Consider the following 72,089-nt stretch of genomic DNA (forward strand, 5'->3'; position numbering starts at 1 on the left):
TGCGTGTTCTCGTCCTTTCGTTTGCCACCGGTGCAGCTACATGGCGCTCCTATGCTGTTCGGCCACTGCTTCCGTGCTCCAGTTACTTATGGCGGCACCAGTACCTCTGTTGCCAAATCAGCACGTCCTGACACTCGATCACCATCGAGTTACGTTCACGTTTCTTGAAGACGAAGCCAAAGTCGCTCAGGAGGCGGCGGATGGTCCACGTTCGAAGCCTGGGGAGATGCTGACTGCTCCGAAATTCTTCCGCAATCTTCTGTGCAGTAGGAGCCTTGTTGCACCGGATACAGATCGTATACAATGTTTCTCAGCACGCACAAAAAAAAAAGCCGTCATAGATCGCAGTGCGGCGTCTGCTGTTCACGCTTTCGCGCCTTTTCTGGGAAAGTGTTGCCACCTTCCCGCACGTAGCCTTCGCTTTGGATTTTATGTCCAAAATCCTCCGGAAACGGACACCGGTGTACTCACTTGTCGTGCAGCAAGTTTCTTTCACGCCAACGTGCGGGTGCTCCTCTCGCAGCTTCATGTAGATGTTCAAAACTCTATGCTGAACATAGCGACAAAGACCAATGCCGCTAAATTTTTTTCTGTAGAGATGCACCGGCGTTGATGGGCTCTTTGGGGGAGGTGAACTCGCCCCAGACCGCAAACGCGACGAAGAATCTGGATTTGAAGGAACAGTACCAAAAGCGGCTGCAGGTGGCGCTGCGTAGTCATGCTCCGCCAAAAAATCGACCTCGTACAAGACGTCCATGTTGGAGAATGAAATGGTGAAAAATGGGGGGAAACAAACACAATGTGCGAAGCAAAAAGGCCACTATACGGTAATACTTAGTAATTTTAAAGCCAGTGGATAATGTATACTTGTGTATAAGGTATAATACAGCACGTAAGTCATACAAAGTATATTCAACTTTGTTATTTTTTCTTATAAGGTTCTGTTTTGTCATTTTTGCGTGGGGTTTTGATGGGGAATGGCATTGTTTTTATAATATTTTTGCGTTTGGACGCGTGTCAGTTGTGGTAACGTATCTCACATTGAAATTTTAAAATCGCAAGAACTTTAGGTTAACTTGTTTTTTTGGGGGGGGGTTCTTTTATTTTGTGCTTCCAAGAATACTCGCAGTAACGCACTCTTTGCGACGAGCGGAGGAACAGCCGGTTGCGGTGATGAGGCGCAAGGTGCCGTTCTTAAGGTGTAACCAAGAGAAGCGAGAGGTGTGTGTAGCTCAGGGATGATTCGGCGTCCCTTTTGTGATGAAAATTTCGGCTAAGGAACTCCCGTTGTAAGCACCGCCCCTGGCCTCCGCTGCTGGCCGTTTGGTGTCAGAAGTTTTGTTTTTTAAATATTCCTTATTCATTAACGTAAATAATCTTCTTTCTTTATTTCATACTATAAAGTTTTATAAAACCTGTCAGATAACTGATCATTCTCATTTTAAAAACCTATTGTTGGCGCTCGCTACAACAAGAGTTGTCTGGGCGAACGCTTGCGGTCCGTAAAATTTTTTCATCGCCAAAGGAACCCGCGCTCTGCATTGAGTTTTCCCCCCGTACGACATGCCTTGCCTTCTAGTACACGGTACTTTTAGGGGCGAAGCGTTTCAAGGGCTGATGGTTCTGGCGTCTCCTGTGATCGTTGTCATCGTCAACGCATGTAGTCATGGTACTAAAACACCGAGAAACGCGCTTACGGCTCGCGCTAAAACGTAACACGTACTAAAAACAACGAGACACTCGTTTACGCCTCACGCTGGAGGCCTTCGTAGAGCCTACTTCAGAAACACCGGCACACTCGTTCAGGCCACGCGCTAGAGAGCCTCGTGCTTAAATGACAAGTGAAGCCCAACCGGTTTCATATTCGTTGGCAGAAATGCCAAGCATCAACAATGCATTTTTGCACTGCATGCTTCGCGCCTCCCCAGGTTTCACGTTAGTGGAGGTGGCCCGAATTAGTTGTACTCTATGAGGGTTACAACCCTCCCGCTAAGTTGACGCTGCGGAGTGCATACGGTGGAGAACGAGATAAAAATATTTCAGACCTCCGCATTTATTGCCGAAATACCTTGCTTCATCATCAGCCTATCTACGCCCACTGGAGGGCAAAGACCTCCTTAATATGTCTCCAATTATCCCGCTCCTGCAATAAGCGGTCCGAAATATCCCCGCAAACTTCTTGATCTCATCTGCCCATCTAGCGTTCGTCTGCCCCCTGCCACGCTTGTCTTCCCTAGGGATTTCACTCTGTTCCCCTTGTGACAAACTGTTATCTTTGTCTTCGCACAACATGCCTGGCCCACACCTGTTTCTTTTTAATTTCCACTAACATGTCTTTAACACGCATTTGCTCCCTGGCCCACTTCGCTGGATTCTTGTCTCCTAATGCTACACCTATTATCTTCCGTTCCCTTGGTCGCCGAATCGTTCTCAATTTAAGTTGAACTTTTTTAGTGACGCTCCAATTTTCCGCGCCGTAGGTGAGTACCGGTAAGATGCAGCTGTCACACACTTTACTCTTTACAGACAATGCTAGGCTGTCATTCATTATCTCAGAGTACCTTACCAATGCACTCCACCCCAATGTTGTCCCTTTAATTATTTATGCCTCATGGTTGGGATCCGGGTTCACTACCTGGTCTAAGTAGATGTATTCGCTAACCACTTCTACTCGCCACCTATCTCAAACCGCAGTGCTATGCTTAGGCTATTGAGCATCAGTTTTTTTTTGTATATGATTTTAACTCCGACGATTGTGCTTTGCTTCAGCACAGCGGTATTTATTCTTTGCCATTCGTCCTTTGAGTTACTCAGCAGGGCCGCATCGTAAGCGAATCTAAGGTTGTTTAGGTATTCTCTATTTACCCTTACGCCCACATGTTCCCACTCAAGTGTTCTGTATAATTCTTCTAAAGATGCTGTGAATAGCAGTGAAGGGATTGTGTCTCCTAGGCTGATGCCTTTTCCTACAGATATTTAAATGGTGTCCTTATGGAGGACGATGGTAGCGGTTGACCCATTGTATATACCGTTGAGTATTCTTACGTCTACCCACTTGAATCCGCTATGCCTGAATGACTGCAGAAATTTCGACCGAGTCAAATAATTTATCATATTTCATGAAGAGTATAAAAAGTGTTTGTATACATTTCTCTGTTACCTGAGTGATAGTGTTAAAATAGTCTATTTTTGAAAAGCCTTTTCGAAACCCGGCTTGCTAGGTTGACTGAAATCGAATGTGGCGGAAATTCTGTTAGCGACTGCCTCGCTGAGTCCCTTGTAGACCACTGCCAGTAAACAGATTGGCCCGTATTTTTTCAAGTCTTTTATGTCACCTTTCTTATGTATTAGGATGATGTTAGCATTCTTCCAAGATTCTGGTGCACTCACAGTAGTTTGGAATTGCGTATACAGGTTTGCCTCTTTTTCTTGAACTGGCCAGCCATCGTTCATTCGGTCTGCTGTTTTCTGATCCTCACCAGGTTCTTCGTACGCTTGCATTTCTTTCAAGGCCTTCCTAACTTCTTCGGGCACTACTGCTGAGACGTATATCACCTCTTAACTACTTTTTTGTTTGGTGTTATTCTGGATGTCATGGTACAGTACAGCCCTCTATAAAACTCCTTGGCTTCTAGAACTTTCGTATACCAATTTGTGACGACATTGTTTTGTTTGGCACTGTTTGACATTGTTTTGTTTCTTTCCCGTCCCTAGACACCTCTTCACTGCTTTCATGCGCGTTCATTCTTTAGAGCATGCTCTATCCTGTCTTTATTATAATTCTTGACGTCAGCTGCTTTACTATTATTGATTACCTTCGAAAGCTGCACCCGTTCAATTCTTTCACCTGAGGTGGAGATTGTCTTGTTTTCCTGTTTTCTAGTTAGACGTTTTGTCTCCTGGGAAAGTGTACAAGCATACCTCGGCAAAGTTGGCGCGGCTCACTCAAACTCACTCACTATTTTTTTTTGGAATCACCACTCACTCAAACCCAGGCTCAATGCTGAGCAGCACATCAGCGCTCACCCAAACTCAAACTCACATTGAGCACAAAACTCAGAACTCACTCGGACTCAAAACTCAAAATGTACTCAGAACTCAAAATGTACTCAAACTCAAAATGTAATCAAAACTCAAAATGTACTCAAACTCAAAATGTACTCAAACTCAATATGGACCCAAAACTCAAAATGTACTCAAAACTCAAAATGAACTCAAAATGGGCTGAGAACTCAAAATTAATTCTGAACACAAACGGCCTCACAGAGATTGAGACAGTGAGATAGTAGTGCGAGTGAGAGAGAGAGTGAGAGTGTGAGTAAGAGTGAGTGAGAGTGTGAATGTGGGACTGAGAGTGAGAGAGATAGTGAGAGTGACAGTGACAGTGAGAGTGAGAGTGGGTGTGAGTGAGAGTGTGAGTGTGAGTGTGAGTTGAATGTGAGTGAGAGTTTGAGTAAGAGGGTGAGTGAGAGTGAGAGTGTGAGTGAGAGTATGAGTATGCCTGTGAGTGAGAGTGAGAGTGTGAGTGTGAGAGTGAGAGTGTGAGTGAGAGTGTGAGTGTGAGTGAGAGTGTGAGTTTGAGTGAGAGTGAGATAGTGAGAGTGTGAGTGAGAGAATGAGAGTGTGAGAGTGTGAGTGTGATTGTGAGTGTGAGTGTGACTGAGAGTGAGAGTGTGAGTGAGAGTGAGAGTGAGTGTGAGTGGGAGTGTGAGTGGGAGTGGGAGTGTGAGTGAGAGTGAGAGTGTGAGGGTGAGTGAGTGTGAGAGTGTGAGTGGAGTGAGAGTGTGAATGTGAGTGTGTGAGAGTGTGAGTGTGAGTGAGAGTGACAGTATGAGTGAGAGTATGAGTGACAGTGAGAGTGTGAGTGTGATTGAGAGTGAGTGAGAGTAAGAGTAAGAGTGTGAGAGTGAGAGTGTGAGTGTAAGTGAGAGTGTGAGTGTGAGTGATAGTGAGAGTGAGTGTGAGTGAGAGTGAGAGTGTGAGAGAGAGTGAGAGTGTGAGAGTGAGAGTGAGACTGAGTGAGACTGTGAGTGAGAGTGCGAGAGTAAGAGAGAGTGAGAGAGGGAGAGTGAGAGTGCGAGAGTGAGAGAGAGAGTGTGAGTGTGAGTGAGAGTGAGAGTATGAGTATGAGTATGAGTGTGAGTGTGAGTGAGAGGGAGAGTGAGAGTATGAGTGGGAGTGTAAGTGTAAGTGAGAGTAAGAGTAAGAGTAAGAGTATGAGTGTGAGTATGAGGGAAAGTGAGAGTGTGAGGGAGAGTGAGAGTGAGAGCGTGAGTGCGAGTGAGTGTGAGTGAGAGGGAGATAGTGAGTGTGAGAGAGTGAGAGTGTGAGAGTGTGAGTGTGATTGTGGGTTGAGTGTCAGTGAGTGTGAGTGAGAGTGAGAGTGGAGTGAGAGTGTGTGAGTGTGACTGTGAGTGAGAGTAAGAATAAGAGTAAGAGTGAGAGTGTGAGTGTGAGTGTGAGAGTGTGAGTGTGAGTGTGAGTGAGAGTGTGAGTGTGAGAGTGTGAGTGTGAGTGAGAGTGAGAGTGTGAGTGTGAGTGTGAATGAGAGTGTGAGTGAGAGTGAGAGTGTGAGTGAGAGTATGAGTGTGCCTGTGAGTGAAAGTGAGAATGAGAGTGTGAGTGTGAGTAAGAGTAAGAGTAAGAGTGAGAGATAGCGTGAGTGAGAGTGAGAGTGAGTGAGAGTATGAGTGAGAGTGTGAGTGTGAGTGTGACTGAGAGTGAGAGTGTGAGTGAGAGTGTGAGTTGAGTGTGAGTGGAGTTAAAGTGCCAGTGACAGTGTGAGTGTGAGTGTGAGTGTGTGAGTGTGAGTGAGTATGAGTATGAGTATGAGTGTGATTGTGAGTATGAGTGAGAGTGTGAGTGTGAGTGTGAGTGAGAGTAAGAGTGTTAGTTTAAGTGAGAGTGTGAGTGAGAGTGTGAGTGAGTGAGATTGAGATTGTGAGTGTGAGTTGAGTGTAAGTGAGAATGTGAGTGTATGTGAGAGTGAGAGTGTGAGTGAGAGTGAGTGTGTGAGAGTGAGTGTGAGAGTGTGAGTGGGAGTGTGAGTGGGAGTGTGAGTGAGAGTGTGAGTGAGAGTGTTAGTGTGAGTTAGAGTGTGAGTGAGTGAGTGAGTGTGAGTGAACGTGGGAGTGTGAGTGTGAGTGTGTACCTTGTGCTATATACCTTTTGCTATATCTTCATAATTATAACCCGAAAGCATTTTTATAGTTGTCCCACGTGAGCCCCCTCAACGAGACCGTTATTTGATACCCCACACACCCTAGCAGGGTCATATGGAATTCATACAAGTCAAAAACACCATGACTCTCATGACTGTAACCAGGACACATCATTTAGGTGTCCGACGTGATTACCCTAACTGGAACCTTTAACTTGAGGCCCCGCATGCTTCAGGGGCCTCACCTTGAATTTAACCCAATCTATAACTCATAATGACTACCTTATGACTCGAACTACGAAGCCTTTTTTATTTGTACCACGTGATTCCCCTCATCAAGACTGTAAATGTGATACCCTACACGCCCTAGCGGGGTCACTTCAAATTTTACCCCAATATAAGACTCGCCATGACAATCTAATGGTTATAACCAAGAACTATTTTTGTATTTCTCCCACGTGATTCCGCTCATCAAGACCATTAATTTGATACCCATCACATCCTAGCGGAATCGATTTGAAAATGAACCAATCAATGACTAACCATGACTGTCTCATTATATAGCCCAACCACATTTTGTCCCACGTGATTTCCCTTATCGGAACCTTTAATTTGATGCCCCAGACACCCAGTGGCATCATTATGAATTTTAACCTAATTTCGGACCCATTTTGACTACGTCATGATAATAATCAGGAAGCACGTGATTAGCCTTATCGAGACCTTTAATTTGATACACCACACGCCCTAGCGTCATGAACGTGAATTTTAACCGAATCTATGACTTACCATGACTACGTCATGATATATCCATAAATCACTTTCGTGCCGATTGATTCCCCACATAAAATCTTGAATTTGATTCCCCACATGCTCTCGCAGCGTCATTTTGAATTTTAACCCAATCTATGACTCATTATAACTGCCTGATGACTACAGCATCATTTTGAATTTTAACCCAATCTATGATTCATTATAACTGCCTGATGACTACAATCAGGCAGCATTTTTTTTATTTACCCCGCTTGATTCGGTTAATCCGGACCTTTCATTTGATACCTTAAACACCTTAGCCTCATCAGTTTCACTTTTCACTCAATTTAATGTGGTCATTATTCTGTCTTAAGGGGCGCTGCCCAGTCAATTCAGCTAATTCATTTGAAACAGCAGAAAGGACAGCCCCCACCCCCATTTCCCCCCGGCTCTCACCTCTTCCTTTGTGACCCCTAGTATATCAAGCCGTTAACCGTAGCAGGCGAACAACCAGCACGCCAGCGCCGCCGTGTGCTTTCCCACGCTCTTAGTGGATCCGTCAGGTGGAAAAGTTAAGACAACCCTTTTTTATGACCTCACCAGTCAATTATCACTCACGCGCCCAGCCGCGAAAATTAGGTATGCAGATAGTGCTTATGGCCATAAAAATTCAACAAGAAACTAAAAAAAATCAGACACCCCCTCCCTCCCTCCCAACCGATCATGCAGATCGCGATTGGTGCCGTACCCGCAGGTAACCTGAATTCCGAGCCCACAGTGGCGCATGAAACTTAACAGCCAACCATAGCTGCCTGCTAGGCTACTCGTATGTACTCAAACTCAAAATGGACTCAAAACTCCTATGTACTCAGAACTCAAAATGCATTCAAAACTCAATAGGTAATCAAACTCAAAATGTACTCAGAACTCAAAATGGACGCAAACTCAAAATGGACTCAAACTCAAAATATACTCAGAACTCAAAATGGACTCAAACTCAAAATGGACTCAAACTCAAAATGTACTCAGAACTCAAAATGGACTCAAACTCAAATTGTACTCAGAACTCAAAATGGACTCAAACTCAAAATTGACTCAAACTCAAAATGTACTCAGAACTCAAAATGGACTCAAACTCAAAATGTACTCAGAAGTCAAAATGGAATCAGAACTCACGAGGTCTCAGGCGTACTCAAACTCAATCGGACTCAAACTCAGTCGGGATCACTCGGCTCAAACTTACTCAAGCTCAAACTCACCATGCCACACAAGCCTCGCGCTCACTCAAACTCAAACTCACGCGTGAGTTTGAGTCCAAATGAGTCTGAGTGAGTGCACTCATGAGTGGGTTCGCCGATCTCTGTGTACAAGTATCCTGTCAGGCAATTGTACCTTGGAATTATACTGCACACTCTATAACAAAGCGTTTGTCGCTCGCTTACTGTGTCGCCAATTATGCTTCCTGTGTTATAGGTCAATATGGGTTCTGCAGCGCGATCTTGAATTCTTCAACTTTCCGTCATATTTTTTGCTCATTGACTGGCTTTTTTCGTACTAGCTTGTTACTGTCCCTCCTCAAACCAAGCCCAATTCAAGATCTTACTGTACGGTGATCCCTAAATCTCACTCTTCCGAGCACTTCCACATCTTGCACAGCATTAGGGTATCACATAGTATGAAGCCTATTCAGTGTTTATGCTCCCCATTATGGCTCCTCCTAGTGTACGTCTGGCTGTCTCGTTTGGAGAAGAAGGTATTGAAATGATATTTATTAAGAGGATAGATAGGGGTGCGACGATGAGCGGGGCCAAACCAAGCGGTCGTTTCAGCCGGTAGGAACAGGGCGAGAACAAGACAAGCGCGTGCAATAGAATGTGACTAAAACTGGGACATGATACTGTCCTGGCCCTGGGGCATGACCACAGATGGAATAATGTCCGTTGCATCACAATCGCAATGGTGCATACCCCACATAGGAGATTGTGCGTAGCACTGTCTAGGTGACTATCTTCTTTACAGCATTCATATGCGTAGATAATACCGTTCCGAAAGTCTATCGTATTAGTACTATGTAACAACAAATAAAGACGACGCATAGGGCCGGAAGTTGCTGCAGCGTCGTTGGGGAGCGCAGCGCAGAATTTCTTAGTAATTTTAGGTGTCAAACTGTGAGTAGGCAAAGAGTAACAAAGGATCGGCGGTAGTTCGTTTGATGTGTCGCGTGTTGAATTGCGCAATGGAGTAATCGCCCTTTATGCAACTGTGACATAGATAGGCACTAAAACCTTCGATGCCTGATATCTGCAAATACGCTATCCATGACCTGCAAAGCTAGACACAAACGAGACGGCAAGCCGCTCACCTTGTCTTACCACCTTGGAATACAGAAAAGGTCAGGCGCATGGCTCAATGCTCAAGCACTCCTCCGTCGTGCCGTACTTTGGTTGTCTTCTTTCGTCATGGCACAATAGAAGCCCCCTGCTAGGCATGGTCAAGCGAGAGAGCGTAGAAAATGGCACAAATAACAACCAAAAGTTTGTATGGGAAACGAACAATGCAGTGATGGGTGGGCATGCAGGGGCAGGTGTTGTTGGAGTCACAGTCGCAGTATGCAAGGTTGACTTGGTCAACGAATAGCGTTTCTTTTCGGGTGGTGACGAGCAACAGCAAGTATTTGGCTAGGGCGACGGAAACAGTCAGTCCGAATTTGGGTTTTAGAGAAGGGTGGACTGGGTCATGGCGAACGAAGCGAGCGTGCAGCTTTGAATTTATAATGTGAACGTAGACATGACGAGCCGACTGCTGGTATTGAATTCACAAGAAAGGATGAAGAGCGCTGCCTGAGCGGTACGCATAGGCTCAAACATCCGGATTGAGTGGTTAGAGGGGGTCGGGGAATTTGCCAGAATCTCCAACAGTGGTTCTAAACGTAAGCCCCACACCGCTGAAAAAGAGGTCACCTGGAAGAATGGTGCGAATGACGGTAATAGTGAAAACTGGCTCTCGAACTATGGCGTGAAAAGCTATAGCTATGAGAGAAACCATCAGGTGGGGCTGAAGGCGTTCGCCTACGACGTCTGATATCGGCTCGTAAGTGGTCGTTTTGATGCGATTTGTAATAGCGAGTCGAGATAGAGTGGCCAATAACAAACATGTGAGCTGAAAGCGACTGGTGATCACTGTGGTGCAGTGTATGCCGTCGTTGCTGATGCAGGCAGTAATTTAAGCTTCAGACCATCTCGTGAACGTGTATTCAATCTAACAAGTAGGAGTCCTTCTCGGAAGGAGGAAGGGGTTGACAATGTGGGTGGGTGTAGGGCTGAAGCGGGCCTCCGATGTCGCAAATATGCCGACTCCCAGTAGGGCGATTTTCTATTGATTTATTACAGCTGAAGAAAGCACGCACCCAGCTAAAAATGACGTCGGTGAATGTTCCTCAAATTAGCTAAAAGTGAACAGAGGGCTGGTTGAGCGAAGTTCAGAGTAGGCCGAAAATGCTTGACATTAACGACGCTCTGGCAGTACGCGTGAAGCACATATAAAGATAGCCTCTGCAGGTTTCGCAAAAATAGTTGCATTTTGCTGTCTGGGAATAAGACGTTCTGAAACCCTGGCGAGGGACAGCGCCTGCGATGACCTGGAGTTCGTGAAATACAGATAGGGTGGCCCAGAGGTACTCGCATCGTATGCGGGAAGTACCAGGATCTAGTCCGCTTTCCATCTGTCACTCATCGCTTTCTTAACTGGGGACAGACGTTAGTGGTCGTGTGCGGACCCTTGCAAGGGAAATCCACATTTAAAAAGCTTCCTTCACCTCTGCGAGTGGACTCTGCCCCTTTATAGCTGGTGCCTGCCTGGCCTTCTGCAACACCACATTGCAGGAAGGTGAGAACGTCTGGCCGCATGAACTGCCTGAAACGGTCACCGAGCGTCTACCTCTGTGTCTAAGGCACCATTTTAGTCCACGCGCCTTGGTGGCGCCGAACACTAACCAGTAAAATTGATTCAAGCAAATGGGTAGCCTGTCGCTCTGCCCTTGCTGATGGCTTCAAATCTTGTACAGTTGGCCCGACTTGTATTGGAAATCGCCCCATGGTAACGGGCTACTACAAAATGCAACTTGTGGGTTCCGTGGCCCATTAAAGACGTGATGCTGCCACTGGGATCCCTTCCTAAGGTCGTCGGAAGAGCCCCTTCCCGCCTGCCATTGCTTCGCCACTTAAGCCCTAGACCGCAATGGCATTTGATAAAAATTGGTTAGGTTTACTTCAAAAGTCAGTTTTGTCTAGTGCCCTTTCTCCAGATAGTTCTATATTATGTTCTGGGTGAGGTTAACGTCGTTAGGGCATGCTTTCAAGGAGTTTTTCAGCATTTGGAGCTGCGATGTCACGTGTGTGGGTATGCCTTTGCCTACATGTTCGGGAACGTGGCACCTCCGGACCTCCTGCATTCGTGTTGTAAGGCCCGCCGCGACGGCAGAATGTTTTAATTGTTCATTGGGGTATCATACGCAGAGCGTTTTGACACTTCCCCCATACTTTTTCTGCAATATATCCCGGTCCCATTAAAGAAAAGGCGATGCCTGCCGGTTTTCATGTGCGCTAATTTAAATTTTTCTACTTCGACTTTCAGTGGTTTTGTAACAGTGGAGCTGTTCAGAAAGTCGTAATTTTTTATGTCTGCAGTTGAAAACACTAAAAAATGAATAAGCACGCGCACGAAAGTGGGGCCTCGCGACGACGGCCCGGCAGCTAGCAAAGCCAAGATATTTCCTAGGGCTCCTGTTTGCGCGCGTCACAACGGCCGCCCAGGGTCTCCTGCTCCCGTTTGTCAATCCAAGCATACACGCTTAGGAAGATTAGCCACGGCGGCGGCGGCATCCCGGTCATCAAAAAAACTAAGAAAATTCCGAGTGCCCGTGTCTGCGTGCCTCGCGGCGACCGCCCAGCGTCCACGCGTCACGTTTGTCAAGCTTAGCATAACCTTTAGGGAGATTTGCAAAGAGTGGTCAAGACACGAGTGGTCAAGACACGATTGGCCAAGACACGACGTAGCGTACTCCCCTCCAATGTGTTGTCGAATAATTATCACTTGCAAAAAATAAAGGAAGCTCACACTTATACCAACAGTGAGGGAGTATAGGTTGTTGCGACGGGAAGAAGGCTTCAATCGTAGACATAAAAATTATTGAAGGTCTTGAATGTTGCGTAAAGCTGCACTAACATCAAGTCTTAAAAGTTAGTGTGAGCTTTCAACATTTTTTGTAAACCTTGAACATATACGGCGTTCTCCTTGTCCTCACGAAGATTTCCGGAGCCCGGTAAGCGTTGCCTTCCTGCTGTCACAAATACTTATTTCTGGGCGCTACCCCGGGCTCTGAATTTCTGTATATGCATCAAATGTAATGAAACTCATTGAAACATTCTTTTTAAGCAATTAATATAACGTCTATGCTAACGTTTTCATCTTGGTAGTAGATTCTACGAGAGTGGACTCTTGCGTTTTCGTTTTCTTTTTGTGTGGTAGAGCGTGGTAGCTCGCGGTAGACATCTCACGAATGTTCTATTAAATTGTGGTACGGCTGATGTCGCTAATCAAGGCAGTGTGGTGCACCTCAGATACTCCCAACCAGTGAGAGCTCCTGTAAACTTTTCGCAGATACAATTTCTTCAGCAGATATACTGCAGCACTACTTTACCACATCGAGCAGAGTCATGATATAGTGGTGAAGGGGCATTGTTGTAAATACCAGTTGTCTGACGTTCGTCTGCACATTATTTCTGCACATGTGCCTCATAATCTTAAGCCGTCACTAAAAAAGCACGGCTTAGCGAAGCTTCCACTCACGTTCTGGCCTTCCAAAAAAAAGAGGGCTCGAGCCGTGCGACATATTCCATGCACCATTTTTGATCTTATAGTTTGTCCTCTCTGGGTGTGTCTAACCATTAAAAGGACTACTGTACTTTGACAATTTACTGGATGTGTACCCAATGCCGCACACCATAAGACCTAGCTAGTCTTGTTTAGCTAGGACGGGAAAGTTAGTTTGGAGCATTGATTTCTGGACACATCACCTGCTATGCAAAGAAATCAGGTGGCGTAGGTAAGAAAACGGGTGCAAGCCTGTAGGCGGCGCGGGCAACAGCATGCGGTGGTTTCCTGCAGTGGTTGTAGAATACCATTTGCTGTCGAAAAACCAGGCGTCAATGAATTTATAATAAAGGAACGCTCAAAACATCAATTCTGCACTAATTTTGTCTTCTTCTTGTTCAACAAAGTTGACAGGTATGAACATATAAACCGGGCTTAGGCGTTTACACGTGGTTGTGAGTATATGAGACTATTGCGACGTATGCATTTTACTTTGGCCGGGTTGCTGAATCAAGTGACAGACAGACAGACACACAGACAAACAAACAAACATACAGATAGACAAACATTTATGGGTTTAAGTCGTACAAAAAAGAATATCGTCTTTAAAAACAATAGATTTTCCGCTATTGGGACGAACGTTGCAGCTGCGTTAATGCGGCGGTAGGACAAATGGGGCCGCTGGAGGGTAGAGCTCACATCAGAATTTTGGGGCCCACAAGGATCCCAAAGTGCTGTGTTTGAGAAAGTGGTGCAAGTGTGTCAAAGGCAAAAACCTTAAGAGCAGTTATCGCATTCTGATCTTACGCCATCTGTATCCTCCATTATACCACATCCTGGATATGTAACTATAGGCTTATATAACTTGCTGCTCTTTATATTTTTGTTTTCATTCACTTTTTTGTTGGCAATATTTTGTCATTGGCTTTATTGTTACCTGTTTTCCTTTACCACATAAGTCATCAAAGTCTATATTTTGATTGTGGGGCTTCTTTTTACTTAGTCTTGAACTCCACGTATGACGTTTTCTCTGCATGCAGTATAGCTCCACAACAATATCAGGCAATTACATGGCTGTCGAAGGGAAATAAATGAGCACAATACATTAAACCAGCGGCATAATACTGAAACATCATTACCCCCTGGGTATGGGCCAAACCCTGCTTTGTGTTTGTATCTAGCAAAATTTGGATGACAACTGTTGCGGCATTTTTTTGTCTCTTCGTGGGCTGTTTGGTTTTCTATGCGTTTCTTCTGGATTTTCAGATTTTCAGTGCAGCTAAACGGTGGCTCTATACCACCGTTTTTAGAGAAGCACAACTGGAGTATTTGACAACCACTGTTTATGTGAAGCCACAATCAGCTCCGTCACACTAGCCCCTTTCAACGCAAGCCATTTTTCAGAGAGAGGACCGCTCTCTTAATTTTGTCTTTGCCACCCACACATTCGAAAGGAAATTGGGCGACGGCTGCAGCCGTAGAGTCAATAAGAGGTCGCCCGTAGTTCCTTGCACAGATTGCTGCACGAGAAAGCACATCAGAACAACTAATGCATTTGCCGCTATCGGACGAGTGTTGCAGCTGCATTGCTACGGCGGGAAAACAAAAGGGGGCCCTGGAGGGTAGAGCACATGTCAGAATTTTGTGGTCCACGAGTATTCGAATGTCAAGTGTTTGAGAAAGTGGCTCAAGTGTTTCACAGCCAAATATCTACCGAAAAGTTCATGTTCCTGCTTTACTAGTGTTCTGCAGGCGTGTGCTTCTTAGAGAGAGTTCTTGCTTTCCAAATACCCCTAATAAAATGCTGAAGACCGCGGCAACCACCGTGGCCGAGGTGAAAACCACGACAAATATTTAAACGTCGGATTGGGGTGGATATCTCGTCGCTCCGGCAATGGAGTCGTTTATGGCTCTGAATGCGCGGTCAGCGGTGAAGGTATAAGCTGTTGAGGCATTAGGGGCCGCGAGGCCAACGTAGATGTCGTAGAAGGGTCACTGTATAAGAGCGCCACAAGGAATCAAGTTGGGGTGATAGGTTGCGAGGGCGAAAAATTTCCGCAGTGGCTCTTTGGTCACTGCTTGGGAAAACTCAGGTATGTCTGTGACAATATTCGAAAGTGGTGAATTTGCGTAGGCGTTGTCACAAGGCTGAAGAAAGTGCGACTCCAAAGCGGCAAATTAGCGCTTTTGACTGTCTGCAAGGAAAAATGTTTCGAGTGTTCAGAGGGCTACTTGCCTTTTAAGTTTGTGGGCCACAGAAGTAAGGCTTAGTATGAGTGTGGGCTGCACTCCTAAGGCCGAAAGGCATCCGTAGTTACTGAAAAGGGGAACTGCTGATGCAGGGCAGTGCAATGGGCTCCACGTTTATCTGGGGCATGTTTTCAGCCGGTCGATGTCCTTAAGGTTACCAACGCAAAACTGTTTGGAACTAACAAAGAATGTTATCTACCCCCGATCGACAACGTAGTCCTTGCATCGTACGAAGTGCTCCAGCAAGCCGTCATAAACAAGCGAGTGATAGGACGCCATTAGTTATATATGCAGGAGGTGTTATATTGGAGGATACTGATGAGAGAAGATCCGAATGCGATAACGCTAGGGAAAAGGAGTCTTACCACGTTAGAAAGCCTGGTACCCGTTTCAGTCGAATAGCTCACCCACAAGACAAAAGGCAGGAAGATGGCGTCAAATCCCCGACTAGTAATTCTCCCGCTCCAATATTGTTTCGTGTAGTGCACTTTCTGCAATGCATATTTACTGACGACGATGTTCTATAAAGCACAATATCCGCGAATAGTACAAGCCGTGCTTTTTACGGAGTTAGCAGCGAAACGTGAAACCTCGCTCTCAAAGCGAGAGCGCGCCTCGAAACAACACTATGATTCGCTAAGTTCTGAAATACGGGCTTAGCCTCCTTACTGCCCCTGTGAAAAACTATACTCTTTTTAAGTTGAACAAAAGTGCGAAGCCAGTCAACAAGCATGTTACTCAGTCCAACTACGGTAAGTGCAGTTGTCTTCCAGAGGTACCCACGTCCTTGTTGCATTAAAGAAACGCCGGCCATCTCCGAGGAAGCGCCGGCATTAAAGAAACGCATTAAAGAAACGCCGGCCATCTCCGAGCTTTGAGAGATTGCATCCGGGTGGCACCAATCCCTCGCCAAGTGTACGCCAAATACTACCTGGGCCACAACAAGTCTTGTCCTCGAGCTATAAATGCGTAGTACGGGAAAAAAACCACCGCCCTACACAGAGAAGCTGTCCCGTACACTAGACCATATAGCCCAATCAATACACCCCCATATCAATCCCACCCACTCACTGGATACGCGAAAAATGCCGCCCACAAGAGCAAAACTTGCAGGATCCTCCCACCACCGCAACTGGCGCCTCTCCCAAAAAGAATCTAAAACTTCGCAGCTGCTCTCCCAAATACGCAGCGCCATCCGCTCTGCCTCCACATCATCTCTCCCACACAGAAACATTTTCTTTGTTCTTACATTCCACAATCTGCCACCCTATACCAAATAGTCTTGACACGCAAACCCACTCCAAACTTGCTCTTAGATTCGAACAGCCACTTGAAGTAAAGCAGGACACGACTCGTAAGCCCACACCTGTGTACCACGCTCAAATTGTACCCGAGCAAGGACAGCAGCCGAAAACAAGAAATCACAGACGACGGGTGCCTTTCAAGAGGCACCGCCCTTACATCAGCCTACGCTTGGTGAATAAAAATATTCTAATCTCTCCCGTATGAAGTCCCTAGCATAGGCGCAGATGTGCGGCAATGGTAATGGGGAACACACATGTATGATGATGGCCTAGTTACTCGAGAATGATTAACGTATTTGTGTACGAAGAACTCCGTCCTCAGGTATCAGATGAGTCAAAGTTTCCTGGTGCGGGTTGATAGAGGGCAACGCAAGCACGTTGAAGGCAAACCGTGTAAAGCGGCTTCAAGTTGGTGCACCTTGTGATGATCAATTATATTCCTTCCCCAAGTGCCTCAAAAAGCCACTACGCTTAAATGTAGAAGGCGAATGACTGACCAAGGTTTTGAAAGCGAGATCAAATCTTTCGCTCGGTTACATCCGAGAGTGTAGAAGCTGTGCCAAAAAATTATACCACCTTCTCGTAGGGGAACCGTGAGTAGTATGCGAAGCAGGTATGGGGTCGATTCAAGTGCCCATTATTTTCATTTCTTCATTTCCTTCAGGTTGAGGTACGTAGGTAGCGCTTTATTTACCGTTTGGTTTCCATGGTAGCTACCACATATTGCCCTTACCGTAATTACGAAATAGAATATTGCGTTCCCGCGAGGTTGAGGTACGTAGCTAGCGTTTTATTTACCGTTTGCTTTTCATGGTAACTACGACACGTTTCACTTACCGTACCTAGGAATTGGGGAATAGCGTTGACCCCATGGCTGTTTCGCATACTACTCAGGGTTCCCCTATGGGAAGAAGGTGTAATTTTATTTGAGGGGGTGCGGGGTGTTAGAGTGGAGAGGCAATAAAGATAGAGAGAGAGAGAGAGAGACATTGTATGTGGCATGCCTTTGTCTTCATTTAAGAACTATCATCATCCTGTTCAACGTAGGTGACGTCGAGCCGTGGTTTGCGTTCCGCTTTGATTATGTGCGCGCTGTGGTCAGTGAAATGTAACGTCAAGGGCTGTTGTAGTGGATGAACACTATATTTGCTGAAGATAGGGTGGATGCACGTTCCCTGGATGGTTGTGGGCTGCTTGTAATTACGGCCCGCCGAGACTCGCCGAAGCGCGCCGCTGCCGACGACGATAAAACGTCGAAGGCGCGTGGAGCGTGCTCGCCTCTTGCCGGCTCAGGAAGACACCGGCAACTTTGTCGCTCGAGAAGCCATAAAGGGACCGGGCGTTCAGCAAGGCGAGCATGCGAAGTGGAGACGTTGACGCCGCAACAACAACGACAATGACAAGGGAGGGACAAAGCCCAGACCATGATATGCTTCGCATTTAAAAATTGCGCCACGTGGTGGTTTAAGGTGGCCCTGTCTCCGACGTCTTCATGGTTCCGAAACCACCTCTTTGCTCCATCTGGTAAGTACAATACGACCATTCATTGTGTATGCGACCCAGCAAACCGCGTTACGTTCTGTAGATATCCTGGAGATGTTAGCAATCGACGTTGCAGATGTCCAGGAGACGTACCGTTCGGGTCGGATTTACATATACTCAACGTTCCTACAACTGCAAAAAACCTGTCCAAATCACACAAAGGATGACGTACTATAGACGTCTCAGGGTACTTTTATACTCTGTTTACGGGACGTTACCTTAGTGGTACGTCTTATGGATATTGTAGTGGTACATATGCAAGACGTATTGGCACGTCTACTCTACATTGTTTTGATGTCTTTGGCACAGACATTGCTTTGTTAAATCCCCATCTAGTCTACGTTAGTACGATATTGTCGAGATGAACCTGTATGCATTAAATATACATTCTTTATACATTATTTAGGAGCTTGGCCCCCCGCACGGGGCACCTTGAGCAATCTTGGTGACGGTACTGGCGATACCGCGGACCCCGAGCCCCCAAACATAAGCTGGATCCAACCGTGGCGATGTGTTTATAGGTGGAGGGTTAGAAACCACGAACGGTGGCCGTCGGAGCCCAGGTCAAGCTCCGGCGGATGGGCTCCCTGTCTGTTCACCAGGCAGGGAGCTCCGGGACCTCTTTGGCTACCAGGGTAAGGTCAAAGAAGAAAGTACCCCCGTCTCCCTGCTTTCCAATGTATCATATGGCATTTTCCAAACCCCCCCCCCCAAACGTGATCGGCCCCCGAAAAGGGGCCGCACCGAAGTTTCGTTCCCACCACTTCCCAACTTGAGTATTTCGAAACCGAACAACTACCCTCGCTTCTTAGTAATAGAATCAGTTGACCAGTTGAACCCTCTTGCTTCAAAGTCAGTATTTCTCGTCTCCAAATTTCTTGAAGGTGTCATCGGCGAATCATATAAAGCCAAAAAACAAAGAACCGGTGAAATCCTTGTTGAAGTCAGTAGCCAGAATCAGGCTGATAAACTACTTGCACAAACCCGCATCGCCGATCTGGCCATCCGAGTCACGCCCCACCGCAGCCTAAACAGCTCCCAGGGCGTCATTTCCGAATATGACCTAATCAATGAATCTGAAGCTGACCTCCTGGAGGGCCTTCGTAGTCAGGGCGTAACAGCGGTCAGGCGCATAACCATCCGCAGAGACGATAAACAAATACCGACAAAGCACCTCATCCTAACCTTCGACAAGGCGACCCTTCCTGAATTCATCAACGCAGGTTACATTCGTTGTTCAGTCCGGCCTTACATCCCGAACCCACGGCGCTGCTTCAAGTGCCAACGGTTCGGGCACGGCACAAACACCTGTCGCGGCCGACTTACCTGCGCAAAATGCGCCCAGCACGATCACCCGGCCAAAAACTGCAACGTGCAACAACTTCTTTGTGTAAACTGCCAGGGTCCACATGCGGCCTACTCCAGAAAATGCGAAAAGTTTCAATTAGAAAAGAAAATCATTAACATCAAGGTAACTGAAAACATCACTTTCCCAGAGGCGCGGAAGAGGTTCGCCTCTTTCCCTCTGGGGAGGTACGCCGACGCAGCTCGCCGGGGGGCGGAGCGGCGTCTGGTTTCGGCGGGGACCCAGTACCGTGAGTCGGACTTGGTCCCGCCCCCACCCCCCCCTGGGTTGCCTCTGGCAGCCCAACCCGCCTCCGCACCGCTCGCTGAGCCAGCAGCGGCTTGGTGGCATCCACGTCCGGTGGGGATGCTGCTGCACCCACCGTTTCCCCCTCTGTACCGGCCCGAAGCACACGCGAGGGTCCGGACGAGATGGAGACGGAGGCAGTCGCAGCGACCCCCTCCTCCGCCTCACTGCCTGTGCCATCTGTGGTGCTCCCCACGCCTTCGGCACTGGCAGCACAGGCAAAGAACACCAGAAAGGGTACCACGTCAAGGGGGCCCAGTCCGCTGGGCACCCCCTTGCCTTCAGATGATGACATGAACGTCGAGCCCTTCCGGCTTTCATCGCAGCGGAAGGAACGGGCTGCGACGTCCAGGTCAGTAGAGAAGGCCAGAAAACCCCTTCCAAGAGTCCAAGCCCCGAAAAACCCTACATAAATAGTCACACTCCAGTAGCTCTGAACACATAATAATGGGAACAGAAAATATTGTTCAATGGAACTGCAGAGGCCTTCTGAATAATCTTGACGACGTTCATGATGTTCTGCATGCCAATCAGCCAAGTATAATGTGTGTCCAGGAAACACATCTGAATTCCAAACACAAAAATTTCTTGAATAGTTACATGGTATACAGGAAAGACAGGGATGGCTGCACACACTCTTCTGGCGGTGTTGCCATAATCACCCGCAAATCCTTAGCATGCCACCCTGTCACCTTGAACACCGTCCTTGAGGCTGTAGCAATACGCTTAATAATATTTAATAGGTTGATAACGGTATGCTCCATATACATTCCTCCTGATGTTGCACTTACGAGCTCCGACTTCGAGGCGCTGGTTGACCAGCTGCCCGAACCATACATCCTTACAGGCGACCTTAATGCTCACAACTCTCTTTGGGGCTCTTCCAGAACGGATGCCCGAGGTCGCCTGATAGAGAAATTCCTGACATCTTCTGGAGCATGCCTTTTCAACAATAAACAGCCTACATATCATAACATAGGACACAACACATACTCATGTCTTGACTTGGCTATTGGCTCCGCAGTTCTCTTTCCTCTTCTCCCCGCACGGGGCACCTTGAGCAATCTTGGTGACGGTACTGGCGATACCGCGGACCCCGAGCCCCCAAACATACGCTGGATCCAACCGTGGCAATGTGTTTATAGGTGAAGGGTTAGAAACCACGAACGGTGGCCGTCGGAGCCCAGGTCAAGCTCCGGCGGATGGGCTCCCTGTCTGTTTACCAGACAGGGAGCTCCGGGACCTCCTCAGCTATCAGGGTAAGGTTGTGGAAGAAAGTACCCCCGTCCCCTGCTTCTATACTATGATATATGGCATTTTCTAAACCCCCCCCCAGACGTGATCGGCCCCCGAAAAGGGGCCGCACCGAAGTTTCATTCCCACCTCTGTCAGCAACTGTCTCTTCAACAAACGGGGATAACTATTCTCGTTTTCTTGTCATCGAATCAGCTGACCCAACGAGACCCGTCGCTTCACTGTCGGTATTCCTTGTCTCGAAATTTCTGCAAAGCACATTAGGTGAAAAGTATGAGGCCAAAAAGCTCAGGACAGGAGAAATCCTTGTCGAACTCAACACTGAAAAACAATCCCGCACACTTCTTGCCCAAACTCGCATCCATGATCTGGACATCAGGGTCACGCCCCACAGGAGCCTAAACAGCTGCCAGGGTGTGATTTCTGAGACAGATCTCCTGACGGAAACAGATGCTGACCTTCTTGAAGGGTTAAAGGACCAGGGCGTCACAGCCGTGCGCCGCATCACGATGCGCAGGGACGATAAGATAATCCCCACCAAGCACATTATCCTGACCTTCGACCGATCGACACTTCCGCAGTACATAAATGCAGGCTACATCCGATGCTCTATTCGCCCGTACATACCGAACCCGCGCCGCTGCTTTAAGTGCCAGCGGTTCGGGCACAGCACAACCTCTTGCCGCGGCAAAACAACCTGTGCGAAATGTGCAGCGCAGGACCACCCCACCGACAATTGCAATTCTGATAACCTCCCTTGCGCAAACTGCAGGGGCCCACATGCGGCCTACTCCAGGAAGTGCGAGAAATTTCATCTTGAAAAGAAAATAATCAACGTGAAAGTGACAGAGAACATCACCTACCCAGAGGCGCGGAAGAGGGTTGCCTCTTTCCCTCTGGGGAGGTACGCCGACGCAGCTCGCCGGGGGGCGGAGCGGCGTCTGGTTTCCACAGGGACCCAGTTCAGCGAGTCTGACCTGGTCCCTCCTCCGCCCCCCCCTGGGTTGCCTCTGGCATCCCAACCCGCCACCATGCCGCTTGCTGAGGCAGCAGCGGTTGTGGTGGCAACATCTTCCGTCGGGACCGGTGCCGCTCCCACCTCTGTCTCCCAACCCTCCAGTGCGTTGGAGGGTACTGAGGTGATGGACACCACGGGCCCCGCACCGGCTCCCACTGCCACCGCACCGCCCGTGCCACCTCTGGCGCCCCGGACGCCCTCGGCGGTGGCGGCTCAAACGAAGGGCTCCCGAGGGGGGGCCAAGTCCGGGGGGCCCGGTCCGTCGGCCACCCCTCGGACATCCGACGACGAGATGGATGTCGGGGCGTTCTTGCCGGCGGTGCACCGCAAGGAACGCGTCCCGACGCCAAAGCCTCCCGACAAGCCAAAAAAGGCGAGAGTCACAGCCCCGAAAGACGACACATAAACACACACACTCCAGTAGCTCTCACACGAAATAATGGGAAGAGAAAACATAATTCAATGGAACTGTAGAGGCCTTCTTAAAAATCTTGACGATGTATACGAAATACTGCATGCTAATCAGCCAAGTGTAATGTGTGTTCAGGAAACACATTTGAATTCTAAACACACAAATTTCTTGAATAGTTACATGGTCTTCAGAAAGGACAGGGTTGGCTGCACACACTCTTCTGGCGGTGTGGCCATAATCGCCCGCAAATCCTTAGCATGCCACCCTGTCACCTTGAACACCGTCCTTGAGGCTGTAGCAATACGCTTAATAATATTTAATAGGTTGATAACGGTATGCTCCATATACATTCCTCCTGATGTTACACTTTTGAGTTCTGACTTCGAGGCGCTGGTTGACCAGCTGCCCGAACCATACATCCTGACAGGCGACCTTAATGCTCACAACACTCTTTGGGGCTCTTCTCGCACGGATGCCCGAGGTCGCCTTATAGAAAAGTTCCTTACATCTTCAGGAGCATGCCTTTTCAACAATAAACAGCCTACATACCATAACATAGGACACAACACATACTCATGTCTTGACTTGGCGATTGGCTCCGCAGTTCTCTTTCCTCTTCTCGAGTGGGGTGTGGGCACTGACCTATACGGTAGTGACCACTTCCCCACCTCACTCACATACATAGGTAAAGGCCCATGCAGTCCATCTTCCCATAATAGGTTCAATGAAGCACGAGCTAACTGGAATACATTTACAGAGACATCCAAACTACACCACACATCCATAGGACACCTACACGTCGAAGAAGCTACCCAACTCCTCACGGCGCACATCCTCGACGCCGCCGAAAGGTCCATTCCCCACGCCTCTGGTGCCCCGCGCAACCAGCGGAGGCCGTGGTGGAATGAGGACTGTAGGCGGGCGCGAGAGGCCCAGAACAAGGCGTGGGGTATCCTTCGTCGGTACCCCACGTCGGGAAACCTCCTCTTGTTCAAACGGGCCAAGGCGTTAGGAAAACGTGTGCGCCGTGAGGCAAAACGAGAGAGTTGGCGTACATTCATAACATCAATAAACTCCTACACAGACACAAGGAAAGTATGGACACGAATACGCAAACTAAAAGGACAACAGACACACAGCCTGCCCCTGGTCAGTACAACAGGGGACAAACTGGAAGACCAGGCTAACACACTCGCACAACACTTCCAACACGTGTCCAGTTCAGCACACTACACTAGCACTTTCATGAAACACAAACAATTGGCCGAAAAGAAGTCTTTACGTGATAATGATAAGTCAACCTCCTCTTATAACTCGGAGTTTTCACTTCATGAGCTGAGGACCGCTCTGAGCACTTGTAAACCCTCAGCTCCAGGCCCAGACAACATCACATATACAATGATACAGCACCTACACTCAGACACTCTTCTAACACTCCTCCACCTATATAACAAGATTTGGCTTTCGGGGCACATTCCTCGCTCTTGGAGGGAGGCCATAGTAGTGGCTATCCTAAAGGAAGGGAAGGACCCTTCCTCTCCATCCAGTTACCGGCCCATTGCTTTGACAAGCTGCCTGTGCAAGCTCCTCGAGAAGATGATAAACCGTAGGCTCGTGTACTTTCTTGAGTACAATGGTCTTCTCGAGGGCTGCCAGGCAGGCTTCCGGGCGGGGCGATGCACAAATGATCAACTGGTTTCTCTAGAGGCCTACATAAAGGATGCATTCATTCATAAGCAATACTGTGTGACAGTATTTTTTGACATTGAAAAGGCATATGATACAGCATGGCGCTACGGCATTCTTAGAGACCTAAAAGCTTTTGGTATCTCGGGTAACATGCTGAACACTCTTTGTAGTTACATGTCTTCACGAACATTTCGTGTCAGGGTCGGTTCGGCACTTTCAAATGTTCACGTGCAGGAGAATGGCGTGCCTCAAGGTGGCGTATTGAGCTGCACCTTGTTTATAGCTAAGATGAACTCTCTCCGAAAGGCACTACCGCCAACCATATCCTGCTTGATGTATGTAGATGACGTTCAAATATCTTTCAAATCATGTAACATATCCATTTGTGAACGTCAGGTCCAGCTTGGGGTAAATAAACTTTCTCGCTGGGCAGATGAAAATGGATTTAAACTTAATCCTTCTAAAAGTACCTGCGTTGTATTCTCAAAAAGGCGGGGCATCCTGCCCGATCCCGATGTAAAACTCTTTGGTGACTCGATTCCAGTAAAAAGAGAACACAAGTTTCTGGGTGTGGTGTTTGACGAGAAACTCTCATTCATACCCCACATAAAACGACTTAAACAAAAATGCCTAAAAACAATGAATATTCTAAAAGTCCTGTCTCACCAATCATACGGTGCAGACAAACAACTCCTGCTTCGACTTTATGCCGCGTTGGTAGGGTCACGGTTGGACTACGGAAGCGTTGTGTATGGGTCAGCCACAAAAACAGCACTTAAAATGCTCGACCCAGTGCTTCACTTAGGGCTTCGCCTGTCTTGTGGCGCATTCCGTACGAGCCCTGTACAGAGTCTTTACGCAGAGTGTGACAAATGGTGCTTATCACACCAGCGAACCTATGTTGACTTGTTCTATGCCTCTAAAATTTCATCAATGGACAACCATCCTTTTAAACCGGTTTTTAATGATACATCCACATCAAAACTCTTTTTAAATCGCCCGTCCATTCCTGTTCCCTTCTCGCTCAGAGTAAGGGACGAGGTCACAATTCATGAGGTCTCCTTTGTAGACACATTCAAGTCATCTATCACTGATCTTGTAGCACCATGGCATCTTCGTCCTGTTGCATGTGACTTGTCTTTCTTAAAATACAATAAGAACAGGACACCGAAAAGTGGGATTCTGCAGCATTTCATGTATGTGCAGGATAAATACAAGGCTGCAGAGTTTTTCAGCGATGCATCGAAAACGTTCACTGCAGTGTCTTGTGCGGCGCATGGGCCGAATTTTGAAGCATATAGAACCATGAATGTAAAGACAAGTATTTTTACGGCAGAAGCATATGGCATTTTTCTTGTTGTAAGTCACATAGTTGAACATCATATTCCTAAATCCATCATCTATACAGATTCACTGAGTGTCGTCCGTACATTGTCATCCGGAGAGTCCTCGAAAAACCATGTAGTTAACCTTGTCTTGAAATCAATTGTGCTGGCATATTCTTCAAACCTTGAGGTGACTGTGTGTTGGGTGCCAGGCCACTCTGGCATCGGCGGAAATGAACTGGCGGATGAAATGGCCGCCAATGCTGCACTCCGAAACACAGTAGACATAATAACACTACCTTACACAGACCTCAAGCCACACATAAGACAACACTTGCGCAGAACATGGCAAACACACTGGAATGAACAGACAGACAACAAACTACATGTAATAAAGCCACACTTGGGACGGTACACATCTGACTCGCACAACAGACACACGGAAGTCGCCTTGGGTAGGCTGCGGATAGGGCACACCCATGCAACGCACTCGTATCTGCTGACGGGATCTTCTAGACCCCAGTGCGGCAGGTGCGGAGAGGCCCTATCCGTAGTGCACATACTAATCACATGCAAGGCACTTCACACAACACGTCACAAACACTTCAGAGAACTTTACAGACAACATATTCCCCTACATCCATCTTTTTTCCTAGGTGACGATGCCATTGTTTCCGTCAAACGTGTGTTTGAGTATTTGTCAGAAGTCAAGTTTTTAAACCTCATTTCCTATCACGCATCATGAAATCTGGCCCTTTACACCAGCCATCCTCACTGTCTTTTATTGATTTTACTTTTGTTCTTGCTTATTGATTTCAGTGTCTAAGTTCTCACCTCTCATATTTAACCACTGTTTTGGCGCTCTTTGCCCTAGTTGGCCTTGCGCCATTAACATCCAACCATCATCATCATCATCTTTCCTCTTCTCGAGTGGGGTGTGGGAACTGACCCATATGGTAGTGACCACTTCCCCACCTCACTTAGATATATAGGTAAAGGCCCAAGCAGTTCATCTTCCCATAATAGGTTCAATGAAGCACGAGCTAACTGGAACACATTTACAGAGTCATCGAAACTACACCACACATCCATAGCACACCTACACGTAGATGAAGCCGCACAACTCCTCACGGCGCACATCCTCGACGCCGCCGAGAAGTCCATTCCCCACGCCTCTGGTGCCCCGCGCAACCAGCGGAGGCCGTGGTGGAATCAGGACTGTAGGCGTGCACGAGAGGCCCAGAACAAGGCGTGGGGTATCCTTCGTCGGTACCCCACGCCGGGTAACCTTATTTTCTTCAAACGGGCCAAGACGTTTGGAAAACGTGTGCGCCGTGAGGCAAAACGAGAGAGTTGGCACACCTTCTTGACATCCATTAATTCATACACAGACACACACAAAGTCTGGACACGTATACGCAAGCTCAAAGGACAACAGACACACAGCCTGCCCCTGGTTAGCACAACAGGGGACACACTAGCAGACCAGGCTAACACTCTTGCACAACACTTCGAACACGTGTCTAGTTCAGCACACTACACAAACACTTTCATGAAACACAAAACATCTGCAGAAAAAAAGCCCTTACACGACGAAGACAAGTCAAAAACTTCTTACAACTCTGAATTCACTCTCTATGAGTTGAGGGCTGCCCTGAGCACGTGCAAACCTTCAGCTCCAGGCGCAGATAAGATTACATACACCATGATACAGCACCTACACCCAGACACTCTTGAAACACTCTTACACCTATACAATAAAATATGGCTTTCGGGGCACATTCCACGCTCTTGGAGGGAGGCCATAGTAGTGGCTGTCCTAAAGGAAGGGAAGGACCCTTCCTCTCCTGCCAGTTACCGCCCCATTGCCCTGACAAGCTGCCTGTGTAAGCTCTTCGAGAAGATGATAAACAGGAGACTTGTGTACTTCTTAGAGTACAATGGTCTTCTCGAGAGCTGCCAGGCGGGCTTCAGGGCGGGGCGATCTACCAACGATCAACTCGTTGCATTAGAGGCGTATATAAAAGATGCTTTTCTCCATAAGCAGTACTGTATGACAGCATTCTTTGATCTAGGAAAAGCGTACGATACCGCGTGGCGGTATGGCATCCTAAGCGACCTCAAGTCCTTTGGCATGTCGGGTAACATGATGAACACGCTTGCCAGTTACCCGTCTGAAAGAACGTTTCGCGTGCGAGTTGGAACTGCACTTTCTAGGGTTCATGTGCAGGAAAACGGCGTGCCGCAAGGTGGAGTTTTGAGTTGCACATTGTTTATTGTAAAAATGAATTCCCTTCGGAAGGCGCTACCACCATCGATTTCCTGCTCCACTTACGTAGACGACGTTCAATTATCCTTTAAGTCTTGTAACCTGTCTGTCTGCGAGCGCCAAGTCCAGCTTGGTGTTAACAAGCTAGCTGGTTGGGCAGACAGCAACGGTTTTAAATTTAATCCAGGGAAGTGCACTTGTGTCTTGTTTTCCAAGAGGCGTGGCATCCGGCCGGATCCAGACATTCATCTCAATGGTGTCTCGATTCCTGTCAAGAAAGAACACAAGTTTTTAGGTATAATCTTTGACGAAAAGCTCACATTTATCCCACACATAAAACAACTAAAACATAAATGCTTAAAAACACTGACTATCCTGAAGGTTCCGTCGCACATTTCTTTTGGTGCTGACAAACAACTTCTTTTACGTGTTTTTACCAGCTTAATAGGCTCACGACTGGAATATGGTAGCGTTGTCTATGGGTCAGCCACTAAAACATCCCTCAGAATGCTGGACCCTGTGCTTCATCTAGGGCTCCGCTTGTCATGTGGTGCCTTTCGGACTAGTCCGGTCGAAAGTCTGTATGTAGAGTGCAACAAATGGAGCCTAGAACGTCAGCGAGCCTACACAGACCTGCTTTATGCTTTTAAAATCTCATCAATGCCTCACCATCCTTTTACATCAGTTTTTTATGATACGTCTATGACTGCACTACTCCTAAACCGACCATCGTTCTCTGCGCCCTTCTCTTACAGAGTTAGAGAGGAAGCGTCAGAGCTTTCTGTCTCCTTTTTAGACACCATACAAAGTTCTCAAACAGATTTTATAGCACCATGGCATCTCCGCCCTGTATCATGCGACACATCCTTCACACATGTAGATAAAAACCGAGCTCCCACATGTGCAATTCTGCAGCATTTCTTCTATTTGCAGCAGAAGTATCAATTTTCCGAATTTTATACGGACGCCTCTAAAACTGCCACCTCTGTGTCCTGCTCGGCGCATGGGCCCGGCCTTAATGTCACTAAAACTCTTAACAGTAATACGAGTATCTTCACGGCAGAGGCTTATGGTGTACTTCTTGTTGTTAATCATATCCTTCAAAGTCACATCCCACAATCCATTATATATACAGACTCCCTCAGTGTCGTGCGGGCGTTGTCGTCAACAAAGTCTTCAAAAAATCATGTTGTAAATCTAATAGTCAAGGGTATTATGTCTGTGTATGTCCACAAATTTGAACTAGTCCTTTGCTGGGTCCCTGGCGACTGTGGTAGAGCCGGGAACGAAGCAGCGGATCGAATGGCCGCTGCTGCTACACTCTCGAATACAGTAGGCATAACCACATTACCCTACACCGACGTGAAACCACACATCAGACAACAACTTCGCAAAACATGGCAAACACACTGGAGCGAACAAACCGACAACAAGTTACACGTAATAAAACCACACTTGGGACCATACACCACCGACACACGCAATAGACACACTGAAGTCTCCTTGGCTAGAATACGGATAGGGCACACTCACGCAACGCACTCGCACCTGCTCACTGGATCTCCAAGACCTCTGTGCAGCAGGTGCGGAGAGGCCCTATCCGTGATCCACATCCTCATAGAATGTAAGGCACTCGACACTACACGACGCAAACACTTCCCTCAACTACACACACGACATATTCCACCACACCCATCATACTTCTTAGGAGATGATGCCATGTTTTCTGTTCAGCGCACCTTTAAGTTCCTATCAGAAGTTCACTTTTTACAACTCATCTCATACCACCCATAGCTTTACCCCTGGTCCTATACACCAGCCACCTTATTTATTTTTTTAACCACTCTTGTTCTTCACCCTGGCCCTTGACACCAGCCGTACTCATAGTTTTTAACTGATTTTATTTCGTGTTGTCTCCTCATCAAAAACCTCTGTTTGGCGCTCTTTGCCCATGTCGGCCTTGCGCCAATAAAATCAAACCATCATAATCATAGGAGCTTGGCCAGCCCTCCTTGCGAGGTTGCCTACGTGTCGTGGGCACTTGTGCTTCAAATACATGCCTTCATTCAGCACTGTTTATTGTTACTTGGTGCTTGGTTACTAGAGTAATGTGATTACACTTTCGAAGTGTTGCATACTAATTGAAGTCTCATGTGAAGAGCTAAGCTGACATAAACTCCTTGCAGAAGCACACAAATCACAGCTCCAAACAACAAATGTTGCATCGAAAACAATTGGCACCAAGTAACCGCAAACCAGCCCTGATCAGCACAAGTGCCTTTGACACTAAGAGAACCTAGTGTCATCGCATTCCAGGTACGGACCACACAGCACGGCTGCACTGGCCTTCTGTAAATAAACTATCAGAGAAACAATTAGAAACTAATTAAAATGATGGTCTTGCCAAGCTAGCTGTAAAGCTCGGCCAAAAGAAAGCTTTCAAAGTACACATAAAATAAAACAGTTCAGGTAAAACAGTTTATATTTACTTCAAAATTATGCAGTATGGTTTTGCAACACAACCAGTTTTGATGCTATATATATATATATATATATATATATATATATATATATATCTGCCTTGGCTTAAAGGGTACAGATTTTATAACAAGAATAACACAAATTTGAATGACAATAAATAAGTCACACACAGATTGCCAAAAAATAGGAAAGAAAGCAAACATCAACCCAGGTTACAAAAACAAGACAGTTATTAAAATACCTCCCACTAAGTGAAATGGTTAGAAAACAAAGCAAAAAAAAGTATGTGGAACGACACAAATGATTGAATGGTACATGGTCACAAGAGCAAGACAAATTAATGTGACTCTAAATAATTCACACCTAGTGAACAAAAAATGAGAAGCAATAAAGCAATAGCAGGTAGGAAACAAAGTGACTTAGTGGTAATTGCGAGTGCCAGATAATATAAGTGACTTTAAATAAACTCACATCTAGGGAAATGGTTATGAATACTAGAAAAAACTTGTATATACAAAATTGATTGTACGGTGGTTACAAGAGCAGTATAAATTTGCGTGACTAAATAATTTACACCTAGTGAACTAGCAGGACAACAAAAAAAACTTTGGAAACAAAGAAATTATTGAGTAGTGGTTAGGAATTCAGCACAAAGTTACACTACTTCAATACTTTACACAAAGCGATATACTTTGGGAACAAAGAAAAAATGTGGAAACTCAGTTACGACATGAACATAACACCTAGTACTATGATTGAGGAACAATAAAACAATAAAAATGATTGGAAGCACAGAAATGACTAAATGGTGGTTACTATTGGAACAGCAGAAATTTACGCTTTAAATAATTTACACCTTGTAAAATGGTAGGAGACGAATAAAACAATTTAAAAAAGCTTACAAACACACAACTGATTGAATCGTGGTTGGGAGTACAGTAAAAAGTTACACGACTTCAATACTTCACACAAAGTACAATGCTGCAAAAACAATGCAAGAAAAAAATGCGCGCACAGAAATGATCGAATGGTAGATACCAGAGAAATTTACACGACTAAAAATTCACACCTAGTGAAATGTTTGAAAACAAGAAAAAGCTTCGAAGCACAGAGTAATTGAATGATGGTTAGAAGAACAGCTGTGATCTTAAATAACAGAGAAATGATTGGGGAACTATAACACAAAAAAGCTGCGAAACACAAATGATTGAATGGTGGTTACGAGTGCACTCCAAATTTATACAACAAAATTCCACCTTGTTTATGATGGCGAAGAGAAGAAAAAGGTGATATATAGAAATGAGTGAACGGTGATTACAAAAAGAGCACAAATTTACGTGACTAAATAATTCCACTCAAGTGAATTGTTTAGGGCACCATGAAAACAAATGTATACAAAGGTGGGTTGTCTTGGGCTGTCTTTGCTTGGGCTGCCTTTGCTTGGGCAGTCTTTGCTTGGGCAGTCTTTGCTCGGGCTGTCTTGGCTTGGGCTGTCACACTGCAGCTTGTGTCTGAAGTGTGAAAGTAAAACAAATGGCCCCTTTCTAAAATGAATGCAACATATTTAAGAGCACTCATTTCTTTGCAGCATTAGCAATAATTATCCCTTGCAGAATTACAATAGCAGACGTCTTACCAACCCACAGAAAGTGTAATCACACTACGGCAAGCTCTTATCGTGAGGGGAAGCACTAAGGTGTGCCCCCAAAATCCTAGTCCACCAGGGTCCCTCACTATCAAATGTTTACAAGGAGTTCCTGACAATTGTAACCTTCCAGAAAAAAAGTGCGTGCCAATCCAACCTCTGAAAGTAAAGCGAAGCTGCAAATGACACCCACATGATTACCCATGCGACGTCACTTGAATTCACACACGTGGCCATACAAGTGAAACCAGAGACAAGTGACATGCACTTAATCACAGCTCACGTGAGCTTCCTCCAATTTTTACTCACACTTGGCGTATGCACAAGGCCCGCACACAGCTGTATAATGTGTCATGGGCAGCGTAAGCGGCATGAGATGTCGCATGATGCTCTCACATTGCATTAAGCAAGAAGGTAGGGAAAAGCCACAGATGTGGTCGGTGGGTTCCCCGTCTGTCACCCTCATCTCCGCATGGGTTCGAACCTCAATCGGTAAGACAACGGGCTCTCTCTACATTTTTCTATTCATCCCAGGTTCGTTTCCTGGTGGTGCCAATAACTTCTTTTATTTGTTCGATTTCGGCGCACGATAAAGATCCCCAGGTGGTCAAAATTAATCCGGAGCCCTCCACTACGGCGCGCCTCATCGCCTGCGTTGCGTCGGCGCGTTAAACCCCACAATCAATCAATCAATCAAATTTTATTTGTTCGTGGCAGTTTTCTGGTGACAAAAATGGGCATGACAGAAACCTCGGGAGGTAGAGATACAAAGCTAAACAAAGTTTATATATGCGCTTCACTGGGCCCTTTGTAAAGCTTGAGCTACAGCTTTACTAGCTAGCTTTACAAAGCTAGTAAAGTTTTGCAAAGTTAGTGTAGTGCTATTTTTAAGTGAACACGAGGTGTCACCTCGCAGTGGAGGCAAAGTTTCCTGCCCCCACCTAATTTAAGTATATGAGCACAGAAATTTCCAATACGGCCTAATAATGAGGTCTTAAAATCAAATAAAGAATTGTCCCCAAGGCGACACTGCTTCATAGAGAAGTTTATTTCTCCTCCAGTGCATCTCCATCGCCCTTTTTATTGAGAATGATTTCTTTGTTAGAACAAAACCTCCACTCGTCTGTTCCTGTTTTCCACTTTACGCGCCGAACGATATTATTTTTAAAAAATATTCGTTCGACCATTACAGTTGGAACTACCGCCTGTTTTTTTTGTAATTGTACTGGATCTCAATAGATCGCAAAATAGCTCTAAGTACCTCTTTATTCAGATATGCTGGAACATTCCTAGGTGTTTCTAAATACTTCTAATCAAAGGTACTTCCTTTACCTACGTACTATGCTACTGCGCACAATCCCTCAGCAAAAAAAAAAAAAAAGAAAAAAATCTGAAGGATGTGTATTGCACAACACACCTGCTTGTGAGAGGGCTGCAGAAAATACCATGGATGCAACAAAATACCGGAATGCTTTTGTCAGGGAGGAAGGTTGCTGGGCTAAGCCAATTAGCCACGGACAGACCGCGTTTTTTTCTGTCAAGACATGTTCTCTTGTCCTTGTTTTTTTTTTCTCAGGTTTGTTTAATTACCGTTTGTAAATTTGTATCCTTCATTCAATGCTTTGTTTTGAATGTAACACACTTTGTACTTGCCAACCTGCTTGGTCCACGGACAGCAGTATCTTATAAATAAATAAATAAACATTTGACATCTCACCCCACGATATCAGTGCCCTTCATGCCCTTCTTCATGCCTCATCCCGTTTTTTCTTTCCCTTTTCTTTCTTTCATCTGTTCTCACTGTCATTCCTCCCAGTGCACCTCTGTGTCCATTGCCTCTTTTTTTATGTGACAGAAGCAATAAAAAAGGCCAAAAATCTGGAGGCACAAGGAATGCCACAAAAGAAAGTATAGCAATTGATTTTAAAATAATTGGTTACAAATGCCTGCAGGCATTCATTGGACATGGGCCCCTCCGAATCCAAGGCAAGCGCATGTATCCCCAACAAACTGAATGATTCAGGTCTTTACCTCACTAAAGGTGGCCCTAGTAGCACCAAAAAGGCACATAATCGGGGATACACTATAAACATGTATTTTAGTTGTGCCCGTGATAGCTAGAGCTACGATCACACAGCAAGAAAGTTTGACATCCACCTCAATACAGCGTACGGCTACAAGGAAAAGATATACAGATTCCTCAGAAACTTCGCAGTTGAAGAAAAATTCATCCAGCTCCAGGATGTGAACTTGGGACCACTGCTTGAATGGAGCAGTTGCTCTACCAACTGAGCTAACGAAGAGTCTAGTCGTTTGTAGACAGAGAACGAATTGATCAACAGCTCGAAGTGATGTCACTTCAAGCTGTTGATTAATTCGTTCTCGCGCTACAAACCATAGTTTCTCACTAACTCACCTAGAGTGGAATCTGGCGCTAGCGTCAACGTGATTCGGCGAAGGCGCTCACGCCTACATGAGTGCCGCCTAGAGTGGACTAGAACAAGGGAGTGTCCCGAGCGGCAGCGCCGAGCCACTCCGGTTGGCGTCGACATTGCCAGGTGGCGCGACTGCGCCCTTTAGCAGCTGGTCTGGCGCAGTGAGACTACGCGTGTGGCCATGCACTGCAATCTTCTCGCGTTCTCTTTTTGCTTTCAAGGACATTCAGAAGCTAAGCAAGATTCTAAGCGGCCAAACGCAACTTTTGCTTTACTTACTGCTGCTCTAGGTCGTTCACGAGAACTGCGGCCTCGATGTGGTGAGCCATTCTGGTTGCAGGCACCTTAGTTCGATCCGCTATCCGCGATTTTGATTCACCTCGAGCTTTATATCTGGCGCGGGCGCTCCTGAATGTCAAGGAACTGTCACCTGTGTTCTCCGGAACACGCTGGTAGGCAACACGCCTGACGAAAGATAATTACTTAGTTTTCCCGAACTGGCAGGTGTTCAGTCCCTACACAGGGAAGAGCATTGCAGTTTTAAAAACACATCATTGCTCGCATAGCAGCATTTAAGAGTGTCAAATTTTTTAGCCTAGGTGTCGCAGTCAATTCTGATGTAATATTCAGCGCGTGTGCGCAAATAAGCACGTTGACACCCACCCCCATCTCCTAAAAGGAAGTTTAGACCCACCGCATAGCACAGAAACGGAACTAACTGCTGCTTACCAATATGGTAACGAGTCCACCCTTTTTCAGAGATCAGAGGGGCTATCATGGCAAAAGACAAATTATTTTGTGGTTTTTTCTTGTTATAATTACTATCAAAAAGGAATAGTAACTAATGTTAACTAACAAATCTATCAACTATGCCATGTTACATGTTAAGCAAAGTTGTGTATAGCTAATGGCACAGCTTCACTTTTTTTAAAACCCGGTTGCAATATAAATAATATATATTACGTGAACGAGATAGAACAGATTACATTTCAGTGTGGGGGCACAGTTTTTTTCGCACTTTTGTCGAGTTGTACGAGCATTTGCCTATAGTTTAGCATACTTTGCAGATTGCCGTCTCTTTGAATTGCTTCTGTTGATGCTTTTGATGTAGAAGTGAATGCGGGTCGCGAGGAAAAACGCGCTCACCTCTGCCGCAACAGCCTTACAATGATCACTGCACCCAAGTTCGCACTGCTGCTTAGCCAACACAACACTCAAAATGCAAAGGAAGCTATCATAAACTCACATGCCAGTCCTTGACGAAATACACTGTCTCACTGTTTTGAAAAAACACGTCAGAACGCACTCGATTTCACCGAACGCACGTGCACCCACTGCCTTCCACGTTTCGTCCAGTCTGAAAGCCGCGGCGACAGCGCGGGCGCGGCTGACTAGCTGCGAGATCGCGCACCAGCGCCCCTAGCCATCCTAGCGGTGGTCAACGGCGCGCGGCACGCCGAAAGCAACGCTGTCTCAGCCCGCTCGGGCCACTCCCCTATTCCAGTTCACTCTAGTGCCGCCATAGTGTGTAGTTCGGCCGGAACTTCGGTGTGGCATGGCCAGCAAAGACTTTGGGTCTACTCCAATTGAGTTTTTGTTTAAAAAATTGCTGTCAAAAGTGCCGCTGTTAACGAATTTTATTTTGTATAAGACACTGTGTTAGAGGGCTTATGTTTCAAAACAAATTTGGGGGTTATGAAGAAAAAAAAAAGCAGAAGTGCTGCCTTCGGCTCACGCCACCAGATACAGCGGGCCGTCCCGGATTTATTTTTAAATATTACATACTTCAAAGTGGGTAAAATTTGCTATGATTTTTTGTAATATCAAAGATCTAGCTAAAAAATTGTTTAGATTGTTTTAAACTGTGTTCTTGCTTCCTCTCAATACAGTATTATTATCGTATGCTATGTGTTTTGGCAGGTGAAGCAGATGCAACATAGAGATGCAAGAATTATGTAATCGCGTCGTATTTGTTTTGTCCAAGCAGATATAAACAAACTCATAGGCGGAGCCTATTACCACAAGTGAGTCTTCAAGCACGCGCGCAAAGCATTACGAAATTGAATGAACGCTTTAAATGGCAAATAACTACTGGCTTGTCGAGTAACTATGTATGTTGCCTCATTGAACCTGGACAAGGCAGCGCATGCTTCCAGGGGTAAGTAAACGCAGCGGCGGCGACGAGCGATGCGAAAATCGTAACTGAATGTGTGCAGAAAACGGATAGTGTGGGCTAGCGTAGCTTATTTAGTGGCTGTAGTGTGGGCGGCGGCGGTGGCAAACAGTATTAAGCGGCATGTATGTTGCCTCATTGAACCTGGCCAAGGCAGCGCATGCTTCCAGGGGTAAGTAAACGCAGCGGCGGCGACGAGCGATGCAAAAATCATAACTGAATGTGTGCAGAAAACCGATAGTGTTGGCTAGAGTAGCTTATTTCGTGGCTGTAGTGTTGGCGGCGGCGTCGGCAAGCAGTATTAAGCGGCATATAACAGGCCGCTGGGACCTTCGTTCACTTTTTGCCGTCCAGAAGCAGCCCACCAGCGAGCGGCAGCGGTGATACAGTGAACTGTAGCGACGAGCAACGACGACAGAAGACATTGGCGGCAGTGTAGTAATTTTTTTTTTCGCTTGTCGCTGTCACCCAGTACACACTGCTGTTGTACCTTTTGAGTTACATTTTTGGTATCGCTTATCGCCGTCACAGCATGTGGTCACCCCTTCATCTTAAGAAGCTCGCCGCTAACGCGACCATGCGTTAAGTGCTAATCACGCTGTTATTTAGACATATCTTTGATAGCCATTGAATGCCAGAAATTGGCATCCCAAAAACGGAAAAGCACACCGCAAAACAGAACTAACAAGCACTTCAGAGCCGAGAAGCCTTATCCATAGCCCTTTGTACTAGCCACTTGGTGCCAATCCGATTCGCACACTACTCACAATTCCCATGGCGGAGTGCGATCGCAGCGACACTTTCTGTTCTAGGTGATATTGAGAAACTCTATGCTACAAACAACTAGCCTCCTGGTTAGCTTAGTTAGTAGAGCAACTGCTACGGTCAAGCGGTGGTTCCAAGTTCACATCCTGGAACAGGACGAATTTTTCTTCAACTGCGATGTTTCTGAGGAATCTGTATAGCTTCCCCTTGTAGCTGTACACTGCATTGAGGTGGATGTCAAACTTTCCTTTGCTGAAACTTACTCCACCTTCGGGATTCTCCCTAAATCTGGTCGATGGTGGAAATGTGCTGGGAGAAAAAAATGGCTCCAGTCCACGGTGTGAAGGTGGTTGTAAAGCAAAGCTTTAAACGACACCCAAAACAATTGCCTATCTCACGTCACTTGAATTCACACACGTGGCTCTACAAAGAGTGAAACCAGAAATTCTGCCAGCCATTACTCGAAATTTTTGAAGGTGGCGTCCCGAACTCAGCAGCAGCATCGGCCAAGGGCGGGCTACAGCGACGGACGCCACCGCTGTAGCCTGGCCGTGAGTCGGGAGAAAGAAGACGGGTAGGAGCGTCTTTCGAAGGGTGAGACAGCGGAACCTAGCCATCCTGAAGTGCTAGTTAGAGGCTACACCACTGCACACAACAAGCGCACACACCGAAACAATTCGGCATGTGGGCTTAGTGATTCCCATTTATACCGATGTAAACAACAGTTAGTTGAGTAAGTTTGAGAATAGCGAGAAAGCTGAGAAAACTTTTATATCCTCTATTTAACAGAACCAGTTGCTCCTTTTGCCTTTAGTACTGCCTCTTAGAATACAACCAAATTGGTATTCAGCAATAGAGAATACACAGTCCTATTCTCCTATTCGTGGCAAGCAGTGCGCAAAAGGTGGTGTTTTTATAGCGCCAGATGTCTGTATGTGGCCTCCACATTTCGTTTTTCACCCTGAAAACCAATCCTTAATGCATCTTTGCCGTACGAACACTTAATTCAGTCGGGTAAAGGTTACCCAAGAGGTGCTGTCGAACAAGTTATTCAAGCTGTGCAAAGGAAGTGTGCAATGGACGCAAAGCTGCACCAAAACAGGCCCAAAATAACGGTCAGTTAAGCAGATGACAAAACCATACAAAGCCATGCCAGCCACCTCTGCGCGGGAATTCTGGGTAAATTCGCCACCTCATCTACAGTGTGCTCCGTGAGTGAAACCCTCCGCACACCCTTTCAACTTGCTGCGTTGGGAATTTATTGTCCTGGAAGCCGCAAAAGAACCCTTGGCTAGTAGAGCTAAAATTGTTACCTTTTCTGACGCAAGCCTGTGCCTGGCAGGAGCATGACGCAGCCATTCCCGTATAGCTGCTTCAACTTCAAAGTCAGTTGCACCATGCGAAGAATTCACAGCAGCTGTGCAAAAAGATACATTAGTGCTCATTAGTGCCACAACAACATCAAAATCTTCACTTACAGGTGAAACATAGCCCTGGAAATTTCTCAGATCAAAACCACAAATTGACCACATGGCTACAGTGTCGCCACACGTTTAAAAGGGCCATGAACCCTAAGATTTGTTCTATTTACAAGAACTAGTCTCCAGTGACCCATTCAGTTCTATTTCAACCACAATACACCTTTTTGAAAAGACAAAATGCAAGAAATATTGAAGAACTTTGGGCTACACGAAGTTAGCATAAGGCAGTGGGGGGGATACATTAAGAACATATCAGTGTGTTAACTGCCCATTATCATTTAGTTGACTAGCTCAAACCCGCGCCAGTCCAATGCGCAGTAACGTGCCTTGGTGCTGGCTTTGGCTGGCCCCTATTGCACAAACACAATTCCCTGACGTCACAAAGAAATCGCTGGAGAGTGGCAGGGGAGTTCGCACCAGCTCTTCTGTTCCCATTAACATCGCAATTTCCTCGAAGTTTGATATAAATTGGTATCCAACATGTTGATGCCAGTTTTCCTGTTGAACAAAACTTGTATTTTGTCTTCATGGCCCCTCTAAAAAAGTTCTTTTGCATTCAGTAGCGCTCAGTGCAAAATACGTCAGTTGCTGTACACACAATGACTGCATCTAGGTTGCAATAAATTGCGTGCTTCTAAAGCCTAAAGTGTTTAAACTAGATGAACCTCCAAATTCTAGAAGTCTACCAAGGCAATAACACCCAGCTAAAAAATTAAGCCAACGTCTAAAAAAATGACTACAGAAATTCACGATATTTAAGTAGTTGCTTGAATCCATTCTCAAGATCAGATTGATTGATTGATTGATTTGACTGCAGGCTTTAATGTGCCGATGCAACACAGGCAATGCGGCCCGCCGTAGTGTAGAGCTCCAGACTAATTTTGAGCACCTGGGGATCTTTACGTATGCCAAAATCTCGTGCACACGGGCGTTTTTTATTTTTGCCTCCATCGGAAAAAGGCGCCGCGGTGGCCAGGAATCGAACCCGCGTCCTCGTGCTTAGCAGCGCTGCACCTTATAACCACTGAGCCATTTGCGTTGGGTATTCTCAAGATCAGTGGAGCGGCGTCAAAGAAGGAAGGTGAGAAGGCAAAAATAAGGTGAGGCTTGGTCAGCCTCAACTTCTTTAGGCAGCTTTACCACTGATGGCTGTTACAGCAACAGCTTCTGCTTCAGCATGCAACTTATCATGCCACATTGCAATGCCAAACTGTTCAGCGAATAAGGAGCACAAATTAATATGTAAACAGGCCATGCAGACAAAATACAACTTTGCTCACTTTGAAAGAAGTAGCTTTCAGTAGCTCACACCACTCCATTCCAGCCCAAAAAAGACGTTTTCTTTGACCAAAACAATGCAACAAATATTGAAAAGCTTTGCAAGGCACTGACGTAATTTTGGCAGGAGTGATGTATTATGGGCTGCCACTATCAACATAGTGATCAGTATGTTAACTGCCTGTTAGCACTGAAGTAGTACAGTTAAAGGAGTTACCGTATTTATTCAAATATAAAGCGAGGGTTTTTCTCAAAATCCGTAGTCTCAAAGTCATACCCCGTCTTATATTCCAAGCTCAGTATATATGTTGATGTTGGTGTGAAAGTTTTGGTTTCCAGATTATGACCATTTCAAATCTTTCAAAAGAGTTCAAAAAACGGTTAGAAATGCAACATAGAGATTTCAAAATAACACTTTACACAAATGCAGGCTGCAGATAGTAATTACAGAGTTTTGGCAACTGCAAGTGTGCTGAAAAGCTTGTGATACAGCAGAGGCCATGGCAGCAGATGTATCCCACCATGTGATCGATCTAAGCCAGCAGTAGCTGCTTCAAGCCAGTAAAAGCCACAATGCTTGCAAACAAGTCAGGGCGCCATCTTGCATTTTTTGTTGGAGTTCTCGGAGTCCCTCCTGCCAGATTTTTATACTGTTTCTAAAGTGGGATTCTCTGTGTATGCTGGGGATCGCTGCCCAGTGTGTGGTGGACACTTGGGCAGCGATCCCCGAAGCAATGGTGGCAGCATCCTCCCGCAAACACTGCATTTCTATTGCTCTTGATGGCACTGAGAACGCTGCCCTCTTCAGTTCAAGTGCATAAGTTGGAGAACTCGGATACCACCGCTGAGCACAGCAGTTTCTGAGCGTGCATGTCGTCTCCCGCTGAATAAATATCTTCATGCGCAGATAATTTGTGAAAACTTGGTGTCTGCTTTGCTGAAAGGTAAGGAATTTATTTGTCTTCCTTCCTTCGTTTCATATCGGCAGAAATATACTTTTTTTTTCTTTTTTGACCCTCCAAACAGCACCCTCCTCTTACAATTGCATACATAAGGTAATTGCCTAGTCATTTTTCTTGGAGGTGGCTTTGGTTAGAGGTGCATAAACATGCTTCTGTGATATCACACAGACTTCTCCAGGAAGTAGCTCAGGTGTCAGCACTGCGTCACATGCTTTTCCTTAGTATGCAGAGCATTTGTTTCAGGCCTGTGATAAAATTGGCATTATTGTTATCGGCCCAAAGAACAAAAGAACAAAACTTGTATTCAGTCTTCATGATTCCTTTAATTGTTAGCAGCCAAGGTCTCCCTAGCTGGGCTGTCTGATGAGCTGTAGGGTTACCACTGGGGAATACATTTCATGGCTACTTTCACTAATCATGCTTGCCAACCATACAGCGATCATATTGTAGTCCCCTTTTTTTGGGTGTTTTTTTTAACCGTTTTCACCTAGAGTTCCCATCTAGCAAGTGGTAATAAGCTGCAACGACCAGCATCAGCTTGTCATGGCTGCCAGTAGTCTGTTGCTGAGTTTTGCAAACTAAGCAACATCGCTATTTTCTGCTGCGAGTTGGAGATGCTTGGCAATGTCACCTTTCCTCATTGATAAAGCAGAGTGCTGCATACTGAGCTATTCATTTCATGCAATGTTTACTCAAAGTACAATACTGCATTCAACACAATGCAGACCTGTTCAAAGTTCAATCGGGGTACCCCACTGAATAAAGGAAGCAAACTGTGCGGTAATATCAACCATCGTGATTTGTATGCCTTAAAACTTTGCCAAAAACCCAAACTAGTAAAATTCACTGACATCATCCCATCCCAAGGCAGTTTCAAAAGGACCACAGCGGATATTAACTACAGAACATTATGTAAACAAGAGGTTAACCCTTTGCGGTTCATTGCCTGGCCCTGCCCGATAACCGACAACTCAACATGGCCACAGTGGTCCCCTGTCGGGCTTGCCCGGCTTTGGAGTCTAAGGTTAAACTTCGTGGGCTTCCTCACTGCAATGTGCCCATATTCTTTGTATACATGATGCACCACCTCTAGAGGAATAAGGGAAATTTGTTAAAGTTTTCTCACTCTGCACTAACGTGCAGCACAATGTCCAGAACAGGCCATCTGGATTCTAGAGCGTTTTCACTTGAACGCTGTTTTCTCAGAAGCCTTACTGTTTCCTCATCACGTGCGTTCTATGGCGGCGCAATGACATAAAATACAGCAATGATGACTTCAGTAATGAAGAGAACTGCATGACTCCATCAGTTAGGGATTACAGGGGTTCTTGCACAGTTTGCATTCTTTTTTGTGGTGCCCGAAACTGCCAAAATGGTTGCAGGCCATAACAGTCGGAAAGGGGGTAAAAATTTTGTGCTACAAAGCTCAGACAAATTTAATACCTCTTCTATCAAAACAAAGTAATAAGCTGCCGGTTGTCAACACAGCTGACATTTGCACAGGATGTGACTGACAATAGAAATTGGGGACTATACATTGTCTGGTGAAATAATTTGATGTCTGTAATAACATGAAGACATCAACTTACACACAATGCAAGGTGCTAGTCGCAGCTGGGAAAAGGAGTGTTTCCCCTTCTTGCCAAACCATGAAAACTCCATGGCTAAGCTGTCCGGCGACAGCAACTTCAGCAGGCGGCTTGCACAAGCTGCCGCTGTTGAGCCGCCATGGCTAGAGAGTTCTCCAATCTAGGCATGGGTATAGGAAAATCTGTGTTGTTAATACAGCCTTCAACATTGGTGTGATACATTGGTGTGATACAGCTTACTCCACTGCACACCAGTGACTTTTAATGTGTAACGAGATATAACACGGGGGTTTTAGTGACTGCTAAATCACCTGCTGTAGCAATAAATGCATCTGCACGTTGTTTAATTAAGAGGTGCTCGCCTGGAATATGATACGTTTTCTGTAGGCACCCATTGTGAGTGGAGCAGCTGGCAAGGCATTTGATTGGTGAGAAGAAAAAAAAAGAGGAACCAGTCATCTGACACAGTACACACGCTCCTCCCCTCAAACTACACCACAGAAAAAAAAGAGGCGATGCTTTCATTCACACATTTCACTTTATGCCGCATGGCAACTCCAACCTTAGCCTACAAATGGGGGAGGGGGGGGAAGAAAGAAAAAGAAGAAAGGAAAAGATTGTGTTCTGATCATGGAGCACCCACGGTACTAGCCAGGCTTTTGGTGCTATGGTGTATGGACTTCCAAACATCAATACACTGCAGATACACTTCTATAAATGAATACAGTAAAAGCTCGTTAAGTTAGACCTCATGGGACTGGGAAAAATGCCCGAGTTATCCGAATGCCGAATTAATGAATGAACAGGAAAAACAACAATAAAATCACGTTGGAGAAGCATACCTTTATTTGCGGAAGTATTTTGTAATAGTCGTCGGCTTTTTCGCGCAGATTCCGGCTGACATTACAATTTTTCTTAACTCTTCGAAATGGCCAACAGCACGCAAACTGTCGGAACTGTTCAGGCAAACGTCCTCCAATATCAAAAGCGCCTTCGAGACTTCTCGTGAGTGGCGATGAGGTCGTGGCTGCTCCTCCTCGCATGACTCTTCGTCAGAATCGTGGTCTTCCTGGGGGCCCGTGACATTATTAATAATTTCTTCATCGGTCAGGAGACCAGCATTTGTCCGAATTAAGCGGTGCGGGGCCGAAATATGACGAATTAACGAAGGTTTGGTCCCATAGACTAACATGCGCTTTGGCCGGGACCAATAGAGCCGTTCGAATTATCCGAATTTCCGAATTAACGGGTGTCGAATTAATTAGCTTTTACTGTATATATAAAAAGTTAAGCCCCGTTCAGCATGTTGAAATTTCATGCAGCAGTGCCTGCTGCATGGAGGAAAGGAAAGCTTAGGACAGGCCGTGACGTCGTGTTTCGGTGAAGCCGCTATGCTACTCTTGCAGGTCGCCCCTTTTTGCTAATGTTTTGCACGCACATGCTACTCTTTCCACAATCTCTTTTGCCACTGCTGTCTGCTTTGTCTCCTTCGGCTGACCACTGGGTACTGGCTGGGCGGCTCAGAGACGTAGTGCCTTGATGGGTTAGCCTGCCGTGCTGTTGCTATGATGCAGTTGCCAGTGGCCTCCAATGTACATGAAAAAACCATGCGACTTTTTGCACAGAACTACCCATTCTCTCCTACTTTCCTGCGTAGCCTGTTGTGAAGACAAACTTTTGAAATAAGCACAATGTTTGTTTTTGAGTGGCATTCGGTTCAGGTAAGGGTAAATAAAGTGCTTCAAAGGTAGGGTTCACGAGTGGTTCGATTTGCACATAGTTTGTGTATTTTTGTGAATCCCACAACATACGTTGTAAGTTGTCTATGCACTATTGTAAAAAAACTTATCTGTACAGGTTATAGAGCTGTGACCTGAGAACTATGCAGGGAATTTTCAGGAGGACATCTAGACACTACCAGAGGAATTAAATACGTACAGAAAACGTTTGCTGCTGTATTACGCCCTATGCCCTATCCCAGCCAGAGTGGCCGCTTTTCAGATGGAGACGAAACGCAAAAAACGGCAGTGTCAAAATGTCCGCACACATAAAAGATCCTTAGGTAGTCAAAATTATTTGATTGATTGATTGTGGGGTTCAACGTGCCGACGCAACGCAGGCGATTAGGCGCGCCGTAGTGGAAGGCTCCGGATTAATTTCGACCACCTGGGGATCTTTAACGTGCGCCGAAATCTCGTACACACGGGCGTTTTTGCTTTTCGCCTCCATCAGAAAAGCGGCCGCCGCGGCCGGGAATCGAACCCGCGCCTCCCCCTGCTACAGCGTACCTTATAGCCCAAATGTGGCTTCAGTGCACTGAAACCCCACAATCAATCAACTTGCCCTCTGCGTACCTGGCTCGTAGGCGAGAGACTACAGATAAGTACTGAAAACATAATACCCCCGGTAACGACAATGCTGCTCACAAAATCTAAAATAAAAGTATGAACTGTACAGCCTGAAAAAGCGCACTGTTTTAACATGAATACCTTTATTACTGAAGTTACAATATTCACGTAACTTGCTCAGTAAACCTGATGCATATTTAACCTTGCCATAATACCTTTTCCATCACCCTTCACTCTCACTGCATCGTTCCATCATGCTACCTTTATTTGACAGCATTACATGTCCTGGTCTTGATTTAGGTTCCTAATATTGTATTATTGGCTTTTTACAAGGTTTACGGTTTCTCTCCTTTCCTTTTTTCTGCCCTGCACACCAATTTCAAACTAAAAGCTACATTGTCATTCAATGCAGCAAAGCAAAATATTCACCTTTTCACAGGCAGGAACGAAGCAAGCTGCACAGAACTAGCTCAACTGCTCCTGCCTGAGGGGAGCAGGGCTTTATAACCCTCAACTCGTGGACAAATTTCTGTGCAATGCAGTAACAACTACAGAGCCGAACGACACTGTTTTGCTGCGCAGCTGGACGCAGTCCAACAAAAATATTTTGGTGGGCATAATCTAAGCAATTTAAAAACAGTGCTTATTTTTTAGCCTTCAATAGATATTACCAATAAAGTGATAGTCAGAGTATTTAAAACAGAGCATTAAATGTAGATTTTTGGGCTTCTTGTTTGCCGTGTTTGCCCCTGGCATCGCATAGGTTCTGGTCAGGAGAAAAAAAACACGGTGTTCTTTTTGACAGCAGCTTTCTTCCCATACAGCAGCTCGAAACTTTCTTCACCCCACTAAATTTACTTGAGAACAAAAAGCTGTCAAAACAAACAAAGCGAGTGGCCTGCAAAATGTGGGCCCAAGTGACACTGACGCAACTGGGACTCTCCATCATTTCCGCATTTCATTCGGTTAGCCGAATGAGGCTGGCGTAAGCTGGTGTAAGTGAGCCTACGGTCGCATGTCTCAAGACGAAGGTCTTGAAATGGTAAAACGGCTTCGTTTGGCAACTGGAAGACCACTTGAAGTTGTGTAATGACAAGAGTGCAGCGGTATGACAGTTTCACCTTCAACGCACTCAACACAATCCAAATTAGATTTTACTTCGTGCCATAGTGGGTGCGTGCTGCTCTTTTGTTATACCATGCCTGTACTATTCAAGCACATTGCATGTCTGTGGTACTACCCAGTTTCAGCCCCAGAAGAGTTAACATATCAGAAAATGCCTTCAAAACTACATATAATTCAAGTTAATTCATTGATGGTACAGAGCTGGACGCTACCATCCGTACAGTAAATGATTAAGTTGCTCCGAGTTCTCCAGTAAAAGCACTGGCTTGTATTGAGAAACAAATGGGGTGTAGGGAAGGAGATGCCAGTATGCCTGCATCAGTGAGCGTGGTTCAGTGCATTCAACTACGGATCTCATACAAGGAAATGATGTGTAGCAATTGCATATCTCTCATACCAGAACTTAACTCAAAACCAATTTATCAGTCAATACATTGGCGCAGTAACACAAAGTTTGCTCACCCCTGTACCCTCTTATCCATTGGCACAGAAAGTTGTCCCCCAGTACTGTAGTCTGCACAATGGATCCAGAAACTGTACTGCACAGGCTAGGACTTTTGTGGCAATGATCTCTGGCACATAACTAGTAGGAAACTGTTTTAATGGCCCCCTAAGAAATACCAGGGGACCACAGGGGCAATTACATGATTACGAATATGGTCGTGAACTTCGCGGAGTGCCTTTTCGCGAACATGCGGCTTTGAAGTAACCTCCGGCATGTTTTGAAATCGACCGCAAACGTGCGCTGCACCGCTGACATGCCAGCTAAATGGCTAAAAAAAATGTAGAAATTACAGAATGAGAACACTGATGGGCATTTCAGAAACGTGCACAGGCAACAGCCCACTTCTAATCCATGCCACGCACACACTAGTCTTCAAAACGCCTTGAAAACGCCTTCAAAACTAGTCTTGAAAACGAATTAATTAGAAAGTGCGTTTATGTCAGAGCGCGAAATTTTTCGCGTACTGGTCTTTCGAGCTGAAAACGTGTGACGTCTACGATGCTTATTCGAACGTGAGCGCATAATTGCTGTCATATGACGGGATGCCGCCTTCAGAGAACGAAAACCAATTACACAGAAAAATGCACTCGGAGAAAATTCAAAAACGTATTTCAAAAATAACGGCACAACTGACACTGACAAAAAGGCGCTGCTGTGGACTTCAAAATACCAAGAAATGTGCACACTCGTTTCTTATCACCTCGCCTAAGCCAGACCCAGATCAACAAAGGACTAATACCACACAACGACACAACATATACTACTACGCACGTACTTTCTTGAACGGCAGTCCTTTCCTGGGCTCACGGGCGGCGGCGTCCATCCCACAGAGCACGGGAACAGAATGAAAGCCGTACGTTTCCTTCTCCGAACTTTCCCAGCCCTCACGGCCCACGGGACTGGGTTATAAAGATAACATGACTGATATGACTGTATACTTGGTATAGTTTCAAAATCTTGGGATAACGGTACAACAACGAACAAAAAAAAAGCAAGCCAATGTTGCCAACTGGTTACAGCAAAGTGTAGAACTGTTGTTAGCTTTATATTACGCGTTTTTGTTTCGACAAATTGTTAAATGATAACTTTTTGCCTTTCTGGACACAATTTGCCATATTGTTTTGAATGTGTCATAACACTAACCTGCATAGCAACCAGAGTTGCATAGCAACGAGGGCTAGTACCAGCTGGAACTAAACATTCAGTTCTTAATACATAACTATACTTATTTCAACTGTATAATTGCTTGAAATAAACCGCAATAATAAATGTTTACAAAATAAAACCATACATTTATTTTATTAGTTTTATTACAATGGCAGCTGGTGGCTTCTTTTTGAGGAGCCGTAGTCGCGTAGCCGGCCATGGTGGCCATGAACGCCATGGAGGAAGAAAAAAAGTTTTCTTTCCTCCATGGAGGACACGGAAGAATGGGAAGAATGGTCGTAGATAGCAGTAGGATTTCTTTCTTTGTGGTAGTGCATCTAGTGTGACAGTTCATTAAGAGTGAATATTTGCTGCTAACTACTGCAGCTAATCCTTATTTTATTTGCGTGCGTGCGCCTCGTTACTGGGGCCGCCCAATAGTTCATGTTTGCCGAAGTTGACGTCAAAATGCACAGAAATGACGCCCGAAGACGCTGCTATGTGGTGTTCAAAACGCGGATTTTGTGGTGCGTGCTGGGGGTGTGATGCTTTACCAGTGGTCCGGCCAAGTTGTAGCAGAAGTGTGCGCTTGAAAAAGTCCTCTGAAGTAGTCGAGCAATCTGCCACCGAATCGCTGCAGTGGCCGGTCATCATTTTCCAGGTGGGTAAGGTTATTTGGGTGTCGTTTACAGGCAACATTTTGCTGCGTGTATTGCTTCACTCGCACAACTGTGAGGAAATATACATCAAAAATTAAAGACGAAATCGACGCGAAGTGTGTAAAGGGCCGTCCAGGCAAGAGGGAGACCAGCTGCCCAGCAAACCACTAACATCCCTGCGACGTCCCAAAAAGATACGAACGTCTATGTCCCAGCAATATCTCTATTATACATCCGTACAACGTGCAATATTTTAATGAAATTTTTGGATGTTGAGATAACGTTGCTGGTACCTTAATGTCGGACGTTCTTTCAACTTTGCTAAAGACGTACTCTCGATGTTGCTGCTGCTTCATTTGGGGACGGTACTTAGACATATTTTGCTGACGTTGTTCAGAAGTTGCTGGTATGTCCGTTTTTACTTCGAACATGTATATCGCAGTTACATTTATTTGAGCTATATCTGCTATACTTTATTTTCAAACTCTCCGCAGGCATACTGTATTGAAGTTACCGAGGGGTTTTGTATGTGTTTTGTAAGGGTTTTGTACCGAGCGGTTTTGTGCAAGTATTGTAATCCACCACTATTACTTTGAACCTTTGACCTTCAAAACAGTAGTCCAATACCGAACCTGACGGATGAGGCAGGGACTTAGTGCAGAATTCGTTTACAAGCTACGTTGCCAACGAGCCTTCTAAGTTGTTGTTTTTTCTGGGGGGGGGGGGTTATTGCCATCAAATCTGAACAAAATAAGATAGGATGATGAACGAAGACGCAATTAGCATAACTTTACTTGCTACGTGATTTAACCTTGGTGTTACGTACCGACTGCAGCTTCATGAATTCAAAGTGTGAGCAAAACAAATTTCGGGGCTGCCTTGATACTGAGGTTACCGTCAAACGTCACTTGTAGGTTAAACGGCAAGGTACTCTGCCTTTTTTGCCTTGAAAGAAATTTCGATGACACCCTCATTTCAAAAGAAAATACTAAAAAAATCAGTGAAGTTTTGCGAAGATTCGAACCATAGACTTTCGAAACACATCACCAGCACCTAAGCTCCAATCCACTGGAACACGACGGAAAACATTGCGTGGACCCAAGAATTTGGTACCCTAACAGAGGCTGCCAGAGAATATTGTTGGGTGATTCGTTTTGGTCGTATTTGACAAATTTCGGCGGTGCTAACGCTTGTTTCTTCCGCACCGATCTTGGAGGCGAGGTCAATTATGCTAATACTGCAAGGGATGTAACCAAAGCTCCCTTATTTAAGCCAAGACAAGCTATCGCGCTTCATCGTTCCCCCTATGCAAGCTACGGTAGCCGCGAATGAAATTGAATGCACCGCTAGATTTCTGGCGTTGATAAACTTTGTTCGTTACGCACCGATCTTGCAGACAAGCCCATCATGCTATAGCACTACAAGCGATGTAGCCAGAGCTCCCGTATTTAACTCGCAAAAAGCTCTCCCAGACCCCCGATCTCCCCGATGAAAGCCAAGCTAGCCACGGAGGAATGCGCACTTTCGAACAGAAATAGCTTGTAATTGGCCTCAAGGCACCAAATTACCGCACGTTAAAAAAAGGATTGTTTTCTGCGAACGTAATGACCCCAAACCAGGAGATGGACATGGAATCCGCACGATGTCGCGTGCTTTCGGATGCTTTCTGGCCCTGCGTCGACGCTGATATCTGGCGAACAGCATAGACATCGGCGTAGCTACATAGGAGCAGTGTGGGAGTGAACTTGCCAGCTCGGACCTAAGTAAGCAGCTTTGGCTCGCTGAAAGGGCGAAGACGGCAGGCCGTACCAACGGAGTCCTGGACTGAAGACCCCGCCCACTTCCAAGCTCGATCTACCTCCCCGTCCTCATCCCGCGTCAGTTCACGTCGCAATGCATTTTGCCGACGCCGTCAACGCGGGGCGATGTCGACGCACGAAAGCGCGGAAAATACGCTGCAAGTGGTTGCGGCCTCAGAACAAACCGTAAAATTACGGCGCCCACAACCCCACGGCAGCTGTATTTCCACCGCAGGCAGTGAAATTGCCCTAAATGCCGTAATCTAGATTGCCGGTACAATTACTTTTTTTTAAGAGATACCCACGCTCAAGCTTTTCTTGTATATAATTGGAAATTAATATCTGTATTTACCAATAACTTGGGATTTCGCAACGCGTTTTATCAAGGTGGGTGTCTTTCAGGAAGTAGTTTTTCCCTCGGACGAACACGAGACAGGAAGTCGCTGCGCGGCGAGTCCGTCCGACAGTGTATTAACTGCACTCCGTATCGATACGTGTGCTACAGGCCGGTGACTGCACGGGTGTGCACGCCTTCAACTTTCGTTATTTCAGTGATTTGACTACCATGGATTTATCTACCGGACGAAGAAATACTGCCAAGTAGTGGAGGTAAGTGAGTACTAGTGAGCCTTGTTTTCTTGTCATATGTATTTAACGTAGCAGAGTTGCTCTCGAACGCGTAAGCGGTTCGGTACGCGTATGCGGTTAGCCCTAACGATTTGAGGGACTCGCTTTGTGCGTTGCAGAGATTTGTCGGTAGACCTTTGTACCTGGCTGCTGTGTTTGTAAACAGAATCAATTCTGGCGCAATTTCTAGCCCTGTGTTTGGTGAAGTGTTTGTGTTCTGTCCTGTTTTGCTAGGCGAATATTTTGATATGAAATGAAATAAGGGAAGCTGGAGAGTGCGAATATAAGAATGTGTGCGAATATAAGCGTGTATAGGTTACACGCACATTGTGTACTTTTAGCGTAATATTGGTTTTTGTTTCGTTTCTGCCGATGCCGTTTTTTTTTCTCGTCATAATAGTTTTCGGTTAAAAAACGTGCCCAATAAATTGAATGATTGCCGTGCGTGTAGCATTAAAATAAAATAATAAATCGAGTGAATTCCGAGAGTACAGCATTACATTAAAATGCCATCTGGATGCTTTTTTCGCGTTTCGATTGAGTGTTCAATCTGTTCGAACGTTCAGTTTGGTCGTGAAATGTTGGAATGAACAACGTGTATGCAACCCAAATTTATTTGTAACGTCAGAACTACACGCATGTCGTAACTGATACAGTAGAATGAGCAGCGCTGGTTGTGCTTCGTACTCTTATTGCAGCATCGCAAACGTAAATGAACCTTTCAGAACCTAGTAAAAATATTCAAAAATGGCTGTTAAATTTCTGTCACTTATGGAATCTTCAGCTTAATGAATTTAGTGTGGCACCTTGGTGTTCAGAGTAACACAGCATTTGGGATTTCGCAGGTTTAAGGCAGAGTATGATTCTGGCGTGTGGCCTGTCGTTTGCTAATAACTTACATGTTGCAGGCTGCTCACTGGTGCTACTTAGACTATGTGTGAATGTGATTATGCTGTAAAAATGTCTTGCACTACTTTGATGCTTCCCGCTGTACAACGTATACTTCAACTAAAAATGTAGGCCTAGCAGGACAAGCGGACCGGACAACATGACGAGTGTTTCAGCGATGTGCTTTTTGAAGGTTTAGTTATGCATATATACCAGCTAGCCCACCTCGCCATTCTGCTGCACGAAGTATACGTCCATGGCAGTGACGCTGTCCTGGTTTGTGCATGTTTCCTTCTGCCACATTTTGTGGACATGGCTTCATACGTGTATATATTGTCACTTCAATCCACCAAGCGGTTAGGATAGACACAGAAAAATATTTTGCAAGTTCAGATGGGACCTGTAGTTGGCTAAAATGTCCTCAGAAAATATAGTTCTTATATATAGTTCACGAAATATAGTTCTTATATTTAGTGGTACCTCACATTAGCTGTCATACTTAGTGTTAAGGTTGCCTTACTAGTGCCAATCCTGACATTAAAGTATATTCACTCCGCTCTCTTCCTGTCCCTGAATGTTATACCCATCTTCTAGTCTTCTATTGCCTGCTAAGTCGTCCTTAATTTAAATTAGACCCTTTTTGTTAGCCTGGAAGTTTCTGCCTCGTAGGCGAATACCGGCAGGATGCAGCTGTCATACACTGTCTTTTTCAGGGACAATGTAAGCGGCCATTCTGTATTATACCAGTCTTAAAAATCTGTATTAACAACACAGATTTTCCTGTACCCATGCCTAGATTGATGAACTGGCTTGCAAGGGAGGTGCTACTGCAACAGCCTGCACAAGGCGCCTGCTCAAGCTACTGTTGACGGTCAACTTGGCGCAGGACTTCTCCTGGTTTGAGAAACAGGGAACTCGCTTTTTTCCACCTGCGAGTGGCAGCCTGCATTGTGTGTAACTAGATATCTTCGAGTTTTTACAGACATCAAATTCTTTCACCAGACAATGTATAGGGCCCATAGTTTTATTGTCAGTCACATCCTGCGCAAATATCAGCTTTGTCGACAACCTGCGGCTTCTTAGTTTTTATTGCTAGAAGCGGTATTAAATTTCTTTCAGTATTTGCACCATGAAATTTTTATTCACTTTCCAACCAATCCGGTCTGCAACTATTTTGGCAGTTTCTGGCACCACAACGAAGAACGCAAACTGTTCAAGAATCCCTACCATAACTGATGATGGAGGCATGCACCATTGAATCATTATTGAATCATTTCCGTGCTTCCATGCGTTTTTTTTGTGTGTGATTGTTCTTGGAGCGTATCACTTGGTGTGAATAACGTAGTCAAGTAAATCTGTCTTGTAACTAATATTCAATAATTTCCGTGTTCCCCTTTTTTCGTTTGTTCCCAAATCATATGACTGTGTGAAATATTGAAATAGTGTAACCTTTTGTGTTCCTAACCAAAATTCAATAAGTTGTTTCTAAAGTTTTTTGTTGTTTTATTGTTGTCCTGCCATTTCACTAAGTGTGAATTATTTCATCACGTAAATTTCTACTGCTCTTGTAACCGCCGTAGTCATTTCTTCATACACACCTTTTCTATAGATCATAACCATTTCCCTAGATGTTGGTTTGTTCAAAGTAGCTTAAATCTGTATGGCACTCACAACCACCACTCAACGCCACTTCTGTGTTTCCTAGGTGCTTTTGTTTTATAGTTCCACAAACGTTTGACTACATATGAACTATTTAGGTCCGTAAATTTGCTGTGTTTTTATAACCACCATTCAATCATTTCTTTGTTTTCACACCTTTCTTGCGTTGTTTTTCAACTAATTATTTTAATGTGCGATATTTCAAGTTGGATAACTATCTTGTGCTTGTACCCTGGGTTTACATGTTTGCTTTTCTTCCTATTTTTTGTCAACCTTTCTGCTGTGTGAATTATTTATAGTCATGAATATCTGTACTATTCTTGTATTTGTACAATGTGTACCCTGTGGGCCAGGGCAGCTACGAATTAAAATTAAAGTGGTTGTGTTGCGAAAGCATATTACATAATTTGGAAGTCAATATAAACTGTTTTACCTGAACTCTTTTGTGTTTTATGTGTACTTTGAAAGTTTTCTTACTACCCAGCGGCAGGTACTTACAGATAGGATGGGAGACTGTCATTTTAATTGGTTTAATTTTTGAATTGTTTCTGTGATAGTTTATTTGCAGAAGGCCTGTACAGCCGTGCTGTATGGTACAATTCGATGACGCTACTGTGGTTGCCTTAGTGTCCAGGGCGCTTGTGCTGATCAGGACTGGTTTGCTGTTACTTACTGCCTCGTGTTTTCGATGCGACATTTCTTGTTTAGAGCAGTGCTTCGTGTGCTTCTGCGAGAGTGTGGTCAGCTTGGCACTTCACATATGAGGCTTCATGCAGTATGCAGCACCTCAAAAGTGGAAACACATTAATCTAGAAACCAGGTGACAACAGCAAACAGTGCTGAATAGCTAGTAAGACATGTATTTGAGGTATAAATGCCCACAACACGTAGGCAACCTTGGAAAGGGGGCTGGCCAACCTTCAAAATAATGTATAAAGAATGTAAATTTCAGGCATACAGGTTCATCTCAACAATATCATACTATCGTACAGAAGTCATGAATATAAAAAACTAATGCTTGTGCCAAAGACAGAAAATCAATGTAGAACAGACATCTATATACGTCTTGCATGCGTACCGCGACAATATCCATAAGACGTACCACTAAGGTAACGTCCCGTAAACAGCGTATAAAAGTACTATCAGACGTCTATTGGACGTTATCCTTCGTGTGATTTAGACGGGTTTTTTGCAGTTGTAGCAACGTTGAATATATGTAACTTTGATCGCAACGGTACGTCTCCTGGACATCTGCAATGTCGATTGCTGACGTCTCCGGGATATTAGCACGACGTAACGTGGTTTGCTGGGTGATTAGACGTCATCGGCAGTTCTGGGACTTTGTGTATAGGTTCCACCCGTGCTGCATTTTCTGGTGGCAGTGTTTAGCGTTCTGTCTGGGAGGAATGCGCTAGGCACTACCAAAAATAAAACGTTTGTGTTGCTGATTGAGTAGGCGACAGAACAAAAGGCCACCACTGCGGGTTTCCCTTTTTTTTCGTCTTGCGTCCTCTACTCTGGCCCTTACCAGGTACTACATTTATCTGCTTAGCTTCAGTTACACCTGTTGAAAACAAACTGACTTAGCAAGCAGCATTTTCTGCCACGAAGATCGAGCGACAAGGAAGGTTTCCGTCTGCAGTAATACCAGTATCGTTTTAATTCATGTAGAATGCAGCCACATGTTTATCACAACTAGCACGGCGTTATTATAATAGTGAGGCTGTGCCTAGAGCCTCGTAATTATGCTCCGCCACTTTGGCGGCCAAATTGCATGTTAGCAGTTACAGCGGCCAATGTGCATAATTTTTACTGCGGCGTGCACTGTTGCGGCACACTCAGCGTTGTGCTGTGTGGTCCTCATTTTAAATCGGTGCACTTACAGTGACAACGGCCAGTAAGAAAATCAGTGCTGACTGTTGTGCGGTTTTAAAAAGTGTTGCAAGGTTGACTCTGTAGTTATATGCCTCCTGTGGATGCAGTTGGTGTTCGGTGATTTGCTGATTTTTGTATTTCGAATGAATGGGCAAAATAATATAGTCAGGAAACTGTTAACAGTGAAGTTATATATAAACAGTGAACCCTTCCCTGCCAATATAAAATTGTGGCCCTCGCAGATTGCTGTGCCTCTATTTTACTTTGCTACCTGAAAAATTACCTTTCGAGGAGCTGTGATGCTGTCATGTATTTTGGTTAATAGTGTCAACTGGGTGCATTAACAGCTGTCGTTACACCAAATGCACAGGCTGTACTACACACATTTGGTACATTGATTTCAGGTGAGCATGGCAGTTGCAGAATGAACTCGAAAGTGCCTTTCCCACATTGTATTTGCTTTCATTTTTGTCTGGTCTCTGTAGAAGCTATATGTTTTCTTTCCTGATCGTGAAGTAAAATGTAGAACTTCATATATCTGGATGTCAAAATGCCATCTTATGACAGCTGTTGTTCTGGAACAAGCTAGCAGCAAATGGTTGGCTGTGCAGTGACAGCTGATGCACTATTCTCTGATTGTTGCTCCTGTAGGTCCTTTTGCTTTAAAAAGGAGGAGCGTTAGAAGACATTCTGTTCACCTCGTTAAAAGGTTATAAAGAAAGAAGCAATATTCAATTCGGTCCTTACTTCCGAGCGGGTAGCCGCACTGGCACTTCATTCTGCACTTCTTTGCCATCACTGAGAGTGACTTGCTTCGCACTTCTGACTTGAGGAATGATGGTCTTAATCGTTAGTGCACCACTCTCCACTGCACTCGCATCCACATCGACGTAATCCACAGACAATACTGTGGTGAAGCTGTCGGGCTGAGCCGCCACTGATGAGTGCTGGCCACCCGCTTCTACTGCATGTCAGGCCACAAGCGAAGAATAAACGGAGACCCCAGTTTGGGTTTATGGTGCTGTAGCGTTTCGATGTGTCCCTCCTCATTCCTTCGCAGTCGCGACAATACATTTTCTATAATGTCTGTCATGGAGGCAGCGATGCAATCTTTGGGAGCAGGCTGGTCATCATTACCTAGTGGGAGAATCTTTAAAAATGGCAGACTGCTCTCAAACTTCAGTCAGTTCCTGGCAGTCACAAAACAGGCTCCTCACTGCCAGTCAGAGCACTTAGGGCGTTATAAGCAGACTGTGGTAGTTGAGTGGTACCTGTGTAACTCTCTTCAGATGAGCGGTTTTTCCTGCATGGAACCTTGCTATTGTATATTTTTTCAAGTGGGAAAGTTGATGAGGAGTTTGGGTTCTGCGCTGTGAGTATTTGGACAAATTTAGTGACTGGTATTGCCTGCATAGACTACACTGAAAAGTTTTCATCGCCCGTGCAATCGCCAAAGGCTGCACGTTACCGAATGGTAGCACAAAAAGATAGATTTTGGCTTTGTTCACTGGAGGAAACGTTATTTACTTAACTGTGTTAAAAGAGAAAGATACATAAATGATGTCTCAAATTGCATAAAACAGGCACACAAAAAAGAGAAAGGCGAAAAACGCATAAAAAATTGCGTCGTCATCATTTATTTCGTGGGAAATAAGGCTCCACTTGTGTCTCAAAATGGTTCTTGCTTCAAAAGAATTGCATATCAAAGAAGGCTCATTTGAGTCACACGCACCTAATTTTTTCCAAAAAAGTTTTAAATGTCGCATATACTGTTCACATCTTTCAGAATCAGAATTAAATTTCCAGCGGGTGTGTTGGGGGCCACCCACACAAAAAGCGGCTCAGTAACCACTTGAGGGGACGTGGGGGCCCGTACAAAGCAGCAGGGCTTCACAAATACACAGCAAAGGGGTAAATTCCTAAAATACAGACTGGAGATTCTAAAGCGTATGTAACAGAAATAGGCACACCATTGTTTCTTTAAAAGACTTCTTCATACACCAGTATATGACCTTGTAATAGTGATATTCGAAGTTTATATAGCAACGCTTTTTGACAAACAAGAAAACGACATTTTGGCAAACTCACGCATCAAAACTAACATAAACCACACTGAGCATTCCGGAACATTTCTGTCAATGGTTTAAAAAAGTATTCGTGCACTTGACGCGGAGAGATTGCATTGATGTTTCTTTTCCCGTCTTCCAACATGTTGAGTGGAGAAGGCAAATGGTATGCTAGTAATTAAAAATTGTAGTTAGCCCGGTGGTGAGGAACAAGCCACTTGTCAGAGCTGCGGGTATGAGAGTCAGTGTGTTGTACTGTTGCGAAAATGTTCTGATAAAATGCTGCATTTTGTGATTAAATAACCAAGAATGACACTGTCAATGATCGCACATGTTTGTTGCACTATAATTACTATAATTCTATATTTAAGAAAGAATCCTTGTGTTGTGTGCACGTTCGGTAGGTTTGCGATGCAACGATCTGATCTTTTCTGTGGGCCATAAATTGTATTCATATTTTCTAGTGTACTTGTACCCAGACCAGACTGCAATAATTCAAGTGTGACACAAATAATGTGCGACAAATCTCTAGCTTTGCTTTCTCAGGCATAAAATGACAACACCGTGGTAAAGCACCCACAGTTGATGACAGAGATTTGGTCAATGATCAATGTGATGTTGCCAAGACATATCAGACCTTAATTAAGATCCTTGGAGAAGCCAAACCTTAATTTAAAGTCTTCGAGAAGCCAAGTCATATGAACACGTTGAAAAAAACATGCATCAAAAGGAACCTGAGAGTGTGCTTCCATAAAAAGTATGCTTGTTTTTCTTGTCATTTTCAGGAAAAAAGGTGGAACTCGACGAGTACCAATAAAGAAAAACGCCCTGAAGTCTGCAGAAGACTCATCACAAACCTAAAACCGCTTACGGGCATTTTGTTAGTTGCTCCAGTTCTTAGGTTCAGAAGCAGTCAACGTGCAAGTTCCCGCAATCCAAGTGGGGGGTCATTGCACCCAACCATATATGCCGGGTCAATCTTACCCTGGTATTGTGAGTCCTTCCTCCACTCGAGCTTGCAGTGGAGGAGGAGCTTGAAATTGATTTCGCCAAGCATAAGCATGACGGAATCTTCTCCTCAACTGAGTGGAGGGAGCAAATGGAGTGGAAGACGGATGCAGAATACGGCCCTTAGAGCAGTAGGTAACTATGGTGGTGTGGCACAGTCAGCGTGGCCACTGTAATAGCTCAGCCTATTTCAGCACACTGCAGCAATATATCTTGGTGTGCTCGCACTTCAAACTCATTGGTCATGTGTACTCTGCGTAAAGTGCTCATAATCTGAGGGATATGCACCAAACTTTTATAATGGGAATGGGCTTCAACTTTCCGGAGCTCTAGGAAGTGACCAACTGAATGCCCCATCAATATTACACTTAGGCACTGCAAGAAATTGAGAGTGAAATAAACTACGAGAGATTTAACAAATATATCAGTGCTCATGTGATTTCTTTTGGTAGCACTCCTGCTGTTGTGGGTGACGTTACCGCTGGTCGAAGGAGCAGTTACCAACTTTGCTTGACCCTTTAAGCCCAGAATGTAAAATGCATTATCTCAGCATGAAAGTGCTTTAATTCCTATAGAAATTAGCTTGATTTGAGTCCTATTAACAACTCTAACCTGATCACCATATAGTAAACGCCTAATTCACAAAGTGCAGTTAATATAAGCCAACAACTTGAGTCTGCGGTGATTTCCTGGCACTGTGACATGCCAATGCACCAATATGTAGAAGCACAGCACAGCTCCCACTGTTGAATATTGTTGATTTCGGACTCTTGCAATAAGCATTTTAATGGCACATAAAATTCTAAGCAGTTTCGCTTTGCTCCCTCTCACAATTAACCAAAATTGTTTTGAACATACTTTTTCTCTACAGCTGCGGTGTAGATGCAATACAAAGTGGTGTTGTAGCCTATAGTGCACACAGTTAATGCATGAAATAATTGTAATATACTTGATCTAAGTAATTTTTCATCACTGCTTTAATAGGCGACAACGTGAGTTTGTGTTGAATGGTTTTTTCATTGACACCATGCGCTCCGTTAACTTGTTGAGATGTGGCATAGGGTTTATGAAATACAAACCATATTTGTGGACTATAAGTAATGCCTTCTGATATATTCCATGAAACTTTGGTTCATTTTTACTTATTTTTATAATTGCGAAGATATAGGTTTGTGCCATCCACACTTTTGGAATAAGGCAAGAATCTTGTGCTTAATTATGCTGGGGAAGCAGCCAGGTATTACAATACGCTTACGTGCTTTTGTTGAAAGTACGTGTATAGTCCTCAAAACGTTTCCAGAAATTGTAGAGGATTTGAGTTTGATTCGAAACTGCCTGCACACTTGTATGCTTCCATGCAGAGGTTGTGCTCATGGCTAAGTGAACTCACTTATTTAATGTTAGGACAAGTCAGCGACATGCAGTTAGTATTAGAAATGTATGCGTTGTCACAATTAATTAGACGTATAAAATAGGTTATTGATCGGTACGTTCGTGCTGTACGAGAAACATCTTAGGTACGTTGGTAAAATATATCTAAATATCATCCAAAATGGAAGCACCAGCAACGTATTCCTAACATCACAAATTTTTGATCAAAACTTGTACGTACCTGGGATGTCCACTTGATATTTTGCTGGCACATAGACATTTAGATTTTTGTGGGACGTCTAGGAGATGTCAGTGGTTTGCTGGGGAGGTATTCTACTAGGTAAAGCTGCAGACCCTACCATAGTTGGCCAGTCAGTTGCAATCGTCCTTGCCCTTTACCCAGCCAAAACTGGGTAGTGGGCTGATGGTTCCTGATGAGAAATGCTGCAGGTTTTGATAGCACGGATACCAGAAACATTATACCTTATCTCGTTCGACATCCTAAATGGGAAGCAGAGATAGTAGAGGTGCTTCAAGGGTGCGAGTAGGTTGGTGAAAGATGGGACCTAGGTACCTCTCACGGATTGAGGAACCATTAAGAACAACCATCGTACAAGGCCGACACCTCTGGGTAATTACGTGATGCAGCTTGTCATGGGCTGGCTAGCTGGCGCTGTCGACCAAAGTATGGAGCGTTGTTTGGATATGACATCACGTGTGATGTGCGTATTTGATATATATGCATGCTGGTGGCATTAGCACAAGTTGACAACCTCTCGATCCCATCGGAACGGTTCCGTTCTTTTCCCGGTTTCAGTGTGCAGCCTGGCTGCGCTTGACGCACGGCGCCGTTGCAGCACAACAAAAGGCGGACACTGTATGAGACGTGTAAGGCCTTGTTAGCGAGGATGATCCAAAGGTGCGTGTTGTAAGTAATTTTGAACTTCGCCCATTGTAAAGAACAACCTGCGCAAGAGTATGTATTACTCAAACGACGCCAAGGAAACGCCACCTTACGAAAGAACCCCATTCCCACAACCACTCCACACCAACCCATACCTTTCTTGAATCCAACCACAACGCGACGCGGTCACAGCCTGTTGTAGCTTGGGGTCTTATAAATGTATATATTAAAAATCAAACTAACAAATGTTTTATGACAGAACTACTGGAGTGGCCATGCCAGGGACCATTCAACATGGTCACCTCAGGCAGAAAAGCAGGTTAATTATCCGCTGCTCTGAATTATTGCTTCTCCATATTACTATGTTGATTTGTTCGGAGGATTCTTTCAGTCCGTGCTCGTACGTTGGGCATTCCCCTTACAGAAAAACCGCTGCCACGATTCAAACTAAAGGCTTTGTAGTATGAGGCGCCAAGAAACAGAAACTTTTAAAGATCGTTAACCTGTGACTAGCGCTGCCAAAATGTTCGAAATCGTCTTTGAACAATATATTTCTCAGCGCGAGATAGGAAACAGAGTTTGTAAACAAATGAGTAATGCCCCAGTAAAGGTTGTCTTTTACTGCATATTTAAAGACTGACCTTCTCTCATAGTAAATGTTAGAGGTGCTCATATGAGGGCAAAGCTTAAAGCGCAGCTTGTCTCATGGTTGGCAGCCTTGAGCTCAGAAGGTTGCTGTGTTTTTGCATTGACCAGCAGTTTCATGTTTCTGATCCGTCTGTTCACATCACGAGGGCTGCTGAAAAATAGCCTGGTGATATCGAATTCCCCTCCCAACGTGCTGTACACTTTGGAAGTTTTCGAATAGTAGGCCAGATGTAAATCAGAACAAAACTCTAATGCTGGGTTTTTGATCATCTTTCGCACAGAATGCTTACCGTTTAAGCCTTCTTCATAGGGCGTATTATCATCTGAAATCAACGTACGAAGTAGTACAACAATCCAACCTTACGTCTGTGCACCTATACAAAAACCACCCAATCGCACACATAACCGGCCTACCATCAACATTTCCAAGCTCATTTTTTCCGGAGGCATGTTGTCACGAAGCCAAAGACGACGCAGTTATCTTCGAGGAAAACAAGTTTGTTGGAGCAAACTTGTGCTCCGCTAACCACTCAACCAATACAGGCGGCGAAGCAGCAGTCAATAAAGTGGCATGTGCGTGCGAACGTCTACGATCGGAATGTCGCGGCGTCTGCTCTGCAGGCTTTTATCTTTCTGCGCAAGTGTTTGTGGAACCCTCGATTCACATCGAGAACATTGTAGATCACCGAAGGTTATTCTGGGCTAGTGACATTATGGCGAAACAGTCTGCTTATCTGAATGTGATAGCATGTGCGGCATAAAAGTAAAGAATGGAAGACGCGCTTCGTTTGGAACGCAGATAACACAGCCAGGCGTGGCCCTGCAGTAAAAACAAAAATAAATAAACAAAACCATACATGGTTTGTGGCATTATCCCCCCCCCCCTCTCTAAGGGAGCATCGACCCGGTGCTAAAATAAAAGACAGTCCGAACGAACAACAAAAAATCCGTCATCTTGCATAGTAAGGTTTCAAGAGAACATCGTGGATGACTTCGGGCCGCGTGCGTCGTCGTGATGTTCCGAAATCACCATCGGTGATCACCTCGTAGGTAAGTTGGCCGACAAGTCGTAGAATCTGGTAGGGTCCGAAATACCGCCGCACAAGCTTCTCACTTAGTCCGTGTTGACGGAGTTGACGGATGGGAGTCCTAACCCACACACGATTCCCAGGGTGGTACTCGACGTCTCGGCGTCGGTGTTTGTAGCGCCGGGCATCGACCGGCTGCTGGTACGTTGTACGAACTGGAGCCAGATGGCGGACCTCCTCTGCACGCTGAAGATATCCTTTGACGTCAGCGTTGAGGTTGTCGTCTCCTACGTGCGGAAGCATGGCGTCGAGCATCATAATCGGCCATGTTCCGTAGACAAGCTCGAACGGTGTCATCGGCGTAGTTTCCTGGATAACCATGTTGTACGCAAACGTGACATACAGGAGCACTTCTTCCCAAGCATTATGTTCAACTTCGACGTACACTGACAGCATATCCGCTATCGTCTTGTTAGGCGTTCCGTTATTCCGTTCGTTTGGGGGTGGTACGCCATCGCTCTTCGGTGGTCCGTGTTGCTGTAGCGTAATATCCCTCGCATCAGTTCCGCAGTAAAGGCCGTTCCGCGGTCCGTGATAAAGACTTCTGGGGCTCCATGTCACAGCACCACTTGGCTTATGAAGCAGTTTGCGACTTCTTGTGCAGTCCCCCTCGGAAGAGCGACGGTGTCTGCGTAGCGAGTCATGTAGTCTATTGCTACGACAATTCACTTGTTCTCGGATTGTGATGTAGCGAACGGGCCCAGAAGGTCCATTCTAGACTGGTGGAAGCGCCTCAATGGGACGGCAATCGGCTGCAGAAGTTCGGCGGGTTCCGTCGGTGGCGTTTGTCGTCGCTGGCAGTCACAGCAGCTCAGGACGTAGTAGGTGAACTCGGATGCAAGGCGTGGCCAGTAGTACTTCTTCTTGATTTTGCCAATTGCACGAGCTGTGCCGAGATGTCCAGAAGACGGCTCGTCGTGGCATGCTTCCAAATTTTCGTCACGAAGATCTGCCGGGATAACAAGAAGATAAATCGCTCTGGTTCCCGGACTGAAATTCTTCTTCACGACGACGGAGTTTTTCAGGCGGAATGAAGGTAAGTTGAGTTTGAAGGCCCTGGGCACGGCAACGTTGCGTCCTTGGAGGTAGTTGTTCATCACGCGTAGATCGGGGTCTGGACGCTGCTGGGCGGCCAGGTCGCTCTCAGTCACGACTCCTAAGAACGCGCTGTCTTCATCGGAGTCTTGTGGTGGTGGGCTATCGGGGGCACGGGACGGGCAGTCGGTGTCGGAAAGCTTCCTCCCGGATTTATAGACTACTGTAACGTCGAATTATTGCAGGCGCAAGCTCCACCAACCAATGCGGCCAGAGGGGTCCTTCAAATTGTTAGCCAACACAGCGTATGGTGGTCTGTCACAACTTTGAATGGTATTTCATACACGTATGGGCGAAATTTTTTAATTGCCCATATATTCGCGAGACACTCTTTCTGAGATGTTAAGTACTTTTTTTCTTCCTCGGTCAGACCACGGCTGGCATAGGCGATTACTTTGTTGCACCCGCTTTGCTTTTGCACGAGGACACCACCCAAACTTATATCACTGGCGTCCCTGTGCATTTCCGTTTCGGCGTTTTCGTCGGAATGGGAGAGCACAGGCGGCTTTGCAGGCATTGTTGCAGCTCGCAGATGGCTGTTTTTTTGCATTTTTTAGCTGAAAGGGATGCTATCTTTCGTCAAGCGTGTGAGTCGCTCTGCAATGCGGACGAAGTTTGCGACGAAGCGCCTGTAGTATGCGCATAGTCCGAGAAATCTCCGCAGGCCCTTATTATCTTTCGGTCTTGGGAAGTTGGCTATGGCGGACGTTTTCGCCGGATCAGGCCGGCCTCCCGCGGCGTTGACAACATGGCACACAAACTTGAGTTCCTCGTACGCAAAGCGTCACTTTTCATGCTTCAGCGTTAACCCCGACGTACGGATTGCGTGGAGTACAGACTGCAACCTTGAAAGGTGTACGGCGAAATTCCGGGCGAATAAGACGACATCGTCGAGGTATACGAGGCAGGTGTGCCACTTCAGGCCAGCTAGCACCTTGTCCATGACTCGTTGAAACGTTGGTGGCGCCGTGCGCAACCCGAACGGCATCACCTTGAACTCGTATATGCCGTCCGGGGCTATAAATACAGTCTTGTCTCGGTCTCACTCGTCCACTTCAATTTGCCAGTAGCCGGTCTTGAAATCCATCGAAGAGAAGTACTTCGCGTGGCAGAGGATTTCGAGGGCATCGTCGATTCGGGGGAGGGGATACATGTCCTTTTTTGTGATTTTGTTCAGTCGCCGGCTGTCGATGCAAAACCTTATTGTGCCGCCGTTTTTCTCCACGAGTACGACCGGCTTAACAGAGTTGCTTTTCGATGGCTGTATAATGTCGTCGCTGAGCATGTCGTCGACTTCAGCCCGGGTGGCTTCCCGCTCCTGTGAAGAGACACGGTACAGTGACTGTATGGTAGGTGGGGCTCCACTTCAGTTATTATTCGGTGCTTGGCTATAGGTGTCTGACGTAGTTTTGAGTTCGACGAAAAACACTCTCTGTAGCAATCCAGAAAATCCAATAATTTGTTCGGTTTTTCTTGCAGTAACGCCGGATTAACGTCGAAGGGATTCGGAAGCTTGAAGGTATCTTCGGGTGCGCGTTCAAAGTCGACAACCACGACCACGTCACTTACTTCTTGCGTTTCTTCGAGGAACGCAATTGCAGCACCCCTGTTTAAATGCTGGTATTCCTCGCTGAAATTAGTGACCAAAACATGGGATTAGCTCTGCGTAAAGCGCCCAATACCTCTTGCAAAGGAGACACCGCGGTAGAGGAGCAACCTTTCGCCACTCTCTACGATAGCGTTGACGACGGGAACAGCATCTTCACAGTAGATGGCGATCATCAAGCTTGCGTGGTGTGGCAGTGTGACATGATCATCGGCGATTCCTAAAGCAGCATAGTGTTCGGGGTTTGGTTCCTGCGTCCTGGAGTGATCGGAGGAAAAAGTTATGGACTTGGTCTGTAGATGAATTATTGCACCGTTGTCCGTCAAAAAGTCCATTCCAACAAAAACGTCGTGGGAGCAGGGTACGTGTTGCTGTTTATGGTGACGCGCGATGCGCACGTTCCACTTGGCGTCAAGAAGTGGCCTCCTGCTATGCGAATGTGTGGACCGTCCCATCTTTTATAACGTTCTACAGCTACCACGCAAATGGTCGGCTCATAACTGAGTAGTCCGCTCCCGTGTCTATGAGGGCAACTACTTCAAAGGCATCGATGGACATATGAACGTCAGACGCTGCTTTCTACGATCTCCGGGTGCGTCGTGGAGTCGTATCTCGGCTTGTGCATGTTGATAGTCGGGAACTGTGCGTCGTGGTCGTCGTCATCTCAGCGGAAGATAAGTTCACGTCAGGTACGCGTCGCGACGTGTAGTTGTCGTCATGTTAGAGAGTCACGTCCGGGTTAGATCGGGTCGTCGCGCTGAGGGCATATCGAGAATCATGGTGTTCAGCTAGTCGTTGCGTTGTTGGATGGTTTTCATTTTTCTGCAGTCGTGAAACTTTACCTCCAGAAGTTGCTGCTCTTAGTTTACCCCGCGTGGGCTGGGGGACAATCCACGTGCGAATTCAGCATTGCTACTGCGGTTGGACGACTGCTATGGGTAGGGCGACGGCGATCGGTTGAAGCGGGCTGGTCCTCGGTTGGTGCTGGACAGGTATTCGTCGATCTCAGTACGGCCCTGGCCGGGTCGGGGGCATCGGGTGTCAAAGGAGAAACCCCGAAGTACGAGTCTACAGTACGGGCAGCGACGATAGATGTGATCGGTTTCTCCGCAGTGGTAGCACGGCGGACGATTATCGGCGGTTCGACATACGTCCGTCTACGTGGCGCCTGGTTTTGGCCTGCAGGGGGTCGGGCGGGCGACATTGGACGGTGGTACGGTGGGATTTCTTGATGACGGGTTGGAGCAGGGTGGGGTCGTCGAACAGCCGCGGAGTAGGTCATAGCTTGAGGATCGCGTGGTACTTCAGAAGGCGTATAATTCCCCTAAGCGAGGTGAATTTCTCCCGGGATCACGTCGCTCATAGAGGTGACTTGCGGTTGCGGCTTTGTTAGGAAGAGTTTCCGCAGTTCTTCCCTGACGACAGCGCGTCTCACGTAGTGTGTAAGAGCTAAGAGCCCCGGCATCGATCGAGTTCGCAACTAGCGCATTGATGGGACGGTCGTACTGACTCGTGCGAATTTCCAACTGGTCTCCATTGCGGCCGCAACCCACGCGAATTGGGCCACCGATTTGGGGGCGTTGCCGACGAGGCAAGCAAAAAGATCTTGCTTTACTCCGCTAAATAAAAACCTCAGTTTCTTTTCGTCCTCCATATCCGGCTCCGCGCGATGAAATAGCTGCTTCCTTTCCTCAACGAAGATTACGACTCCTCCGTTGGGGTGTTGCGTTGGAGTTTCCCGTAAAAGCGCAGCTCGTTCTTTTCTCACCACGGGCGTGAATGTCTTAAGGAACTCGCTTTTGAATTGCGTCCAGTCGGTCAAGGCGCTCTCGCGGTACTCGAACCAAGTTCGTGCTGCGTCTTGAAAGGAAATGAAAAGATGCCGGAAGGTTTCTTCATCGTCCCAACTGTTGAAGATCCACACAGGCTCCAGCTTCTCCAGATATTCCTCCGGGTGGTCAGCGGGGGCTCCTCGAAATTTTGGCGGTTCCTGGGGCTGCTGCCGCCGCTTTAGCGACGTTGGTTCTTGCACCATGTTGTGGTTGCAGGAGTCGTGGTCTTGGGTCTTTCTGGCAGGAGGACGAACTCGGGCGGGAATCCTTGCAGTCGGAGGCTGTCTCTAGTCGGACTGGGCTGGCGGCTTCCAGTGCTCGTAATAAATGGCGTGTACCCCGCACTTCTACCAGATGTCACTTGTCTTCGAGAAAAACGAGTTTATTGGAACCAACTTGTGCTCCCCTAACAACTCAAAGAATACAGGCGGCGAAGCAGCAGTCAACAAAGTTACGTTTGCGGGTGAGCGTGGGCGATCGGAATGCCGCGGCGTCTTTGCGGGCTTTCTATCTTTCGGCGCAAGTGTTTCTGGAACCGTCGATTCACATCCAGAACATTGTAGATCACAGAAGATTATTCTGGGCTAGTGACGTTAAAGAGAAACAGTCTGCTTATCTGAGTGTGATAGCCCGTGCGGCATAAAAGTAAAGAATGAAAGACGCGCTTCGTTTGAAACGCAGATAACACAGCCGGGCGTGGTCCTGCAGTAAAAACGAACAATAAATAAAAAACCCATACATGGTTCGTGGCAATATTCATTTGAAATTCGCCACCAAACAATCTAGTATTATGGACTACCCCCACAATTTTTTGGATGCAGGAATATTACCCAACCACTGACATCTATCCTAATTCATACGCTTTACTAGTTCAAAACTGTGTAATGGGTCTTTATTTTCTGTTGTTTTTCTTCTGTGTTTTTTATTCTTGTAACAGAATCTGAGGGTTCGTATTAGTTTCGAATTTATTGACGTTTTTAAGTTGTAGTGATTGAGGCCTGTTAGTGAATGTTATTTTGCATGCACAGTTTTATTTCCATTGTACGCATACCATGTTTTACCTACACGTTCCCAGTAATGAAATGGTTAGAGCACTTAAGGAACAAATAAATGAAAAAAACGGTGCTGAATATTTGCATCGTTCATATCATTTTGGAGGGTACTTTGGGCCAATCTTAGAGACGTTAGTTTATGCAACGTGTTTCTCGAAAGCATCCTTGCGAGAGTGCATTCTCTTGTACCTGTTCTTCTCAGCATGTTGTGGTTATTTTACAATGGCGGGAAGGGCTGGTGCAGAAGTAGGGATTTCGTTGGCGGTCACTGATATTTCTCTTCAGTATTGTTGAGTGGCTCCCTTCGTCCAATATAAAAGTTGCATTAAAAAAATTTGTGGGTTCATGTAATATCTGATACGTCAGTTTATTTTACGGATGCAGTGAGTTGAATTCACAACTATTTGTTAACCTCGCTTTAGACTTACCCTGATTCAAACAAGCCTTTGTAAATTCTTGGTTTTCAGCTTATTTTTTAAATTATCTACGTTTGTAATGACATCATAATAGTAAGGTGAATATAGGTGCCAATGTGAACAAAATAGCGGCCGGTAGACTGAATATAGTGTTTAAATTCGAATTTAAGTGATCGTAGACAATCACAAGACGGAGAAGAATTTATTTCAAAGGAGACAATACAGTCACTTCAGCATGAGACTGGAGCAAGATTGCTATCTGAATAAAAAATTGTATTTTTTTAATGCCGTGACATAAATAGTACGAGAAAACTGCAGCAGAACGTAGACTGTATTTTTATGTACGGGGTAAAATTCTTGGTGATGTCCTACATTAGGTAATCAACAAAACTGGAAGTACTTCTGGGGGTACAATTTTTGTATTTCTTTGGGCGGACAGAAATGTTCTGTTTCGTTTTTTTATGCCAAAACAAAAGCGCGTTCGACTAAAACTTAGGAATTCCTGCGTTTTACATCGAATTGGTTGTTTTCTACCCCGCGTCAATTTGGGAACCGGGTGAGGTTCCCAAATTTTAGTTTTTCAACGGTGACCATTCGTTGTCGTTGATTTTTCTCAAGTTTTGATTTTCTTAGCTATTGTTTGACGATGGTGAATAGAAAAAGAAGCCCTCATGTGCAGCCAGTATAGGAGAGTTTTGTAAGCAGCTTCAAAGAACCCAGATCAAAGAAGGTTTAATATACCAAACTGTAGGACACAGTAAAATACTTCTTAGGGTTTTCTCTGTGTTTGCGCTCATGTTTCCAGCTACTACAATGGTAGTTGCGGAGTTCATCTCCGCCATATATATTCAGAGCAATACCCACACAAAGAATCCGAACCTAAAATCGACATCATATATATTATCCTAAATCAACCACCAGATCCGTCGTCATTGCTGACTCACTTTTATTATACCATCGCACAATTATACCACCGCAGACACTTATCAAGGATACAACGAAAACAATTCAAAGGAGGCAAATGTACAAACTAGACGGCAACACGGCAATGCGCAGTCGATCAACATTTAAAACCAACGAACTAGCCAGAGTTCTTACCACACTATCCCCTACGGTGGATTGTATCCCGTGCAGTCAACGGGTTGGACCTCAAGGCAGGAGCTAATCACATTAAATACAGGCGAAAAGCACCAACGAGCACATTTGGTATGCAACTGGCGTTTTGTACGCTCGGATATGAAAAACATCTGCAAGCACCAGATCCTTGAGGATACCTTCTTATAAGGACTTCTGTCACCACCAGTTCGGCTTCCCGCGTTCTGCTTCCAAATTCTAACGGCGTGTTGGGGCCCAAAAATACTGCTTTGTTGGATAAACACGGCCCGAGGAACGCAAATTGTCGAACTCTGCACTAGATAATAATCACCGCTGTCATTAACGATTGAATATAGCAATTTGTGTTGCGCACCCTGTATTCGGCTGTGTTTTGTTATGTAAAGAAGAAGCAACACATCTGAACAGACAACGGACGTGCGATTTGTGCTTGTTTTGCGTCCTTTATTGCGCTTGTTTATTTTATGATGTTGCGTAACCTTCTACTAGTTAGTGTTCATGTACCCTGCCTTTCATAAATGGTAAGGAGTAAAATTTTCCGTGAAAAATTATATATTTTACGCAAATATAACACCAAATGTAAACTCCTTTTGAAGGTTGTGCCAGTCCGTTGGTTGCAGCTGAGACGGCTGCGCTTCTCGCGTCCGCTTGCGTTTTCCTGCAGAAGCAACTTTTTGCAGTTACCTCCTGGAACAGTAGAGCAACCTTCTGAGTTCTATGCTACTAGCGAACTGTCCCTATATCGAACGTACCCGAGAATGGAGAATGATAATTATCGCCAGGAACATAGGCCATTCGACTTGGCAACAAAAAGCCACGTTGCGACTATCGAGGTAGCTATCTCGAAAGAAAGCCGACAAAGTTGCTTGTTCTAGAGGATACCACGTTATTTAACCTGTGCAGGTACATTAGAATTTCGTTATTCGTATGTGGTCATTAAAACGCACCCCGACTTGAAAAAATAAGGAAAACCAACTCTCCATCTCGCTTGTACATCACCAGAAGTGGAGTGCTGTGAAGGTCTCCTGCCTTTGTGCTACCCCGGCACGGCGGGCAGAAGGGGATGCACTGCATGTCCCCAAAACTCATCACAGGAGCTCCTTGACAGGTGTAGATGGGACCGGAGAGGAATGATATGGTGCTTTTGCAGTTAATACTGCGGACAGCAGGAAACGTACGCTGTGTATGGCACCGCAGTCCAGGCCTGTAGAAAATCAAACGAATGTGATGGAATGTATTGGCAAATCAAAGAACACAGGATGTGGCGTCGTCGTGCATGGCCCGGACGACAGCGGCATGGAGGGTTTCACGTCCCAAGAGAAGAAATAGTGCGCCATTGAAGGAAAAGTTCTTTATGAACTGAATTCAAATTAATTCTGTGTTTTTCTTTTGGAGGATGGGGCTAAACACTCTGTATCCAAGCCAAACACTCTGTATCCAGCTTGACAGAGACTCCGGCCCCGTATACAGTGGCGGCAGTTTTTGCAGTACGACATTCGCCGAAAGCATTAGTAAAACATCACTAAAACAACTATAATCATAACAACGTACCCAACATAACCAAAAAGTTTATTACACCTATAAACGGAAGTGCATAAAACTGCTTTTTGTATCTTACGTCCTGCTGTTCTCAAAATATCAAGAGCGTATACAAATACATGCATATAATTCTCTTTTGGGCTTAACAAAAATGCTAGGTGCTTTATCTGGAAGAAAAAGAAGGTAATGAGCATCAGAATAAAACGCCATTCTGAGAAATCCAAGGAAGACAATGATGGTGAAAGAACATGTAGCTGAAACGCTGCTTGTCAGGTTCTTAGTCGAAGCGAAGTAATAGAGAAAAGGACCAGGAATAACTGCGTTTATGTGCTGGTCAACCGACGACAGACACACAGAACAAAGACACGTATCACCAAAAAGAGGACAGCTTAAGCATACGGAAGAGACTATACGAAAGTTCGAACACAGCGCACGGCTTACAGTTTCATGAGTCCCATCGCACGGTCAGTCCGGGTAAGGCGTGGCGGCGTCGGTGTGGGCCAGTCGCGGCATGGGTTGTAGGTGGGGGCCCGGTCACGTATGGACGTCCCCTGTGGTGCACCGTGTTCCAGGCTTTCGCGGCTGAAGAGAACGCGGCCCTCGTGGACGCACGGTTGACCCATCCTGATGCTTGAGTTGATGACAGGCGGATGGTAGGTGCGGATGTCCCTCGTCGATGCTCGCCGCTACACACTCGGGTCCGAACACCCGACAGCCATGTATCTCCACAGCATCCCCCCCTTCTTCTTTTTCCCCGTCACCGCATCCCCTCCGTAGTTGCTGACATCTCATTGGATGCTTGGCAAGACGACGATGATGATGTTGGAGACGCCAATGATGATGTTCGGGGTGTTCGGAGCATATCCCGTAGAGCGCATCTTCATTATCGTTTTCACTTCACCTCGTGACAATGTCCCCCCACTTAAGCATTTTTCCTCCAAAAATGTCTTTTCACAGTCCCAAACACGCACAGTTCTCCAAAACTTCACGAAACTACTGGCGGAACACTCATAATATAACACGCCAACTCCATTCCTTGTCTTCAGAAGCATCATCGCACTAAACAGCGGCACACAAGGACAATTTAGCACGCATGCTGACCAACTGTAGTCAAACTTCCTCAAAACGAACGTAAAGCAAAGGAGCCGCAAGCCAACACAACATCATAGCAGTGCTGTTGAGGATATTACAGAGAATTTGATGGTCTTCGGCGTTTCGAGTAGAATACTCTGCTCGGATACACAGGAAACCATTGGCTTGATTGACAGCCGCCTGAATTGTGGTCATAACCGGCATTCGCCTGACCTCTGGCTGCGTTTATTTTCCGATGTTTTGGCCTGCTACAGTTACCGGGCCATCCTGTTTCGGGGCTCAGTCGGTTGGGACTACAAGCTAGTTCCTCAAAGTCTCGTG

This window comes from Haemaphysalis longicornis, unplaced genomic scaffold (genome assembly GCF_048455015.1).
Source record: "Haemaphysalis longicornis isolate Haplotype H1 unplaced genomic scaffold, Haemaphysalis longicornis Haplotype H1 scaffold_11, whole genome shotgun sequence".
Taxonomy (NCBI): Eukaryota; Metazoa; Arthropoda; class Arachnida; order Ixodida; family Ixodidae; genus Haemaphysalis; species Haemaphysalis longicornis.